At 44.4% G+C, this 72,089-nt stretch overlaps 2 protein-coding genes and 1 long non-coding RNA gene across 4 annotated transcripts; 2 read left to right on the top strand and 1 right to left on the bottom strand.

Annotated features, from left to right (window-relative positions):
- The first annotated feature begins 26,652 nt into the window (after positions 1-26,652).
- Positions 26,653-32,321, top strand: LOC127306907 (kinesin-like protein KIN-7C). Its single transcript, XM_051337612.2, has 14 exons — positions 26,653-26,913; positions 27,434-27,728; positions 28,103-28,192; positions 28,281-28,381; positions 28,470-28,583; positions 28,673-28,754; positions 28,839-28,906; positions 29,019-29,084; positions 29,162-29,286; positions 29,413-29,740; positions 30,070-30,171; positions 30,254-30,946; positions 31,326-31,621; positions 31,720-32,321. The coding sequence occupies exons 2-14, from the start codon at positions 27,482-27,484 to the stop codon at positions 32,045-32,047; spliced, it is 2,640 nt and encodes an 879-aa protein (XP_051193572.1). The 5' UTR covers positions 26,653-26,913; positions 27,434-27,481; the 3' UTR covers positions 32,048-32,321.
- Positions 32,322-56,301: 23,980 nt separating this feature from the next.
- Positions 56,302-59,997, bottom strand: LOC127306909 (uncharacterized). Of its 2 annotated transcripts, none has more exons than XR_007854954.2 (4): positions 59,658-59,997; positions 59,355-59,573; positions 57,457-57,694; positions 56,302-56,627 (listed from the first exon to the last, which is right to left on the bottom strand). It is a non-coding gene; the product is annotated as an uncharacterized lncRNA (long non-coding RNA). The 2 variants fall into 2 exon arrangements; XR_011746648.1 differs by having other exon boundaries at positions 59,355-59,546.
- Positions 59,998-66,407: 6,410 nt separating this feature from the next.
- Positions 66,408-67,233, top strand: LOC127309452 (RING-H2 finger protein ATL8-like). The gene has a single exon (XM_051340312.2). It carries the CDS (start codon positions 66,586-66,588, stop codon positions 67,093-67,095), a length of 510 nt encoding a protein of 169 aa, XP_051196272.1. The 5' UTR covers positions 66,408-66,585; the 3' UTR covers positions 67,096-67,233.
- The last annotated feature ends 4,856 nt before the right edge of the window (positions 67,234-72,089 follow it).

Raw genomic sequence — 72,089 nt, 5'->3', positions numbered from 1 at the left:
TAGGTGTGTTGGGGACACAAGAGACTTCTTGCTTTGTGGTTGCAGGGTTGCATGAGAGGGATATCTTTGACCTCTTCCTCCCTGAGTTCGATAAACCTTGGGTGATCCACTTAAGGGAAACTTGCTGCTGTTCTACAAACCTCTACTCTTGGAGGCCCAACACTGTCTACAAGAATAGAAGCACCCGTAGACATCAGGCAACCACCAGGAGGCCCTCGACCTCGCCCTCAAGGCGCTCGCCCCCTGCAGGAGTCCCACGGTGGCTGGTCGCTCCCCGTCGCGCGCGCCCTCCACCTCGCCGGCGACGCGGCCTGCCGCCTAGGCCTCCTCAATGACAGCCTCGACTCCCTCGACGCTGCAGCCGAGATCGTCGATTCCTTGCTGTGCAGGGACGCCGAGGCAGCCACCGTCGGCGTGGCCCTGCTCGAGCAGATGGCGCGCACCAAGACGGCCATGGGGCACCGGTGGGACGCGGTGGCCGACCGCCGCCACCGTCCGTGCCTTTTTTTTATTTGCAAAAAAAGTTATCCCCGACGTTTTGATCAAAACCGCTGGCGCTAAACTCGGTTACCCCCGGCGGTTTGCAAACCGCCGGCGGTAGCTATTTACCACCGGCGATACTACCGCCGGCGGTTTGCAAACCGTCGGGGATATCCCTTTTTGGTGCGCCGACGGTAATCCTTTTCCTAGTAGTGGTCTCTCATATCTCTCGTTGCCTCGATCTTCATAGATTAGATCTTGCTGATTCGTCCATTTTGCATCACTATTTTATATCATAATTTACTGTTATTCATTGATATATTTCATATTTAGAGATGATACTTATGTTGTTTCACCTATTTTGCATGTTTCATGATTATTGGAGAATTACTCACCGGAGTCAGGATTCTGCTGGAAAAAGTGCCATCAGGATACAATATTTCTGAAGATCAACAATTGACGGAAAATATACCGAAGCTCCTATTTTTCCAAATGATGGAGCCAGCCAAAAGGGGAGGCCGAGGAGGGCCGCCATGGGCCCTCCCCATAGGCCGGCGCGCCGCCACGTGGGGAGGGGGCCCATGACCCCCTCGGCCATCGCCCTTCCGCGTACTTCATCTCCCAGAAACCCTAAGGTGCGGGGGAACATCTAGGATAGACACCGCCGCCTCCTCGAGGCGGAAAACACCAGAGAGAAAAGAGCTCTCCGGCAGGAAGAAATCTGCCGGGGAAATTCCCTCCCGGAGGGGGGAAATCGTCGCCATCGTCACCGTCATCGAGCTGGACTTCATTAGGATCATCATCATCATCTCCACCAATGACTCCGTCATCTCCACCACTGCACCTCATCTCCGCTGTAACATCTAGGGTTGAATCTTGAGTATCTCATAGGGGAAACTCTCCCGGTGTCGATTACTCCTTGTTATTGATGCTATTGAGTGAAACCGTTGAATCAAGGTTTATGTTCAGATTGTTATCCATCATCATATCACCTATGATCATGTTCCATATGATGTCTTGTGAGTAGTTCGTTTAGTTCTTGAGGACATGGGTGAAGTCTAAATGTTAGTAGTGAACTATGTTGAGTAATATTTAATGGTTTGATATTTAAGTTGTGGTGTTATTCTTCTAGTGGTGTCATGTGAACGTCGACTACATGATACTTCACCTTTATGGGCCTAGGGGAATGCATCTTGTATTCGTTTGCTAATTGTGGGGTTGCCGGAATGATAGCAACCTAAACCCCCATTAGTATATCGATGCATGAGGGATAGCAGGATCTCAGAGTTTAAGGCTGTGGTTAGAGTTATCTTAATTACTTTCTTGTATTTGTGGATGCTTGCAAGGGGTTTAATCACAAGTATGTATTAGTCCTAGGAAGGGCGGTGCATTAGCATATATAGGTTCACCCACACAACACTTATCAAAACAATGAAGATTAATCAACTATATGAAGCGAAAGCACTAGACTAAATTCCCGTGTGTCCTCAAGAACGTTTGGTCATGATAAGTAAACAAACCGGCTTGTCCTTTGTGCTAAAAAGGATTGGGTCACTCGCTGCAATTATTACTCTCGCATTTTACTTACTTGTATTTTATTTATCTGCTATATCAAAACCTCCTGAAAACTTGTCTGTGAGCAATTACAATCCTTCATCGAAACTGCTTGGCAACACCTTCTGCTCCTCGTTGGGTTCGACACTCTTATTTATCGAAAGTACTACGATACACCCCCTATACTTGTGGGTCATCAAGACTATTTCCTGGCGCCGTTGCCGGGGAGTGAAGCGCTATTGGTAAGTGGAATTGGTAAGGAAAACTTTTACTGTACATGTTGTTTTATTTCTGCTTGCTGCTATAATTCATTATGGAGAGATCTTCTCTTGAATTCCTATTTGGAAAATCTACTACTACTGCAAAGGTAGTGGATGAGGCGCCAGGTGAGAAAGTGATTCCATATAAAATACCTATGAAAATTATTGAACGTGTTGTGGATAACCGCTATGAAGGGGATGGAACTGTCCATCCTGGAGATCATTTATTGTTTTTACATGAATTATGCGGGTTATTCAAGTGTGCAGGTATTTCTATGGATGAAGTTAGGAAGAAACTATTCTCTATGTCGCTGTCTGGTAAAGCAGCGCATTGGTATAAACTGCTGAAGAATGGGCATTCTGTTGATTGGAAGGATATTATACCTCTATTTTATTCTAAATTCTATCCTCCAAGTGAAATTCACAAAGACCGAAACCGCATATATAATTTCTGGCCTCATGATGGAGAGAGTATTGCCCAAGCATGGGGGAGATTGAAGTCTTTAATGCTCAAATGCCCCATTCATGAGCTTCCTGGTAATATCATCATTGATAATTTCTATGCAAGACTTTCTTTTCAAGATAAAACCTTGCTGGATACTACTTGTTCTGGATCATTCACGCGCAACAAAGAAGAGTTTAAATGGGACCTTCTTGATCGGATTCGTGAGAATCTTGAAGGATGGGAGAACGACAAAGGTAGAGAGTCAGGTATAAATTATGATTATGAATGCATTGAAACTTTTATGGATACTGATAAATTTCGAAATATGAGTGCTACTTATGGTCTTGACTCTCAAGTTGTTGCAAATTTTTATAAAGCTTTTGCCTCTCATTTTGAATTGCCTAGGAAGAATTTTAATAAGTATCATGAACCTTACAAAGATAAAACTGATTCACCTATAGGTAAATGTATTGAGGTTAAAACTGTTGATCACATTCTTCCTGAAGCATATATCGAAAAAATTCCTTTTCCTGCTAAAATGGAGTATTCTGTTATAACTAGTGTGGTTAACAAAAGTGCGAAGAAACCTATAGAACCTGAGGAGCAAATAAATGTTGAACCTGATGTTGCAATAGTTAAAGACCTTGTGACTGAAAATGTAGAAGATGGTCACATCATTTTCTGTGAAGATGCTTCTAATATTGTTTCACATCCTAGTAAGTCTAGGAAAGCCAGCGTTCCTATGCTCTCTGTTAAAATTGGTGATCATTGTTATTATGGTTTATGTGATATTGGTGCAAGTTCTAGTGCCATCCCTTATGAGCTTTACGTGGAAATCATGCATGAAATTGGTTCTTGTGAACTTGAAGATATTGATGTGGTTATTCGGCTAGCTAATAGAGAAACTATCTCTCCTATTGGTATTGTTCGAGATGTGGAAGTTCTATGTGGTAAGATTAAATATCAAGCTGACTTTTTGGTACTTGGTTCTACTGCTAGTAAGACTTGTCCTATCATTTTTGATAGACCTTTTCTAAATACTTGTGGAGCTATTATAGATTGCAAGAAAGAGAAAATTATGACTAAATTTGCTGGTGAATCTTATGAGTTTAATTTCTCTAAATTTGCCAAAGTTCCTTATGAAGCTGAATTGCCTAATGATGACTTTAGAGTTGAACAACTTGCATCTATTGCTCTTGCTCCTACTAATCCTTTGCAGCAACATTTGGAGGATCACGAGAGTGAAGTCTTTAGGGAAGAAAGGAATGAGCTTGATGAAATTTTCCTTCGTCAACCCATTCTTAAACATGACTTACCGGTCGAAGATCTAGGTACAACACCACCACCAAAGGAAGATGCTGTTTTGATTTGAAACCATTACCTGATAATCTTAAATATGCTTATATTGATGATAAGAAAACATATCCTGTTATTATTAGTGCTAAGCTTTTAGATTTTGAGGAAGAAAGATTATTGGAAATATTGAAGAAACACCGAGGAGCTATTGGCTACACTCTTGATGACTTGAAAGGGATTTCTCCCTCTATTTGCCAACATTCTATCAACATGGAAGATGATGCAAAGCCTGTTGTTGAACATCAGCGTCGTCTAATTCCTAAGATGAAGGATGTGGTAAGGAATGAGGTATTGAAACTTCTTGAAGCCGGTATTATATATCCTATTGCTGATAGTAGATAGGTTAGTCCTATGCATTGTGTTCCTAAGAAAGGAGGAATAATTGTTGTACCTAATGATAATGATGAGCTCATCCCTCAAAGAGTAGTTGTAGGGTATAGAATGTGCATTGATTTTCAAAAAGTTAATAAAGTTACTAAGAAAGATCATTACCCTTTGCCTTTTATTGATCAAATGCTAGAAAGGTTATCTAAAAATACTCATTTCTACTTCCTTGATGGTTGTTCTGGGTTTTCACAAATTGCTGTTAGAGCTAAAGATCAAGAGAAAACCACTTTCACTTGTCCCTATGGAACTTATTCTTATAGGCGTATGCCTTTTGGTTTATGTAATGCTCCTGCTACTTTTCAAAGATGCATGTCTGCTATTTTCCATGGCTTTTGTGAAAAGATTGTAGAGGTATTCATGGATGATTTTTTTATGGGAATTATTTTGATAATTGTTTGCGAAACATTGATAAAGTTTTGCAGAGATGTGAAGAAACTAACCTTGTTCTTAATTGGGAGAAATGCCACTTTATGGTTAATGAAGGAATTGTATTGGGACATAAAATTTCTGAGAGAGGTATTGAAGTTGATAGAGCTAAAGTTGAAGCAATTGAGAAGATGCCCTATCCTAGGGATGTTAAAGGTATTCGTAGTATTCTTGGTCATGCTGGTTTTTATAGGAGATTTATTAAAGATTTCTCTAAAATTTCAAAGCCTCTTACTAATCTTCTTCAAAAAGATGTACCTTTTGTTTTTGATGATGATTGTAAGGAAGCTTTTGAAACTCTAAAGAAAGCCTTAACAAATGCTCCTGTAGTTGAACCTCCTGATTGGAATTTACCTTTTGAAATTATGTGTGATGCTAGTGATTTTGCTGTAGGTGCTGTTCTTGGAAAGGGAGTAGGTAAAAAGTTGAATGTTATTCATTATGCTAGTAAGACTCTTGATGCAGCCCAAAGAAATTATGCTACAACTGAAAAAGAGCTATTAGCTGTAGTTTTTGCTTGTGAAAAGTTTAGACCTTATATTGTTGATTCAAAAGTCACAGTTCATACTGATCAAGCTGCAATTAGGTACCTTATGGAAAAGAAAGATGCTAAGTCAAGGCTTATTAGATGGGTGCTTCTTTTGCAAGAATTTGATTTACATATTGTAGATAGGAAAGGTGTTGATAATCCTGTTGCTGATAATTTGTCTAGATTGGAAAATAGTGCTTATGATCCTGTTCCTGTTAATGATAGTTTTCCAAATGAACAATTGGCTGCAATAAAGGTGAGCTCGCGAGATAGTCCTTGGTATGCTGATTATGCTAACTTTATTGTTTCCAAGTACTTGCCTCCAACCTTTTCAGCTCGGCAAAGGAGGAAATTCTTTTATGACTTGAGGCATTATTTTTGGGATGACCCACACTTATATAAAGAAGGAGTGGATGGTATTATGCGAAGATGTGTCCCCGAATATGAACAGCAAGAGATATTGAGTAAGTGTCATGGTAGTGTTTATGGAGGACATCACGCCGGAGATAGAACCGCGCAAAAGGTTCTACAGTTAGGTTTTTATTGGCCAACTCTCTTTAAAGATGCAAGAAAGTTTATTTTATCTTATGATGAATATCAAAGAGTTGGTAATATCTCTAGACGCAATGAAATGCCTATGAATTATACTCTTGTAATTGAACCATTTGATTGTTGGGGATTTGACTTCATGGGTCCTTTCCCTTCTTCAGAAGGTAACACTCATATACTTGTTGCTGTTGATTATGTTACTAAATGGGTGGAAGCCATACCCACGAAAAGTGATGATGGTGAGACCTCTTTAAAAATGCTTTTAGATGTTATTTTTCCTAGGTTCGGAGTACCTAGATATCTTATGACTGATGGAGGTTCTCATTTTATTCATGGTGGTTTTAGAAAAACTCTTGCTAAATATGGTATTAATCATAGAATTGCTTCAGCTTATCATCCTCAAACTAGTGGGCAAGTAGAATTATCAAATAGAGAAATTAAATCTATCTTGCAAAAGACGGTTAATAAATCTAGGAAAAATTGGGCTAGTAAGTTAAAGGAAGCGTTGTGGGCTTATAGAACTGCTTATAAAAACCCTATGGGTATGTCTCCTTATAAAATGGTTTTTGGAAAAGCCTGTCATTTACCTTTAGAACTAGATCACAAAGCTTATTGGGTTGTAAGAGAACTTAATAAAGATCTTAAACTTGCCGGTAAGAAAAGTTTGCTACAATTGAATTCTTTAGATGAGTGGAGAAGTGAAGCTTATGAAAATGCTAGACTTTTTAAGGAGAAAGTTAAGAAATGGCATGATAGACAAATTATTAAAAGAGAATTTAATGTTGGAGATAAAGTCCTATTGTATCGGTCTCGTCTCAGATTTTTTGCAGGAAAATTACTCTCAAAATGGGAAGGACCATATGTCATTGTGGAGGTGTATCGTTCAGGGGCAATAAAAATTGCTTCGCTGAAAGATGATGCCACACAAGTGGTGAATGGACAAAGACTCAAACATTATATTTCTGGAGATTCTTATAATGAAGATGTTGATGTTATTCGAGTGGTGACTCCGGAAACTTTCATCAAAGATCAAATTGATAGTTCTGCAGAGTTCGACTTCGAATAGGTAACAGTTTTGGTAGTAAAAAGTCTGCGTTTAACTTTCCGAACAATATTGTCGCTATTTTTAGAAAATATGAAAAATTACGAGATCGAATCGGAGTGGAGGAGGCGCACGAGGGCGCGTCCCCACGTGGTGGCGCGGGCCCCTGATAACCCACAAGTATAGGGGATCGCAATAGTCTTCGAGGGAAGTAAAACCCAAATTTATTGATTCGACACAAGGGGAGGTAAAGAATACTTATAAGCCTTAACAACTGAGTTGTCAATTCAGCTGCACCTGGAAAAGCACTAGTAACAGGGGTGATGTGAAAGCAGCAGTAATATGAGAGCAATAGTAACAGCAACACAACAGCAGTAGCAGTAATATGAGAGCAATGGCACCAGAAAATAGTTGATACTACTTCCAATGACATATAGGACCGAGTATATGATGATGAGAAATGGACCGGGGTTCCCAACTATCTACACTAGTGGTAACTCTCCAATAACAAGTGTTGGGTGAACAAATTACAGTTGGGCAATTGATAGGATTGAAATAGCATTAAGATAGAACATCAAGATTATTAATCATGTAGGCATGTTTTCCATATATAGTCATACGTGCCCGCAATGAGAAACTTGCATAACATCTTTTGTCCTACCAGCCGGTGGCAGCCGGGCCTCTAGGGAATCTACTGGAAATTAAGGTACTCCTTTTAATAGAGCACCGGAGCAAAGCATTAACACTCCGTGAAAACATGTGATCCTCATATCTAAGCCTTCCCCTCCAGTTATCCCGATTCTTTGTCACTGCGGGGCCTCGGGTTCCGGACATAGACATGTGCAAACAACTTGTAGATACAATCTAAGCAATAAGTATAGAGCTTAAATCTAAGATCATGCCACTCGGGCCCTAGTGACAAGCATTAAACACAACAAGATTGCAGCAACAATAACTTCACAAACTTTATAGATAGACTAATCATAATGTAACAATCCATCGGATCCCAACAAACACAACACCGATTACATCAGATGAATCTCAATCATGTAAGGCAGCTCATGAGATCATTGTATTGATGTACATGGGAGAGAGAGTACCAACTAGCTACAGCTAGAACCCGTAGTCCATGGGGGAACTACTCACGGAGCATGATGGAGGCGGTGGCGTCGATGGAGATGGCTTCCGGGGGCACTTCCCCGTCCCGGCGTGCGGAACAGAGATTCTGTCCCCCGAAACGGAGTTTCGCGATGGCGGCGGCGCCCCTGGAGTCTTTCTGGAGTTTCGTCAATTGGTATCGCGTTTTTAGGTCGAAAGGGCTTATATAGGCGAAGAGGCAGCGCAGGAGGGCGCCTGGGGGTCCCACCCCATAGGGCGGCGCGCCCCCCTTCCAGGCCGCGCCGGCCTATGTTCTGGGGGCCCCAGGCCTCCCCTCTGACTCCCCTTTGGTGTCCTGGTCCGTCTCGGTGAATTATGATGTTTGGTCTTCGTTTCGTCGAATTCCGAGAATATTGCCCGAGCAGCCTTTCTGGAACCAAAAACAGCGAAAACGAGACGGCACTTCGGCATCTTGTTAATAGGTTAGTTCCGGAAAATGCATAAAATCATTATAAAGTGTGAGCAAAACATGTAGGTATTGTCATAAAACAAGCATGGAACATCAGAAATTATAGTTACGTTGGAGACGTATCAGCCCCACCCTGGCCGCGCCGCCATATGGGGACGGCTCCTCAGAGTCCCTCTCCCACTCGTGTTCGACCTGGTACTTTCCTTTTGTCGTGAAAATTCTTGCTATATAATCCCCCGGACCCTCTGAGGTCCGTATATCGTCTTCTCGCCGTGTTTTGTTTCGAGCTGTTTTCTGCCAGATATTGTTTTCAGATCTAGAGCCACCATGTCTTCATCGGGAACTCCGAAGGACAGCTTCTTTGAGAACGTCGTCAACCCGTACATGAACGAGCTGAAGATGCATCCCAAGGAATTGCTGCTCGTAGATGGAGAGTTGCAGATCGAATATGTTCGGGGTCCTAAAGGAGAAGGAAGTTTGGAGGACAGGATGGGGAAACTAGAACAAGAGGTCTTCGCCTACAAGAAGATGGCTGAACGTGAAGTGGACATCTTCCACAAAATTGTGTCCGAACTTGTTGATGAACACAAGAAGGAGACTGCAAAGCTGTGGGACGATATCCTCTCTCTTCACAACACTGCCAACAAACTTCAAGCGCAACTTTATGATGTTCAGAATCAAACTGTGAGTATGAAAACAGGTTTAAACACATAAGTTATGCTGCCAGTTTCAGGATTCCTGAGACCAAGACGTCGTTGGTTGATGGAGAGCCTCTTCCTTGGAAGTCTGATGACGGGAAGAGTTCACCACCATCACCGAAGGAGTAATTCATCATTGGTATAGGCATCCCCTTGGCTTGTTCCAAGCTTGGGGGGAGTGTCGCGGTATCACATCATCACTATCTTTTACCTTTTTTGCTATCAAGTAGTGTCATATCATGAGTAGGGAAGTTATCATATAAGATGGTTTGCAGTGTGGAAGTATCTCTCTTTTAGTTGGTTATCTATGTATCCCTTGGTGTGAGTTATCGTTATGGAATATTAATGAGAAGTTTTATCATTCACTTTTTGCACACCTTATTTTAGTTTGCAATTTTTGTTATATGATTGATCTTGTTGTTAGTATTGATATCACTTTGGGAGCATCAAGTAGATCTATTTGGTTTTGGCAAACTTAGCATTGGTCAACAGCAACAATACTTTGAGGCTTAAGTAGAAGAGATGGAAGTACATGTAGATATATTATTTCATTATCTATCTTTCTTGTTAGCTAATGAGCTTAGTATTCTGAAGTTAAAATTGTTTGTGCTTACAAGGAAGATGCATGATTGTTTCTATCACATGTATATTTGTTTGTTTCCCTCAACTCTTATGCTTGCTAACCAACCTTGCTAGCCAAAGACCTGTACTGAGAGGGAATGCTTCTCGTGCATCCAAAGCCTTAAACCAAAGCCCTGCCATTTGTGTCCACCATAACTACCTATTATGTGGTATTTAGCGCCACTCCAAGTAAATATTTCATGTGCTACCTTTAAACAATTCAAAAGTTATTACTTCTTATTTGTGTCAATGTTTTATAGCTCATGAGGAAGCATGTGGTGTTTTATCTTTCAATCTTGTTGGGCAGACTTTCACCAATGGACTAGTGGCATATACATCCGCTTATCCAATAATTTTGCAAAAGAGCTGGCAACGGGGTGCCCAGCCCCAATTAATAACTTTCATTAATAATTCTCTTCACATGTTTTGCCCTGACTTATCAGTAAGCAACTTAATTTAGCAATAGATACTCCTCCATGGTATGTGAAATGTTGGATGGCACCCGAGGATTCGGTTAGCCATGGCTTGTGAAAGCAAAGGTTGGGAGGAGTGTCATCCATAAATAAAACTAAAGTACATGTGTAAACACAAGAGAAGAGGGATGATCTACCTTGCTGGAAGAGATAACGTCCTTTATGGGAGCCGCTCTTTGAAAGTCTGTTTGACAAGGGGTTAGAGTGCCCACTACCATTCGTTGACAACAACAAACACCTCTCAAAACTTTATTTTTATGCTCTCTTTATGATTTCAAAACTTAAAAAGCTCTAGCACATGATTTAATCCCTGCTTCCCTCTGCGAAGGGCCTATCTTTTACTTTTATGTTGAGTCAGTAAACCTATTTCCCTCTATGTCAAGCAAGCAATTGAGTTGTTGTGATCCAACCATTTATATTGCGATCTATTTAATCATGTCTTTTATTCTTCCTTGTTTAGTACAAATTTTATCTGAATGAATATGACTTTGAAGGTTATCAATGATTATGAGAAGATTGTTATGATTGAGCATGTAAGTTCTGCCATATAAGCTCTAATATAAAGACTCTGCTCGAAAGATAAGTACAATCTGTTAATTGTTCTTTGACCAAGGACGAAGTTTGCCATCACCAATTATGATTTCCTATGCACCTTTATTTGTGATTTCCCTTTACTTGTTTCAAGTTGAGTTATATGAGGAAGTTGTTTACTAGAATGTATTGTGCGAATTAATAAATGTGATGCTTCTTGTCTGTATTTTATTTATCGACTCTTCACTCCATAAACATGTGGTCTTGTTTACTGAGTTCAGTTTCGCTTGGGGACAAGCGAGGTCTAAGCTTGGGGGGAGTTGATACATCCATTTTGCATCACTATTTTATATCATAATTTACTGTTATTCATTGATATATTTCATATTTAGAGATGATACTTATGTTATTTCACCTATTTTGCATGTTTCATGATTATTGGAGAATTACTCACCGGAGTCAGGATTCTGCTGGAAAAAGCGTCGTCAGGATACAATATTTCTGAAGATCAACAATTGCCGAAAAATATACCGAAGCTCCTATTTTTCCAAATGACGGAGCCAGCCAAAAGGGGAGGCCGAGGAGGGCCGCCATGGGCCCTCCCCATAGGCCGGCGCGGCCACCAAGGCCGGCGCGCCGCCACGTGGGGAGGGGGCCCACGACCCCCTCGGCCATCGCCCTTCCGCGTACTTCATCTCCCAGAAACCCTAAGGTGCGGGGGAACATCGAGGATAGACACCGCCGCCTCCTCGAGGCGGAAAACACCAGAGAGAAAAGAGCTCTCCGGCAGGAAGAAATCTGCCGGGGAAATTCCCTACCGGAGGGGGGAAATCGTCGCCATCGTCACCGTCATCGAGCTGGACTTCATTGGGATCATCATCATCATCATCATCTCCACCACCGACACCATCATCTCCACCGCTGCACCTCGTCTCCGCTGTAACATCTAGGGTTGAATCTTGAGTATCTCATAGGGGAAACTCTCCCGGTGTCGATTACTCCTTGTTATTGATGCTATTGAGTGAAACCGTTGAATCAAGGTTTATGTTCAGATTGTTATCCATCATCATATCACCTCTGATCATGTTCCATATGATGTCTTGTGAGTAGTTCGTTTAGTTCTTGAGGATATGGGTGAAGTCTAAATGTTAGTAGTGAACTATGTTGAGTAATATTTAATGGTTTGATATTTAAGTTGTGGTGTTATTCTTCTAGTGGTGTCATGTGAACGTCAACTACATGATACTTCACCTTTATGGGCCTAGGGGAATGCATCTTGTATTCGTTTCCTAATTGTGGGGTTGCCGGAGTGACAGCAACCTAAACCCCCGTTAGTATATCGATGCATGAGGGATAGCAGGATCTCAGAGTTTAAGGCTGTGGTTAGATTTATCTTAATTACTTTCTTGTATTTGTGGATGCTTGCAAGGGGTTTAATCACAAGTATGTATTAGTCCTAGGAAGGGCGGTGCATTAGCATAGGTTCACCCACACAACACTTATCAAAACAATGAAGAATAATCAACTATATGAAGCGAAAGCACTAGACTCAATTCCCGTGTGTCCTCAAGAACGTTTGGTCATCATAAGTAAACAAACCGGCTTGTCCTTTGTGCTAAAAAGGATTGGGCCACTCGCTGCAATTATTACTCTCGCATTTTACTTACTTGTATTTTATTTATCTGCTATATCAAAACCTCCTGAAAACTTGTCTGTGAGCATTTACAGTGAATCCTTCATCGAAACTGCTTGTCAACACCTTCTGCTCCTCGTTGGGTTCGACACTCTTATTTATCGAAAGTACTACGATACACCCCCTATACTTGTGGGTCATCACTTGCCTTCTCCTAGATTGGATCTTGGATTTGTTCTTATTCGCGGTAGAAAAGTTTTGGTTTCCATGCAACGAACCCATCAATCCTCTCTCGGGAGTGCCTCTAGAAGCAATCAGAGATCTGGGAGATTCCGTCCATGCACCCCCCCGCCTCTCGGAGGCGGACGCAAAAGAGATCACCTCGAACCTTTCCAATTCCTTCATGACAATGGATACAATAGGCATGCTCATGCCCAAAACTGTCGAAGGAGCGACATCGAACATCACAACCTATTTGATTAATATTCAGCCGACACCTGATAATCCGATGGCACCAGCTCATCGGGGTGCCCTAGAAAGTCTCGGAATCATCAGGGACAAGCTCATCCCCAGGAAGGAGAAATCTACACATCACGACAATGCTTCTCGGCATCGCTCTTCCCCAAAGGACGCTCACGACGATATCACGCAGAGTAAAATTGACAAGGCTCACCGTCGACGCGCTGCACGTGCTGGCTTCGACAGCGACGACTCCGAAGAAACTCAAGAGCACGATGGTGAACTCCATGATGTTGATCGCCTAAGCCACAAGATTCGAGAGGCGATGCCACCAAAGCGATTCAAGCCATCACCTACCGATGTAGCCAAGCATGACGGTCAGCAGGAGCCGAGGCCATGGATATATGACTATCTACAGATTGTGATCCTGCACATGGGGAATCAAGTGGCGGCGATGCAGTGTCTGCAACTGTACCTCAAGGACTCAGCACGAGCGTGGCTGAGAGGCTTTCCGAAAAGATCCATCAGATCCTGGGAAGATTTAGTCGATGCTCCCAGATCTATGTATGAACACAACTTTTGATGGGTGGCACGGGCAGATGGAGGACCTTATTGGCATGGCTCCTTCGGAGCCACCAAATAAAAAAGATAGAGCTCCCGCCCGCAAATTACAAGTGGATAAAGAATAACTTTGGAAAATGCCCCCTTGGGGCCAACGTTGACACTGTCCGGACATACACCCAAGTGTATTTGTGGTACGTCATTTCGAGGACTCTCTTTGCTAACAGTGGTGGGAAGTTGGCTCATTGGTGTTGGCTCAAGGCGTTGATGGTGTTGGAGCACCAGTGAAGTTGGGGAACAACGGAACTTGCCTACTTGTACCGTCAGGTAATGATTTTCTATCTTTACTATTCTTGTATAGTATTATGGTAGACATAGTAGTAACCAAATATCGTATTTGCGCAGTTGGACGATGCTTGCCGGCAGGACTGGTGTTATGGGTATTGGTGGATGCCAGCTCCTACTTTCCGTATGGAGCTGGGAACGCCTACCAGTTGGGCGGCCCGTGATTTACAAAAAGAGGCCATGGGCTCATTCCGAGAACCTTAATCGGGAGCCCACTTCGGCATACCAGTGGGTCCATGTCTCGGAGATGACGAACGATCCAACTATCATGTACATACACTACACTGAGGATTTGGAAACTCTTACCTCTGAGCAGGTAACCTTTGTGAAGCCATTACTCTTTTGCTATCTTTTTTCATAAATTCCACTGGCATGTTGTAGAGTTTGAAACCTCTGCGCTCGGAGTAAGCGAGGCAACAATCTTGAAGGAGGTCAGACAACTCTTTGGTCTTACATGCCCAGTAGAAGTTTGCACAAAAATGCCTCATGCACCATCGGTGGTGCACGGGAGCATGCTCGGGAATGTCAATCTACACCGCTTTGAGAATTCCTTGATGACGATCTGAGATGACACACACTTCCTTTGAGGGTGGTATGACCCTCGTTCTCAATATCTTGAAAAACCATTCACAGTAGTCATTGTTCTCAACCTCTACCAGTGCAAAAGCCAATGGTACTAAACGGTTGCTCGCATCATTTCCTATTGCCACCAATAGTGTAATATCCTAGGTTTAGAGGCTACAAAATGAGAGAACACCAAAGTGTGCATTGCATTCATACATAGAAAATCCGGGGAATTTTCGCGCTCTCAAATAAAACTTACCACAGTAACTGAAGTTTCACTTGACTTGCTGGAATTGAAGTAGATCATCAAGTCAAGCGCTATAAACTTCACTGTGATCTTTGCTAAAACCCTATTTTGGGTAGAGGTGATTTGATCTATGGGCTAGATCAAATGAAAGTAGATTTACAACAAACAACACCTTAAGTAAGGATCAACTACAAGATCTTATAGAAGATCTCAACATGACATTCCTTACAACAACACATTCTTTAAGAATCAAACCCTAACTTATTAACACTTACAAGTTAGCAACTACCTTTGTGTGTAATTTAATTCACTTCTAAACTTATTAATAAATAAGGTAAATCACAGGGTCTAAAGTGCATAAAAGCCACACATTCTTATTTAAATCATAACTTATTAAATATATGGAATATCATAAAACTAAATCCATTTACATTACGAATTATAGTTCAAACTATTTGAATAAAACTAACCATGAGTATTTTGAAACTCATATGATCATGCCTTGGTGAAATCAAAAACCAACTATCCAAAATTGAGGAATAACCTTCAACCTTGACCTTTTGACCAATATTATAATGTAAATCCAATCAAATATGATATAGTGACTCATCCACAATAATAAAACCATCCACAAGATATTTAGTAACAAATGCCACTTGGCTATCCAAAGATAAATCATATGAGAGGATAAGGATCATGCCACATAGGATGAAAATATCTACATGACTTGCACTCCAAGCTATGCCACCTCATGCTCAAAGGATTGCTATGGATGAGGGCATGACAACCAAGCACCTTACTCATCAAACCAAAACAAGAGTCACCCACCTATGTGTCATGATACTAGAGCTTGCCCAAGCGTATAAAAGGAGCCACACCCTTCATCCATTTGATCATCTAGCACCATGATACAAGGAAACCAAAACCTTGAGACCACCCATACATTAGCTAGGATCAAGATGAAGAAGCTAGGAGGTGGAGGCATACCACAAGATGCAGGTTTATCAGAATTCCAGAAGAACAAGCTACATAATATACCAAGGTAGAACCCTAGGCAAACCATATACTTAGAGGATCATATCATCATCTCCTGAGTAGGACCTTAGGTTATTAAAAGACATTGAGAATTGAGAGAGATTATAGATGCTAACTATATCCATGTATATCCTAGAGAATATTAGAGTAGTATTAAATCCTACTTGTTCAAACCAATCTTTAATCTTGGAGGTGAGAGCCATCTTCTATTAGTGAAACATAACTAAAACCTTAGACCACATTTGGATTTCAATCCAAGTACCACTTGGGATTATAAGTAGAACCCTGCCATGTCTCATGCCTATTTTATACTTCAATTAGTGAACCATCACCAAAGCTCTAAACCTTTCACATAGGATCCACTCCACATAAAATAATATGTACTAACTTGTGTATCATAGATCCCAAGTATAAACCAAACTAGTTATACTTAAGCTTAAATGATATTTAAGTGAGTAGAGTGAAACCAATATACAATTTTATTTGGTATTCCAAGTAATTGTTAAGTTAACCAAATAGGAAAATATATCATAGTTGAACCATCACCTTAGCAAGTGAATTTATCAATGATGAGCTTGGGAATTATCCTAAGTAATTCAAGCTAGAAGTTGCTAAGCAAGATTAGTAAATATAGAGTTTATCCAATCATATTCTTAAACCCTTAGAAATAATTCTTCACATAAAATCATGAACCAACCCCATACTCATTACCATTTATTTTAAACCCTAGCCATAATTAAAATAAATATGAACAATCAATATTGTTAGGCACATTAGCAAACCTAATCATGTGTTCACCATGCACATGTTAGAAATTTTCAAAACCATTCAAATAGATTGGTTCCTAAATTAAAAAGCAATTGAGATAAATATCTAAACTATTTCTATTTTAATTAACCCTCACAAAATATTAATCTAATCTTAAATTAAATATTTAGTTAAACAACAAAACAATGTAGTAAGCATTATTATCAAGTTATGTTAATATTTAAATAATTTAGAACCTCCAAACATAACCAGAATTCAAAATTGAATTCAAACAACAAAATAGAAAATAGAAATATAAAACCGAATTTGAAAAGAGAGAAAAGAGAGGGAAACTCACCTGTCTTGGACCGTGCAGCCCACCAAACCAGCCCAGCATAGGACCAGGAGCAGCCCAGCCCAAGCCAGATACCGTTTCGCTGGCTTTAAAAATAGTGCGAGAGGAAAATACTCCGTCGTCGTCTCCGAGCCCGACAGCGTGGAGGAGCCAGTAGACGTTGTCTTCGTCGAGGATAAGGACACCGCCAGACGCTACCGACACACTCAAAGCTCTATCTAATCGATTCGCGTCCGAGCTTATCCAGGAGTAAAAGATCTTTGCCATATGAACCCTCCAGGCACCGCCACCTCTCCGACCATGGCCGTCGCCGTGTCGAGGCCTCGGAGCTTCTCTTGGCCTATAAATAGGTGGAGGACCTCTCCGTGCACTTCTTGTTCACCTCCGCCACTCTGTTTCTTCTTAGAACCCCTCTAACCCTCGGTTTCTTCCTCCACTGGTCGCCGGTGACCATCATGGCACCGTCGACTGGAGCCACCCCGGAGCTCGTAGCTTGGTCGAGGAGGAGCATCTCGTCGAGAGGAGCATCTGGACGCAAGCTGGCATCAAGGGGAGCTCGGAGCGATGCCAATTTTGGGTTTTCCCCTTGCAGCAGATCGCCAGGAATGGCGAGATCCTCGCCGTCTCCGTCAGCAATCGTCGTCGTCGACCACGCCATCGTGTCCAGGGTGAGCTTGCGCGTCTGTAGAGCATAGCCTCGCTTCCTAGAACCCCCTGTAGCTCGCGTTCGAGATCTCGCCGGAGTGCACCGCCGCATAGACACTCGCCAGAGCTAGCTCCGGTGATTCCCTCGCCAAGCCATCACCACCATCAGCCTCAACATGTCGAGGAGAGTCGAAATTTAGTATTAGGCCATCCTGGGGGGGCACTAAAACGGCGGCGCCGTCCTCGCCTGGTCGCCGGCGTTGAGACGACGGCGAGGAGGACGTGTCCACCGCCACGTCAGCAGCTTTGACTGGTCTTCTGCCCGCGTGGCAGTTGACTGGTCAAAGGACCCACTAGCCAGTCTCTGTGTCTAGAACTGAACCGGTACATTTAGTATTTTCCAGTTATTTCAAATTCCAGTAAATAGCTGAAACTTTGCAAAATCATAGAAAATTCATATCAACTCAGAAAAATATAAATAATATATAAAAATGCTCACAAAAATAAAATCTATTCAAATAAAATATAAAATAGAAATGTGTGTCAAAATAAAAGTTCACTTATTTTCAACCTTATTAATTATGCCATTTCTAATTGTTTTAAATACAATCTGAATTCAATAAATAGTTAAGTTTCAAAATTAAATTTTAACTACTCAAGTAAATAAGTAAAATGTTAAGATTAATATTCTTAATTATCTTGGCATTAACTTAAATATTAGTGGTAATTCATAAACCCTAAATTGCAAATTACCATTTACCATTTTCTTTAAATAAAATAAAGCAAGAAAATGCTAAAGGTTAATAGTATTTTGGGTAATCCAAAAATTGTTTACTTAAACAACTATAGTTAACAAATTAAGTATTTAAAAACTTAATAACAATTGTTAAACCCTAGTTTTTAATTAAACCTAATTAGGAGTTACCCTAATTATTAATTCTTGTGAAAATTAATAAAATGTCAAACCATTATTAATTTTATTTCAAAGTAATTAGTTACCACACCTTTATTGTCAATTATCATTTTAAGAGTGGTACCATAATTTATAAACCCTAGTTTTAATTTCAGTAAGACCTTGATCCCATTATTTTATGTGTTCATTCCAAATTGTTTTAACCCTAAAACCCTAATTGTTTATCACATGTGATCATGTGAATTTCACCTTACATGTAGAACCTTATTATGTGACCAACAAATACAAGTCATGATCCACCAAAATAAAACCAATTCACATGAGCCATCATTCCATGTCTTTATTTTTGAATCAACCTCATATAACCAATTAGTGCCACTTAGGATCAAACCCTAATTTGTTACTCTTATGTTAGCACCATTGATCACTATTCTTAGCATCACACTATGGAATTCAATCTCAACCATCAAACCCTAGTAGAACCATAGTGATGAACCCTAATACCAATTTTGTGTAGTAATGCACATCACATGCTCCTATTCAACTAAACCCTATTTAGGAAATAATAAACCACCTAGTATAGAACCTATTATTGAGTACTTAGTAAAGCAAATGTGAAGCCATAGTAAACCCTAATACCTAACTCGTAGCATTACCTTGAATTATCCTTTGATATGATGCTTATGAGAAACCATAGTAATGAACCTATCAATACTTGCTACATATAAACCCATTTTACTTAAGAACCCAACTAGTCCATAGCTCCTATTTAGAGTAGTTCTTATTCTTATTAAACTGTTTTTCCAAAGTTATTCTTTTGAAGTGTAAGATAAGTAATCATCAACCATGTCCTCTAGAACTTAAAACTGACAACTACTCTTGCTTGTGATGCAACCACCATTCTTTTGTGAGTATGATTATAATGATGCATTATATCACTTGTTTATGCTATTAATATCACCAACCCTAATAAGAACCTTGTTTGAGAACCATCCTAAAAGTGCAACACACACTAAAGAAATCTTTACAACTCATCCATCCTAAATCATCGAGGTTAGGTTACGCTCGGGACGATTGTATCTCATACTATGCATTATAGCATCTTTGCCAATTCTTTAAACATTGTCCTTACCGGACAATGATGGTATTTCAGAATTTGGAGTTCTCACGTATCGAAGCTTTTGCCTGCATAATCTTGCAGTCAAGAAAGGCAAGTTCATCGCTTGCTCATGTCATTTGATTATTTTTATCAAATTATATGCAAAGTACTATACTTATCACTCTTGCATTAAAAAGAAAAATATTATTTTACAATTATGAATATGACTATGTGGTGGGCAATGGAACCATGGTATGTGTTTATGGTGAAGGTTCCATTGCAAGGGTACTACTCATCTAGGACTAAGTACCAATGCCGTCCAGTGATTCTAGCGCCGTACATATCGCGTTAACCATAAGATCTATAATGGCTCTGGGGAAGCCAGCTGTATCTTTTCCCTCTCGCATGCCAACGGACTGGTGATAAGGGTTGCCCGTATCGGTCTATCTTTGGTAAAGGTGGGGACATGTGGTCCGTCACGGTCTACCATTAGATACAGGAGAGGGTAGACTTATTATTGGTCTATGAAGGATTGTAAGGGTTGTCCGGATCGGTCTATCTATGGTGTATAGGACAGGGCACATGAGTTGTTCGGAACGGTCTACCTTAATGGTAAAGGTGAGAACAAAGGCCTGGGTCGGTCTACCGATAGATATAGGAGAGGACAGACTTACAAAAGGCTGGGTCTGCGGGGTCGCGGAGAAGGCGGTGTGGGCTTGGATCTTACACCTGGCCTCACACCAAGGAAGTGTGGACGGGAAAGCTTGCGCCTGGTTGGAAACAAGGATAAGGTCTCTTATGGGAAAAGTAACGCACCTCTGCAGAGTGTATCAAATTGTGGCTGTCACTCCCTGTTCCGGGAAGGGAACTGCGAACGCGGCAGGAAAGGAACTCCATGAAGTTCTAGTCAACCTGTGAAGACTGACGGGCATAGTTTTCAGAATAAAATAAACCTTTTGAAGAAATGTTTATGAAAACTTGCATTCGCCTATGACTTTCTGGTCTGTGGCTGTAGCTAGTGCATGATACACCTATTTCCTAATATGAACTTACTGAGTACGCTCGTACTCATCCCACTCTGAAATCCCATGCTTAGCTATGGAGTCACCGGAGGAGGAACTACCGTGGAACTCAAAGACAAAGAAGTCAACTGCAACAAGATGAAGAATACAATCAAAGAAGTCAACGGAATCAACTTCTGCATCAGCTACAGTGGAAACTTAGACTAGTAATAGAAGGGAACCTTTCCCTAATCCGAGCACCTAAGTAGCTAGAATTCTGTAGTAAGCCAGATATCTCTAAAATTTGAGTTAGCAATAGCTTAGACTACGAGTCGTTCTTCTGGAGCTTTATTTGAAGTTTTACCTCACTGTAAAGTAGGAGACTGTGTTGATCTTCTGTAAACAGCTTATGTATCCTTCTATAGACATGCCTTGGACTCGCATATGTTTCTGTTGTACCACTTTGAGGGATGTAATATGAGTGGAACGGTATTTCACTTGTGTTATGTCAACGACTTGTGTACTACACCATGCAGTGGTACACTGGGTCACCACAAATAGTGTGCCCTTGTACTGCCCGGTCAAGAAGGTGCCATCGACGGTGATGACCGGCCTACAATGTTCGAATGCCCTCGTGCATTGCTCGAACGACCAAAATGCACGGTGAAATACCCTCACTCTTTTACCGTCATGCAATGCCATTTTGGTACTAGAAGGCTCCACCACATCAACCATGCCCGGGTTGGTAGCGGCCATCGCTAACAACAACCTAGGGACTCGATTGTATGCTTCCTCCCAATCACCGTACAACATCTTGAATGCGGCTTGTTTGGCCTTCCATGCCTTCCCATACTTGACGGTGTAGTCAAAGCGGGATTTCGCCGTATCTTGCACGGACCTAATGCTCATGGTTGGAAGTGATGATATCTCAGCCGAGAGCTTGTATGATGAACTCGGATGTGAGTTGACGGTCGTCCGGCTGCGCATCCGCGCCATCAAGCTTCCTCCCCCGGCACATGTGAGTGGCTACACAACTTGTTATGTGCCAAGAGGGCCCTTTTTTGAAAGGTCTTGCACGGACAACCCATGGGCATCTTTTATCTTCACATTTTAGCGTGTACCGCGTGTTCAATTCCGAGTGAACAACTGTGTAAGGGCGATGATGTTTAATCGAGAACTCCTTCATCCATACCTTCAACTCCAAGAAGGTACCAAACGTGAGTCCTTTAAAGATCATATTCATCCTGGCATCCACATCTCTTTTGGAAATTGGCCTAGCTCCAAGAAGTAAACTTTTGCCACCATCAACCACGGCTCCATCCGCAAGACTAACATCACGGAACAATGGTATCCGAATATTTCGTCCGGTTACCTTCTTGAAGATGCCGGCTCTTTCGGCTTCCTTAGCCGTCAAGCCATCCTCATCAACTTCTTCATCGGGTCCATCATCATCCGAGTCTGAGGCATAATATCGGGAACATGGAATGGAGTGGTCCATGTCCTCTTGCATCAAATATGCATCCAAATCACCGACATTGTTGTAATTCATCTCGAAACCATTATCACCATTGTCATGCTCGTCATACTCCTTCTTCAACGTTGCATCTTGGGCAATGGAAGATTTGGTGGCTTCTTCTTGGCTCATGGGTGGTGGACTCCTAGCATCAACGGGGAGGAGCGCCGGTTAAGGTCAAGCTCAAAATGAGCATCAACCGTCTTGGTTGCAAACAACTCCAGAGCCTTGTCTTGTGACTCCGCCACCGTCTTCTTGTAAACGGACCAACGTTGCTCGGAGTTGATACACATTGTGTTCCAACGGGTGTGCATTCTAAACCCCACATTATGTCCTCCCTCTAGATCAACACCATCATTTCGCTCATTCCAATTCAAGTCAATCCTCACTTGTGCTACCACCTCGGCAAAGCTAGGGCTATGGTTAAACACCAAGTCAACCTCACCCGGGTCCGGCTCTAGGCTTCCCTTCAAGAAAGCATCCTTGTCCACATGATGAACATGAACAATTCTTTCCATCCCCCTAGCATAATATGAACAACACATACATACATGTGTTCATTAGTTAGCCATAGTCAAAACAAATCAACCTAGGGTTTCTACCCATACAACCTACCCCTACCACTTGTCCTACTGCAACAAACCCTAAGATTCCAAATCCATCAACTTCACTTGCCAAATCAACTTAGGGTTTCACATCCAGGGTTTCACATCTAGATCGAACCAAATCCATCAATTTATTGGATGAAAAGAAGGGGAACGGAGGAGATTACCTCAAAGAACGGGTTGGCAACGATCTTCACGGACAGATCCAACGAAATCCACCAAGATTTGAGAGTAATTTGGATGAGGGAGAGAGGTGGGGTGGCTGGTCGGAGGAGAGGATGAAGAAGATTTGGGTGGGAGAGTGTGGCCGGGTCGGGCTGGGTGGCTCGGGCCACCACACATAAGTGGATGTGTGGCGCCCTTCCGAACGGCGTCACACCTTCAATGTATGGCTCCCATGGGAATGGCGCCACACGTTCTGCCACGTCGGCTGGTCAACGGCGCTCAGCGTCGACCGCGCCACGTCGGCCTGGATGTGTGGCGCCATTCGCATGGGCGCCACACAGACAAATGTGACGTAGATGGCAAGAGTATCACACAAAAGGGTTATTCCGGTGAAATAGTTTGGCCCGAGGATCATTTCGTGCTTTTCTTTGCCATTTTCGTCAAAACCGTCTCTTTTTCCATAGAACCATTCACGCCCTTCCCGTCACCTGGACAGCACAGCCTGACTTCGACGGCGAACAGGTCGTGGCGACACGAGCACATGTGAGCTGTGACCACCGCTCCCAATCCCAAATTCCCAATAGGATCGAGCAAATTTGTGTCTGAAGCAGTGCATCGTCTTCTCCGAGCATCCAGCCTCCATGTTTGGCACCAGAGCTGCAGCCACGGGTGCCGACGAGACGCGCTCGCCTGGGTCGCCTCGCCGCGCCGCTAATTAACTAGCCCCGCCGCCCGCGCGCGTGCGCTAGCTCCGAGCAGTAAAATACACGGCGTTTTCCTTTTCACCTCTACGACACGGACGAACGAACCGATGCTCCGGCGTGGTGCCGATGTGGATGATTCCGCGTGGAGGGGCATGATTCCAGAAGCATGTTTTGTTTGATCACGACGCCAGAACGTGCCCTGCTCCTTTCTCATCACAGCGGCCGTTTTGGGTTTTTTCTGGTAATTTCCGATTGTAAGCAAGATTCAGAAAATGCGGGCACAGCGACGCGGCTCTTTCTTTTTGTCGGCAGAAGAAACTTCCAAGAGAAAACAACTGATTTTGGAATTGTCTTTACGAATGGATAGGTCTTTTTGTGCGGGTCTTGGCAATGGATAGGTTGACCTCGCACGTAGTTTCACTTAAGAACACACACCAATCAACTCTGTAGAACAAAATACTCCTAATCGTTTTAAAACGAGTCCTAATTGTAGCCGTTGCTGAGGCGGTGTCGACCGGAGAGCTGAGACGTTGTTTCTAGGTGTGAAACTGTGAATCCATCGTATGTTAGTGGCCATAATGCAAATTCCATGTGACACCCCCCTGGGCAGCCACTGAAAAAGTCAGAACTTCAGAAGCGATCACTAGTAAGCATCTCCACTCGTCTCCCCGCAGAGCCCCCCACGGCCACTTTTTTTCATCCGGACGGCGAAAAACGGCCCAGTCAGACCCCGGTTCCTCGTTTTGATCCGGATTTGAGCCTATTTTCGTCCGGACTCCCCATGCCATCCCCGGCCCCCCGGGGAGCGCTCGGGGACTCCGGATGAAGCTAAACCAACCGCCCACGCCCACGTGTCTCCTCTTTCGTCCGGATTCCCCGAGCCGTCCTCTTTTTCCCCGAGAAACGCCGCTTGGGGAGCACACGACTGGAAATATACTGCCCCCACGCCAAATCTTCCTCCAATCCGGACAAAAATTTCGCCGGATTTGAGCGTGGGGAGCGCCAACGAGTGGGGATGCTCTGAGAACGGCCCAAACGTTTGAATTTGCTCACTGCGCTGTCAATCTCCCCCACATGAAATTTTCTACGCCGTATTAACTTCGCTGCTATAAACACACGGCACGCATTATGGATGTTCCGTTCTGTACTTTTCCCCGGCGTCTCTTGTCTTGTCCCTTGTACGTACCTGGTTCTCTGTCCTCAGATTTCGATAGATTTCACCACCATTAGCTACTTGTTCGTACGGTATGGCAATCGTCATTCTCCTTTTCCTTCAAAAATTCTGAAGTACACCTTTTTTACTGTTTATTATCTTCTATCTTCTCTTCTCTCATGCATGTAAGGTTATCTTTAGCCGCTCGACACAAATAAACCGAGACTGTATGTCTAGTCCGCACGGATATGCCGAAAACCCAACCCTGCAAACGGATCGATGCACGAAAAATACCCATTAATATTATAGGCTTAAATTTAGGATAAAAATGTGTTTACATAGACAGACAACAAGTGTCCTCCCGGGTCCGCCCCAAGCCCCGTAAGTCATTGAGTTAGAAAAATAGTTAGCTAGTTCTTATTAATATCTGGCAAAAATGAACCATCTTTTTTACATAGAGAGTTAACATAAACGGCGACGCCCATCGTCGCACGCCCTATTGTTGTCAGCTACTCGCAGTCGCGCATCCTACCGTCTGCTGTTGTACGTGGGCCCCGACGATGCAAGCCCAACACCCTCGCACTCATGCTACGCTTGGCGGTGCCCCAAGGCATCATGGCGACGCTGGACCCATGACAACATCATGAGCACCCCCCACTAGAGCCCACGATGGCCTTTGTCCCTCTCCTTCCTTGCGTTCTAACGCTAAGTCGCCTCCTCCATGGCAGCGTGAGGCCCGTCGCTATCACCGTTGAAGCCATCGAAGTCATCGAGGTCCGCGTCCACCCACACGCCGGGAGCGTGTTGCAACGCAACCACCATTTCCGCACACACCACCGCTAGTGCCGCTTGGGTCCTCGCCAGTGATGCCTAGGCCTCCGCTAGCTTCGCATCGGCCTCCGCACTCAACGTCATTGCTTGCGCAAGCATCGTTGTTGCCGCCTCATCCTGCTAGGCCTCCTCGCCGCCTCAGCCTACTCCGCCTCCTCTCTCGCTGCCTCGACCTGTGCCGCAGCCTCCGCCTCCCCCCCCCCCCCCATCCCCTTGATGTATGACCCATACTACTCCTCTTGCTTGGCGTACGCCACGTCCAATGCCTCGCTCATGGCGAGCTCCGCCTATGTCGACGACGTCCGGGAAATGCGCACGCACCATCTTACTCAGCTGGATTTAGGCGTTGTTGCGGCCGACCATGGGTGCTGCTAGGGTTTGCTCGTCCATTGCGGCATCACTGCCCCTCTTATAGCCACTACCAGTGCAAGAAATGAAAGAACGCGCGTTAGCGGAAATGACATGATGCACGCCTAGGAATCGAGCAGTCGCGTAGGAAGTCAACGAGGCATTTTAGCGACGAGACGTGTCGGCATTAACGTCGTGGCATCCATGACGGTAGTAAAAGAGAAATGCGTCAGAACACTGAGTCTAACCTCGACCCAAACAAACGAGGTGGCGTAGCCGCATTTCTGTCTGCGGGCCAACCCAAATAGACCAAAACGGTCATATCTAGTCCGAAATCAGCCGACCCGCTAGGGATGCCCTAATGGACTTGTTTGATTCAAAGGAACACCATATGAATTTTGTACTCCCTCTAAATCATAATACTTGTCGATGAAACGAATGAATAGACACACTAAAATGTGTCTACATACATGCAATTCAACAACAAGTTTCATGGATTAGAGGGAGTAGGATTCTTATACTTTGTACTTTTCCTTATGTGCCCTGTTTGATTCGTAGGATTGAAATGCTTAGGATTGTATATGAATCTTATAGGATTCAATTCGACACGACATTCTAATCCCGTAGCTTTTCTATTCTTTCGTTCTAAAAATCATGTGAATCAAACAAACCCTAATTTGTCAGGTCCATGCACTAATGTCAAGGGCCTGGGTGCAAAACACCCCACTAAGATTCATTGAAAACAACCCATAGAAAGCGGAGGACGCGACAGGGGAATCCAAGCAACGGTCCTTTGGGGTTGCCAGAAAAAAGGAAGAAAAAAGAAGAAAAGAAAGTCGAGCCACCGTCTCTTACACTCTCCGAGTCTTCCCCCAAATCCACACAAGCCAAGAAGATCATCGTGGGGAGCAGTCGCACGCGGCGAGGCCGGCGCCACTCCCGCACTTTCCCCCACCGCCCATCCCCAACACAAAAACCCCAACTTCCCACCAGAAATCAACCCATGGCCGCCGCCGTCCGGAGAAACGTCGCGCCCGCGCCTGCCGGAGCCGGCCGTCTCCACCACGCATTGGTAACTACCCGCTTTAGCTGTCGCTTGAGCACTACAGGTTACCGGAGTAAAGTTGCTGCTTTGCCGCGGTAGGTTGCTGCTGATGTGATCCCGGCCCGGGGGGCGCTGTTCCGGGTGGTTAGGTTAGGCGGCAGATCTGCTAATAGCTAGGGATTCCGCGGGAAGGCGGGCGGGTTTGGGCGACACGAGCGGCCGTGGGGGCTAGATTTGGAACAAATCGGTGGTTCTGCAGGTTGTATCAGTCTGTGGGACATGCTAACCACTGTCCTAACATCTGCATAATTACTGGTTAGTAACGTACGGGTCCACTGCGAAATGCTTGCCTTCTCCTCCACCCGCTGCTGCTGCAAAGCTCGGCAACTGCCTTGGCCTGCACTCTAATTCCCAGGGATAGGACGGATTCGTGCACTCCCGTCCATCCAGTTGGCTTCTTCCATGATGCTTCTTTATTGGTATTATTGTTATTATTATATGCCTTGCTTCTTGGTGTTGTGGACTTATAATGGTGCATTTCTGGCAGATGGTGTAGGGGGGGCTGTTTGGAGAGGGGAGGTAAGTGGCAGAGCGAATGGGGGCGATTGGAGGTGACGAGTCGGTGCAGTGGGACAGCATGAATGGAGCTGACGCGGTGAACGGCGGTGGAAGCGGTGCTGGGAGGCTCGATAGGATACAGGTGTTAGTGAGGGTGAGGCCGCTGAGCGAGAAGGAGATTGCGAGGGGCGAGCCTGCGGAGTGGGAGTGCATCAATGACACCACCATCATGTTCCGGAGTACCTTCCCCGATCGACCCACCGCTCCAACTGCATACACGTTTGGTCAGTGCACCGTGCTTTGCTTTTGAGTTTTGATGCTATATCTTTTGTGGTTTGCCATTGCTCTGATGCTTCAATATGGTTAATTAGTTTGTGCCGTGCTATACTTTGTATTGTTTTTCTGGAACATTTTCATAACACTTGATGTAGTCCAGTGGTTATCTGGACCAATACTCAAACATCATATCTCAATGTGTTATGGTTCAGCTTTCAGTAGATTGTCACTGCATACTGACCATGCCTTTATTTATTGGCTACTTATGGTTTGGAGCATTTTTATGTACTCAATTGCTGTGTAAGGTTCACATATGAAATTGGTTCACTCTTATATTTGCCTTGCGTGTATCTTTGTTAACATAAATCTCTTGTATTCGCAGACAGGGTATTTCATTCTGAATGCAATACCAAAGAAGTCTACGAGGAAGGGGTTAAGGAAGTCGCCCTCTCTGTAGTTAGTGGCATTAACTGTGAGTGCAAACTACACAAAAGCATGGGTTAAAATTTTGTAAACAGCATAGTTTTGAGCTAAATCTGAGTGTGTTTTCTCTCTCTCAGCAAGTGTTTTTGCCTACGGGCAAACAAGTAGTGGAAAGACGTACACTATGACTGGAGTGACAGAATGCACAGTAGCAGATATATATGATTACATTAACAAGGTGATCAACTCCCAGCCAACCATAGCATCCATGGATAGGTTTTGGTCTGGATTATTATGAAGTCCTCAAATGGATGTTTCTTTTTCAGCATGAAGAAAGAGCATTTGTGTTGAAATTCTCGGCAATTGAAATATATAATGAAGTCGTCAGGGATCTTCTGAGTGCAGAAAATACTCCTCTTAGACTATGGGATGATGCAGAGGTAAAAAGGTGTTCTTTCTCGGCCTTTTGATTTTTTTTTCTTATGTTATGTTCCTGTTTGCTAATGGTTTAATGCTGTTTATTGTACAGAAAGGCACCTATGTGGAGAATCTAACAGAGGTTATATTAAGGGACTGGAACCACCTCAAGGGTCTTACTGCTGTGTGTGAAGGTGAAATATTGATTACCATCAACAGCTTGTATTTTGCTGAACTAGTGAATATTGCATCTGATTTGCTTTATATGCTTGTAATAGCTCAAAGAAAGACCGGGGAGACCTTCTTAAATGAGAAAAGCTCCAGATCCCATCAAATTCTTAAATTGGTCTGTCTGCCCTTTACTTGGTTTATTTATGAAATATATTGATATGTGTCACCACTTATTATAGTTGTGTGCATTGTTGGCTGACCTGTTTAATGTTCATCAATCAATTCAGACTGTTGAAAGTTCTGCTCGTGAATTCTTAGGGAAGGACAAGTCAACTACCCTTATGGCTAGTGTGGTAAGTAGACACCACGGTTTGTTAAGTTCTCACAATGTTTTAGAATATTGTAAGCAGCAGTTATTCTTCCCATGCAGAGCTTTATTGATCTGGCGGGAAGTGAGCGTGCATCTCAGGCGATGTCAGCTGGCACGAGGCTGAAAGAAGGATGCCATATCAATAAAAGTTTGCTTTCCCTTGGCACTGTCATTAGGAAGCTAAGGTTGCAATTTGACTCTCAATGATATTTTGCTTAATTTCTTGTCCACTATAAGAGAAATTGCTCATGTAATTATGGGAGTATTTTGTTAGCTACTGCCATTTCAGTTTTCTGTTTTCATTTATGCAGCATGGGGAGTAATGCACACATACCGTATAGAGATTCCAAGCTTACACGTATATTACAGCCATCTTTGGGAGGTAATGCAAGAACTGCAATTATATGTACGCTCAGCCCTGCGACAAGTCACATTGAACAATCAAGAAATACACTCTTCTTTGGGAGCTGTGCAAAGGATGTAGCTACAAATGCTCAGGTTAATGTGGTCATGTCTGATAAAACACTAGTTAAGCAATTGCAAAAAGAAGTTGCTAGATTGGAGAGTGAGTTGCGGCACCCAGTTTCCAGTTCCAGCCTGGAAGCACAAGTGAAAGAAAAAGACAACCAAATCAGAAAGGTGGGTACTACTTCTGACCTTTTGTTTGCCTCCCCGAGCTTTCTTCACAGTTCATGCATTATACATGAACACTCACATTTTGTTTGCCTCCCCGAGCTTTCTTCACAGTTCATACATTATACATGAACACTCACAATTTTGTGCATGGACTTTTTTTTTTTTGCCATGAGCACTCTGCTGCCGTAGCAGATATATTAACAATAAAAAAACTGCCTGTCTGTTTTTCTTTCGTTTCTCGATGAAGATTGTTGCATCAGATATATTCATCCCTCTCACAGATAGACTTGCTTTGTTTCTATATGTTTATGATAATTTCATGTCTTTTGCAGATGGAAAAAGAAATTAAAGAACTGAAGTCACAACGTGATCTGGCTGAGTCTAGGTTGCAGGATTTGCTGCAGGTTGTTGGCGATCGTGACCCAAAGCACAAGGTATAAACTTATGCACTTCTGCTGTTACATATTAGCCTTGCTCTGGGATGTATTTGTTATTTTGTTTTCTCTGCATGTTTAGGTATCAGGAAAGCGATCAGTCAGAAGTCCTCCATCTGTTGGAATGCCCCCAAGCATGAGCAGAGATGACAGTTCTCAGATATCTCATGATGATTCAGATCATTACAAGGAAGTGCGGTGTATTGAGACCAATGGAACTCAAGGAAATGAATGCTTGTCTTTATCAGCTGGTGAAAGTACCAGCCCACGAGATTCAAACAGGAATTCTAGCAGGCGTGGTAATGATTTAAACGCGTCAGTGAATTCAAGGCCTCTTGGTGAAACTCCCATTACCTTGGAGCAACATTTGGAGAACATCAGAAGGCCTTTTATCAGTAAAGATCTAGGATCTTCAGTGCGCAACTCATCGAGCTGTAGAGTAATTGGTAGAAGCAGGAGCTGTAGATCACTAACAGGGTCCACTCTACTTGATGATCTGGAGATGGAGGATTGCACACCAGTAAACAGAAGCTTGGTGATCTTCCCAGGAAGACCTGAAGAGTATCATAGAAGAGGATCTGCATTAAACTACGATGCAGGGAGTGAAACTCTTTCAAGGGCAGGGTCCATGCTTTCTGAAATGAGCACATCGAAGGGTGCAACCAAGGCGAATAGTTCTGCTGCAGGTGATGCAGAATTTACCGGTATAGGTGAATTTGTTGCTGAACTTAAGGAGATGGCTCAGGTTCATTATAAGAAACAGTTAGGTGACCAGGTATGAGCTATCTCTATCTAGTTATCTTAGGTAGAGTTTTATGCTTTTCCCCTTGCAGCCATTTTAATTAATTTGCTTGAAAGAAAATGAGAATCTCATTTTTTGTAAGAAAATACATGTATTACAGTTCTATATTTTACCGTATGTGATGACAATTAGGAAATGAAATGAATTAACTGTGTTCCTATTGTTGAGAAAGCTCTATCTGTAAACGTTTGTCTAATGACTCCTTGAGATATTTCATTAACAGACCTGTCGAATAATAATTGTCTAATGTTTGTCTAATGACTAATTTTCTAAACCAAAATGTGCTGAAATGTTGTATTTTCATTGCACCAGTAACTCAATTACTTAATGGTATTTTTAATCCATGTTGTAGAGTGCAAATGGAAAGAGCATTGGATTAGACCCGATCATGGATGCCTTGCAATCACCTTCTCGATGGCCATTGGAATTCGAGAAGAAACAGCAACAGATCATCGAGCTTTGGCACGCTTGCAGTATTTCCTTGGTCCACAGGACATACTTCTTCTTGCTATTCAAAGGAGAATCAGCCGACTCCATCTACATGGAAGTGGAGCTTCGGAGGCTATCCTTCCTTAGAGATACTTTCTCTAAGGGCAGCACTCCCAGCAATGTGATTGTAGGCAGCCTCAGTTCTTCCCCTGTTGCGAGGTATGTATTTCTTTTACATACCCTTGATGTAAATGAGAAATGTTTCAAAAAAAACGATGAAAAGGAGAAAATTAACTTTGAACTTCTGATATATGCAGCGCCAAGAAGCTGCAACGAGAGAGGGAGATGCTTGCTAGGCAGATGCAGAAGCGATTCTCGGTGGAGGAAAGAAACCACATGTACACGAAATGGAGTGTCTCACTGGACTCCAAGAAGAGGAAACTGCAGGTTGCTCGCCGCCTCTGGACTGAGACCAAAGACCTGGAGCATGTCAGGGAGAGCGCGTCCCTTGTCGCCAAGCTGATCGGGCTCCAGGAGCCAGGGCAGGTCCTCAGGGAGATGTTCGGGCTCAGCTTCGCACCGCAGCAGCCGCCGACCCGGCGGTCCTCGAACGGGTGGAGATACGGGATCGCTTCGTTTAGTTGATTCGATCCATGACACGGGACAAGATGACAGGATGGTGCGGCTGACTGAAGATCTTTTTCTTATTCTTCTGATTTTGTGTTCGTGATGCCTGATTGTCCATATGATATCAGGACAGATACACGGGGTATCCCCCTTGCATGTACGGCCGGTTTCGTGCGTGATTTATTTGCAGCCGCTGCCGGCCTTCATTGCTAACATTAACGTGCCACTGCAGATCCAAACGCTGTTGTATAACGTGTGCTTGCCATTACCACGATTTTATCGGTTTAGCTAATTTTCGTTCGAATGAGAATTAAGTTCTAGTTTTTGTTTTTAAAACCACCAGATTTCCAGTTGGGTTCGCACGTCTATGAGTTGCAAGTGGGTGGAATTTTTACGGTTATAACCAAGGTTTAAAATAGCGTGCTAAACGAAATAGCGGCAGCCTCTTTTAGACGCTATTAATGCTATATCATGTTAATAGCGTGGTATATTTCAAATAGCATTTAAAAAAAATACTAAATATAGTTTAAAAATAAATAATACGTCTATGAGTTGCAAGTGGGTGGAATTTTTACGGTTATAACTAAGGTTTAAAATAGCGTGCTAAACGAAATAGCGGCAGCCTCTTTTAGACGCTATTAATGCTATATCATGTTAATAGCGTGGTATATTTCAAATAGCATTTTTTTTAAAAAACTAAATATAGTTTAAAAATAAATAATTTTACTAGAAGGAATGGATATATATAGACCAAAAGTGACGGAATAATATATACATAACCACATATAAAAATAAATCTCAAATATTTTAGAAGGCTGACATCAGCATTTCACAAAGCAACAACATAGTATATATTATTTATAAAAAATTATTAACATTAGCGATATTATCTTCTGATTTAGAAGTGGAACCAACAGATTGCGGTTCATCACCACGAAAAAGTGAAATCAATTTTCCTAAAAAAAAATAGCGCGCTAACGCTATGAAGTTTTAGCGTGATATAGCATGCTATTTCGCAAATAACGGCATAGCGAGAAAAAATACTAAAATTTAGCGTGTATGAAAGGACACGGATGTCGCCTAGAGGGGGGGGGGGGGGGGTGAATAGGCGATTTAAAACTTCTACGAGATGGGCTTAACAAATGCGGAATAAAACTAGCGTTTACTTTGTCAAGCCCAAAGCCTATATACTATGGTTCACCTATGTGCACCAACAACTTATTCTAAGCAATGGTTCATCTATGTGCACCAACAACTTATGCTAAGCAATACAAGCAAGTATGTGATAGCAAGATATATATAACTTCAAGCACGATGGCTATCACAAGGTAAAGTGCATAAGTAAAGAGCTCGGGTATAGAGATAACCGAGGCACGCGGGAGACGATGATTTATCCGAAGTTCACACTCTTGCGAGTGCTAATCTCCAGTGGAGAGGTGCGGTGGCTTAGTGCTCCCGAACGCCACAAGAGGCTCACCTTGAGGTGTGGTTGCTCGATGCACACCAACGCCACAAAGGCCTCACCCCAAGATGCGGTACTCACACCACACACCGAACGCCACGAAGGCGCCTCACCTAAATCTCCGGTGACCCTCGCCACAAAGGCCTAGGTCACGGTTCCACTAAGGGATTTCCTCCAAGGCGGAAACCGGGCCTTACACAAAGGTTGGGGCACACTTCCACAACTTAATTGGAGGCTCCCAACAAATCGCCACAAAGGCCTAGAATCCGTCTAGGGTTCCAAGAACCCAAGAGTAACAACCTTCTTGCTTTCACTTCCACGAATCACCGTGGAGAACCCAAACCTATGCACCAAATGCAATGGCAAGAACACCACAAAGATGCTCAAGTCCTTCTCTCTCAAATTCCAACAAAGCTACAAAAGCTATTGGGGGAATAAGAGAGGAAGAACAAATAAGAGGAGGAACACCAAATTTCTCCTAGATCTAGATCTAGTGGATTCCACTCACAAAGAGAGGGATTTGATTGGTCAAGATGTAGATCTAGATCTCCTCTCTCTTTTCCCTCAAATGGGGGCAAGAATCATTGAGGGATTGAGAGATAGAGCAAGCTTCTCTAGTTCAACAATGGAGAAGAGAGAGAGTGAGAGAAGCAACCAGATTTTGGGGAAGAAGAAGCCTATTTATAGCTCCCCATGAAATATGGCCGTTGGGGGTGTCCAGGCCGGATTATCCGGGCCTCAGGATGAAAAATCCGGGTCCAGTACTGCGGCTCACGCCCAAAAGTCCTTAGCAGTTTTTCGAGGGCCGGATTATCCGCCCCTCACTTGGGCCGGATTATCCGCCCCCCTGAAAACTGGCAGAGACAGCAAATCGAGAAAGAGCATAACTTGAGCATCCGGACTCCGATTTTGATGATCTTGGGCTCGTTTCGAAGCTAGTAACAAGCTCTACAAGATCATGCAGGGAACCATCATAGTCCAGCAAGGGAGTATAGAAACAAATGATGAAAGGTTTGACCTATCTAAAAAGGCATACCGGTAAAACCTCCAACCTCGAAAATGCAACAAGTTGCCCATGCAAAAACCATTCTCGATGAACTAGAGCTTGTCATGAGAATAAGCAAAAGCTCTAAAACATCACATGGATAAGATCCAAATAACACCAAGAAAGATCATGCAAGGATGCAAAGGTTTGAGCTCTCTCCGAACGATATGATCGAGTTACTCACTCGAGAGCCCTCTTGATAGTACAGCAACTAAACTATAAACCGGTCTCCAACTAGACTATGAGACCGGTAAGAAAGAAACCCTATCAAGAGCAAACCTTATACTTGCGCATTCCATTTGAGCTCGATGATAACGATCTTGACCGCAACAAGATGGAACGCCTTTCTTGATTGTGCTTGCTTGACGAAGTCTTGTGGATTGCTCCCCCTTAATCCATCATGGGAGAGCTTCTTCTTCGGCGCATCTTCACATATCCATGAACACCATATGGAGAGCATGCTTCAAGCAAATGATCTCTTTGAGATGGCTCACCTTGAACTTGCACTTCATTTCTTCATGGCAAGCTTCAAGCATATGATCTCTTCGAGTTGGCTCATCTTGAACTTGCACTTCATTTCTTCATGGCAAGCTTCAAGCATATGATCTCTTCGAGTTGGCTCATCTTGAACTTGCACTTCATTTCTTCATCATGTAGATGTCTTGAAGTAACTTGAGGGCTCACTTCATCTTCATCTTCAAGACATACTTGACACTTGATATCCTTCATCAATTTCTCCTTATTGCAACCTTGAAGCCAACATATGGTTCAAACATTGCCTATGGACAAGACCTACAAATATAACTCAATGCAAACATTAGTCCATAGGGATTGTCATTAATTACCAAAACCACACATGGGGGCTCCATGCACTTTCAATCTCCCCCATTTTGGTAATTGATGAAAATCTCTTTGAGAGGGTTTATATAAGGAATTTAAGTAACAAACAATTTGAACATATAGAGCAAACTCCCCCATAATATATGCATGTGTGAATGATCTTGACTTTCATTGCATATATTGGCATTCAAAGCCTAGTGAAGTTTCCTCTAAATATTCAACTATGCAAAGCAACAAGATGCAATGCAATAAAGGCACATGCTTAAGCACAAAGCAAAGACATAACCAAATTCCCTTAAACCCTCCAAACTTCTCCCCCATTGGTACCAATTGCCGAAATGGATGAAAAATTTAGAAGGCCAAAATAGTGAGAGTTCCTTCATAGCGTGTGCATTTCTCATAATTTGAGTGAAATCAAATGCACGTATCCAATGACGAATATTCGGAAGGAATCACACTATAGATGGGATCAAAGATTGCAAAAAAAAAACAAAGTCAAGAAGCTTCAACAAATGAAGCAAGCAACCAAATGAACCACAAATAAGATACCAAAAGAAAGATAGATATTATGATAAGATCACGAAGATTGCTCTATCTAATATGAGGAAGCTCCCCAAGGTTTGTGCACAAAACTAGACAATTTGCATTGGAGTATAAAGTGCACAAACATGGAATGATCACTCCCATAATATCATTCAAAACAAAAGATACCAAGTGAATCAAACTCTAATGATCACCACAAAATAGTGCCTTAAATAAAATTAGGAAGCTCCCCAAGGTACATGCATAAATTAAAATGTTGCATTTGAATACAATATGCATAACATGGAATCCTTACTCCCTCATTACCATTTAAAGCACAAACATTTGCAATAGATCATAGATAGAAAATTAAGCTTAACAATTGCAACAAACAAATGGTTGAGCAACAAGTAAGAGGCACCATAATAAAAGGCTCAACCAAGAGGATATGTGAAAGGCATGATAATGTTGGAGATATGCCCAAGAGGCAATAATAAAAGTGGTTATTATATATCTTTATGTTTATGATAAATGTTTATATACCATGCTATAATTGTATTAACTGAAACATTGATACATGTGTGTTATGTAAACAACAATGAGTCCCTAGTAAGCCTCTTAACTAGCTTGTTGATTAATAGATGATTAGTTTCATAATCATGAACATTGGATGTTATTAATAACAAGGTTATATCATTATATGAATGATGTAATGGACACACCCATTTAAGCGTAGCATAAGATCACGTCATTAAGTTATTTGCTATAAGCTTTCAATACATAGTTACCTAGTCCTTATGACCATGAGATCATATAAATCACTTATACTGGAAAGGTACTTTGATTACATCAAACGCCACTGCGTAAATGGGTGGTTATAAAGGTGGGATTAAGTATCCGGAAAGTATGAGTTGAGGCATATGGATCAACAGTGGGATTTGTCCATCCCGATGACGGATAGATATACTCTGGGCCCTCTCGGTGGAATGTCATCTAATGTCTTGCAAGCATATGAATAAGTTCATAAGAGACCACATACCACGGTACGATTAAAGAGTACTTGTCAGGAGACGAGGTTGAACAAGGTATAGAGTGATACCGATGATCAAACCTCGGACAAGTAAAATATCGCGTGACAAAGGGAATTGGTATCGTATGTGAATGGTTCATTCGATCACTAAGTCATCGTTGAATATGTGGGAGCCATTATGGATCTCCAGATCCCTCTATTGGTTATTGGTCGGAGAGAAATCTCAACCATGTCTACATAGTTCGCGAACCGTAGGGTGACACACTTAAGGTTTGATGTTGTAATAGTAGAACTTGAATATGGAATGGAGTTCGAAGTATTGTTCGAAGTCTCGGATGGGATCTCAGACATCACGAGGAGTTCCGGAATGGTCCGGAGAATAAGATTCATATATAGGAAGTCATATTCCAAGTTTGGAAATGATCCGGTGCATTTATGGAAGGTTCTAGAAGGTTCTAAAAAAGTCCGGAAGAAATCACTAAGGAAGGAAGAGTCTCGGAGGGACTCCACCTCCCCATGGCCGGCCAACCCTTGAGGGGGGAGTCCAAGGTGGACTCCACCAAGGGGGCCGGCCACCCCCCTTCATGGAAGGGTGGGAATCCCACTTGGGTGGGAGTCCCACCTTGGGTAGGTTTCCCTACTACATGGAAGGTTTTGGGTTGGGGTCTTATTCGAAGACTTGTAGTCCAACACTTGGGGTTCCACCTATATAATGAGGGGCATAGGGGAGGGGGCCGGCCACCACAAGCCACCAAGCTGGCCGCACCCCATAGAGGCCAGCCACCCCTCTCCCAAACCCTAGCCGCCCCCTCTCTCCTCCACCTCTCCCGCACGTTTAGCGAAGCTCCGCCGGAGATCTCCATCGCCACCGCCACCACGCCATCATGCTGCCGGATTCAAGGAGGAGCTACTACTTCCGCTGCCCGCTGGAACGGGGAGAAGGACATCATCTTCATCAACACCGAACGTGTGACCGAGTACGGAGGTGCTGCCCGATCGTGGCACTGTGATCAAGATCTTCTACGCGCTTTTGCAAGCGGCAAGTGATCGTCTACCGCAACAACAAGAGCCTCATCTTGTAGGCTTTGGAAATCTTCAAGGGTGAGTCTCGATCATCTCCTCGTTGCTCCCGTCTTCTAGATTGCATCATGGCTTGGATTGCGTTCTTGCGGTAGGAAATTTTTTGTTTTCTATGCAACGAATCCCTACAGTGGTATCAGAGCCGTGTCTATGCATAGATGGTTGCACGAGTAGAACACAATGGTTTTGTGGGCGTTGATGCTTATGTTGTCTTTAGTTTGAGTACTTTGCATCTTTGTGGCATAGTGGGATGAAGCGGCTCAGCCTAACTTTACATGACCGCGTTCATGAGATTTGCTCCACGCTCGACATGCAACTTGTATTGCATAAGTGGCTTTGCGGGTGTCTGTCTCTCCTACTATAGTGAAGATTCAATTTACTCTTCTATTGACAACACTAGTATCACCGTTGTGGTTCATGTTCGTAGGTAGATTAGATCTTACTCGAAAACCCTAAACCACGTAAAATATGCAAACCAAATTAGAGACGTCTAACTTGTTTTTGCAGGGTTTGGTGATGTGATATGGCCATAATGTGATGATGAATATGTATGAGATGATCATTATTGTATTGTGGCAACCGGCAGGAGCCTTATGGTTGTCTTTAAATTTCATGTTGAGTAGTATTTCAAAGAAGTTGTAATAGTTGCTACATGGGAGAACAATCATGAAGACGGCGCCATTGACCTTGACGCTACGCCAACGATGATGGAGATCATGCCCGTTGATGATGGAGATCATGTCCGTACTTTGGAGATGAAGATCAAAGGCGCAAAGACAAAAGGGCCATATCATATCACATATGAACTGCATGTGATGTTAATCCTTTATGCATCTTATTTTGCTTAGATCGTGACGGTAGCATTATAAGATGATCCCTCTCACTAAAATATCAAGATAATAAAGTGTTCATCCTTAGTATCACCGTTGCCAAGACTTGTCGTTTCGAAGCATCTCGTGATGATCGGGTGTGATAGACTCAACAAGTGCATACAACGGGTGCAAGCCAGTTTTGCACATGCGGATACTAAGGTGGCCTTGACGAGCCTAGCATGTACAGACATGGTCTCGGAACACATGATACCGAAAGGTAGAGCATGAATCATATGATTGATATGATGAACACTTTGAGTGTTCGCCATTGAAATTACATCTTGTCTCGTGATGATCGGACTTGGTGTGGTGGATTTGGTTCGTGTGATCACTAAGACAATGCGAGGGATATTGTTTTGAGTGGGAGTTCACCTAGTTTTTAATTTTGTTAAATTAAAATTTGAACTCAATTTGTCATAAACATTAGTCTAAACTATTGCAAATATATGTTGTAGATATGGCGTCCCCAATCAATTTTAACCAGTTCCTAGAGAAAGAAAAGCTTAAGAGCAACGGTAGCAACTTCACCGACTGGTTCCGTCATGTGAGGATCTTCCTCAATGGCGGAAATCTGCAATATGTGCTTGATGCACCGCTAGGTGACCCTCCCGCAGAAACTGAAACCGATGAAGTAAAGAATGTTTACGCGTCTCGGAAAACTCGGTACTCTCAAGTTCAGTGTGCCATCCTATGCAGTCTGGAAGCCGATCTTCAAAAACATTTTGACCACCACGATCCTCATGATTTGGTCAATGAGTTGAAAACTATCTTTGAAACTCATGCGGCCGTGGAATGCTATGAAGCATCGAAACACTTCTTCAGTTGCATGATGGAAGAAGGCAGCTCCGTTAGTGAGCACATGCTCGCCATGACCGGGCATGCGAAGAAACTCAGTGATTTGGGAATAGTGATTCCTAACCGACTGGGGATTAATCGTGTCCTTCAATCACTGCCACCTAGTTACAAGAACTTTGTGATGAACTACAATATGCAGAACATGAACAAAGAGTTACCTGCACTCTTCTCCATGCTGAAATCTGCTGAGATTGAGATCAAGAAAGAGCACCAAGTGTTGATGGTCAACAAGACCACCAGTTTCAAGAAACAGGGCAAGTCTAAGGGAAAATTCAAGAAGGGTGGGAAGAAAGCTGTCACGCCTCCTGTGAAACCTAAGACTGGCCCTAAGCCTGATGCTGAGTGTTATTACTGCAAGGAGAAGGGACACTGGAAGCGTAATTGCTCCAAGTATTTGGCGGATCTGAAGAGCGGCCTTGTCAAGAAGAAGAAAGAAGGTATATCTGATATACATGTTATAGATGTTTATCTTACTGGTTCTCGTACTAGTACCTGGGTATTTGATACTGGTTCGGTTGCTCATATTTGTAACTCGAAACAGGAACTAAAGAATAAACGAAGACTATTGAAGGATGAAGTGACGATGCGCGTTGGAAATGGATCCAAAGTCGATGTGATCTCTGTCGGCACACTTCCTCTACATCTACCTTCGGGATTAGTTTTAAACCTCAATAATTGTTATTTTGTACCCGCGTTGAGCATGAACATTATATCTGGATCTTGTTTAATGCAAGACGGTTATTCATTCAAGTCTGAGAATAATGGTTGTTCTATTTTTATGAATAATATCTTTTATGGTCGAGCACCTGAAAAGAATGGTTTATTTCTGTTAGATCTCGATAGTAGTGATACACATATTCATAACATTGATGCTAAGCGAATTAAATTGAATGATAATTCTACTTATATGTGGCACTGTCGTCTTGGTCATATTGGAGTGAAACGCATGAACAAACTCCATACTGATGGATTACTTGAATCACTTGACTTTGAGTCACTTGATAGATGCGAAGCATGTCTAATGGAAAAAATGACTAAGACTCCATTCTCTGGTATTATGGAGCGAGCTACTGACTTATTGGAAATCATACATACCGATGTGTGCGGACCAATGAGTGTAGCATCACGCGGTGGTTATCGTTATGTTCTAACCTTCATAGATGATCTGAGTAGATATGGGTATATCTATTTCATGAAACATAAATCCGAAACTTTCGAGAAGTTTAAGGAATTCCAAAGTGAAGTAGAAAATCAACGTAACAAGAAGATTAAATTTCTACGATCTGATCGCGGAGGTGAATATCTGAGTTATGAGTTTGGCATGCATTTAAAGAAATGCGGAATACTTTCACAATTGACACCGCCGGGAACACCTCAACGAAACGGTGTGTCCGAACGTCGTAATCGAACTCTCTTAGATATGGTTTGTTCTATGATGTCTCTTACTGATTTACCATTATCATTTTGGAGTTATGCATTAGAGACAGCCGCATTCACTTTAAATAGAGCACCATCAAAATCCGTTGAAACGACGCCGTATGAATTATGGTTTAATAAGAAACCTAAGCTGTCGTTCCTAAAAGTTTGGGGTTGTGAAGCCTATGTAAAAAAGTTACAACCGGACAAGCTAGAACCCAAAGCGGAGAAATGCGTCTTCATAGGATACCCTAAGGAAACTATAGGGTATACTTTCTATCACAGATCCGAAGGCAAGATCTTTGTTGCTAAGAACGGAACCTTTCTTGAGAAAGAATTTCTCACTAAAGAAGTGACTGGAAGAAAAGTAGAACTCGATGAGATTGATGAATCTTCACTCATTGATCAGAGTAGCGCAGTACCGGAAGATGTTCCTATGCCGCCTGCACCGTCAACAGAGGAAGCTAATGATGATGATCGTGAAACTTCAAACGAGATAACTACTGAACCTCGCAGATCGACAAGGGAACGTGCCACTCCTGATTGGTATGATCCTTGTCTAAATGTCATGATTGTGGACAACAATGATGAAGACCCTGCGACGTATGAAGAAGCAATGATGAGCCCAGATTCCAACAAATGGCAAGAAGCCATGAAATCCGAAATGGGATCCATGTATGATAACAAAGTGTGGACTTTGGTAGACTTACCTGATATCCGCAAGGCTGTCGAGAATAAATGGATCTTCAAGAGAAAAACAGATGCTGATGGTAATATTCGTCTATAAAGCTCGACTTGTCGCAAAGGGTTTCCGACAAATTCAAGGTGTTGACTACGATGAGACTTTCTCACCTGTAGCGAAGCTAAAATCTGTGAGGATTTTGTTAGCAATAGCTGCATTTTTCGATTATGAGATTTGGCAGATGGATGTCAAAACGGCGTTCCTTAATGGAGACATTGAGGAAGAGTTGTATATGGTACAACCCAAAGGTTTTGTCGATCCTAAAAATGCTGACAAAGTATGCAAACTTCAGCGTTCAATTTATGGACTGAAGCAAGCATCGAGAAGTTGGAACCGACGCTTTGATAAGGTGATCAAAGACTTCGGGTTTATACAGTGTCATGGAGAGGCCTGTATTTACAAGAAAGTGAGTGGGAGCTCTGTAGCATTCCTGATATTATATGTAGTTGACATATTATTGATTGGGAATGATATAGAACTATTAAGCAGTGTAAAAGGTTATTTGAATAATAGTTTTTCAATGAAAGACCTTGGTGAAGCATCGTATATATTAGGCATCAAGATTTATAGAGATAGATCAAGACGTCTAATAGGGCTATCACAAAGTACATACCTGGACAAGATTCTAAAGAAGTTTAGAATGGACGAAAGTAAGAAAGGATTCTTACCTATGTTACCAGGCAAGGTCTTGAGTAAGACTCAAGGTCCGGCTACGGCAGAAGAAAGAGAAAGGATGAGTCAGATCCCCTATGCCTCGGCAGTAGGCTCTATCATGTATGCCATGCTATGTACTAGACCGGATATAGCACATGCTATTAGTTTGACTAGAAGATATCAAAGTGATCCAGGAATGGAACACTGGACAACGGTCAAGAATATCCTGAAGTACTTGAAAAGAACTAAGGATATGTTTCTTTGTTATGGAGGTGACCAAGAGCTCGTTGTAATAAGTTACACCGATGCAAGTTGGAACACTGATCCTGATGACTCTAAGTCACAGTCTGGGTACGTGTTTATATTGAATGGTGCTGCGATGAAGTGGGCAAGCTCGAAGCGATTGCACGGTGGCGAAGTCATCAACGAGAATCGGAGTACATAGCGGCCCGGAGGCTTCATCAGAAGCGGTATGGATGAAGAGGTTCATTGTAGAGCTCGGTGTGGTTCCTAGTGCATTGGACCCACTAGTCATCTACTGTGACAACATGGGTGCCATCGCCAATGCACAAGAACCAAGGTCACACAAGAGGCTGAAGCATATCAAGCTGCGTTATCATTCGATTCGCGAGTACATCGAAGATGGAGAAGTAAAGATTTGCAAAGTACACACTGATCTGAATGTAGCAGATCCGTTGACTAAAGCTCTCCCTAGGGCAAAGCATGACCAACACCAGAATGCCATGGGTGTTAGGTACCTTACAATGTAATCTAGATTATTGACTCTAGTGCAAGTGGGAGACTGTTGGAGATATGCCCAAGAGGCAATAATAACAGTGGTTATTATATATCTTTATGTTTATGATAAATGTTTATATACCATGCTATAATTGTATTAACCGAAACATTGATACATGTGTGTTATGCAAACAACAATGAGTCCCTAGTAAGCCTCTTAACTAGCTTGTTGATTAATAGATGATTAGTTTCATAATCATGAACATTGGATGTTATTAATAACAAGGTTATATCATTATATGAATGATGTAATGGACACACCCATTTAAGCGTAGCATAAGATCACGTCATTAAGTTATTTGCTATAAGCTTTCAATACATAGTTACCTAGTCCTTATGACCATGAGATCATATAAATCACTTATACTGGAAAGGTACTTTGATTACATCAAACGCCACTGCCTAAATGGGTGGTTATAAAGGTGGGATTAAGTATCCGGAAAGTATGAGTTGAGGCATATGGATCAACAGTGGGATTTGTCCATCCCGATGACGGATAGATATACTCTGGGCCCTCTCGGTGGAATGTCGTCTAATGTCTTGCAAGCATATGAATAAGTTCATAAGAGACCACATACCACGGTACGAGTAAAGAGTACTTGTCAGGAGACGAGGTTGAACAAGGTATAGAGTGATACCGATGATCAAACCTCGGACAAGTAAAATATCGTGTGACAAAGGGAATTGGTATCGTATGTGAATGGTTCATTCGATCACTAAGTCATCGTTGAATATGTGGGAGCCATTATGGATCTCCAGATCCCGCTATTGGTTATTGGTCGGAGAGAAATCTCAACCATGTCTACATAGTTCGCGAACCGTAGGGTGACACACTTAAGGTTTGATGTTGTAATAGTAGAACTTGAATATGGAATGAAGTTCGAAGTATTGTTCGAAGTCTCGGATGGGATCCCGGACATCACGAGGAGTTCCGGAATGGTCCGGAGAATAAGATTCATATATAGGAAGTCATATTCCAAGTTTGGAAATGATCCGGTGCATTTATGGAAGGTTCTAGAAGGTTCTAGAAAAGTTCGGAAGAAATCACTAAGGAAGGAAGAGTCCCGGAGGGACTCCACCGCCCCATGGCCGGCCAACCCTAGAGGGGGGAGTCCAAGGTGGACTCCACCAAGGGGGCCGGCCACCCCCCTTCATGGAAGGGTGGGAATCCCACTTGGGTGAGAGTCCCACCTTGGGTAGGTTTCCCTACTACATGGAAGGTTTTGGGTTGGGGTCTTATTCGAAGACTTGTAGTCCAACACTTGGGGTTCCACCTATATAATGAGGGGCATAGGGGAGGGGGCCGGCCACCACAAGCCACCAAGCTGGCCGCACCCCATAGAGGCCGGCCACCCCCTCTCCCAAACCCTAGCCGCCCCCTCTCTCCTCCACCTCTCCCGCACGCTTAGCGAAGCTCCACCGGAGATCTCCATCGCCACTGCCACCACGCCGTCGTGCTGCCGGATTCAAGGAGGAGCTACTACTTCCGCTGCCCGCTGGAACGGGGAGAAGGACGTCGTCTTCATCAAAACCGAACGTGTGACCGAGTACGGAGGTGCTGCCCGATCGTGGCACCGTGATCAAGATCTTCTACGCGCTTTTGCAAGCGGCAAGTGATCGTCTACTGCAGCAACAAGAGCCTCATCTTGTAGGCTTTGGAAATCTTCAAGGGTGAGTCTCGATCATCTCCTCGTTGCTCCCGTCTTCTAGATTGCATCTTGGCTTGGATTGCGTTCTTGCGGTAGGAAATTTTTTGTTTTCTATGCAACGAATCCCTACAGATAAAGCATATTATAAGACTATTACAAGGATGAGAAAAAAACATCATCATAGTCTTCAATGAATTATATTGCTTAGCATGACCAATCAACACGCAACAAATAAATAAGATATCGAATGGAGGTGTATCATCTCTTATGTGTATAAGTTTCTCTAAGTGAGCAATATCACAAAGATATTTATCCACAAAGAAACATGCACACACAAAATAGATACACAAGAAATATAGCATGATATCCAAGACAAAGTCATGCAATATACCAATAAGAATTTTTGCTTAATAGCATGGCCAAAGGCTCAATTTTATCTTATGGTACATTCATGAACTTCAACCATAAACACATAAAATACATCACAAATATCCACAAGGGATAGAAGATAGTTGGGATGTTTTGAGAAAGGCAACAAGTATCACAAACGAGGATACTAAAAGAAATAACTCAATTTTCACTTTCATCGATATTGCACATGTGAGAGGCTTGAGGAATTGATATGCAATAAAATTGCTAGATAGGCATAGATGGGATGGGTGAATCATGAGCATGATTTTATATACTTCCCAACATATGTACTCATCTCAAATTACTCACATTCGCAATAAAGAGGTTTCGTTAAGACTTTAGCAAGAAGCACAACATTTGCAAATCAAGAGATTCATGCCAAGATGCAACCACATGGTTGGATGCTAGAAAAATATGCATGAGAAGATACTTGTTACCGAGATAGCATTGGTGAGGATGTAGTAGATATGTGTTCGTTGACCATCCTAGCTTGCCTCAAGTTACCATTGAGTCACCACTTCTCCCCAAGAGTGAGACAAACATCCAATGCATATCCATTGTACCTAACACAAAGATAAGTACAAAAAGGTCTCCAAACTAATTGGATCCAAAGTAGTTAGACACACTACAACATATATGACAAACTCCACAATACTATGTGCATATAGATATGAAATTGAATTTCATGCACATCTTAGCCAAATTAGGATTTGATGGAGTTTACCCTATATATTGGATCAGAGAAAGTAACACATGCCATAAGATAGACATATATTGAAGATGCATGCACAATACTTTCAAGAACCAAAGAAAGATATAATTTGGACAGGACACCAAATAAATCAAGAGACAATGGTTGTCCAAATTATATCAAAGAATCAAATCAACACAAGATTGACTCCAAAGAATTATCTCATTATAAGAAGCTAATTAAACCTAAACACAAAGGAATGAGATAACCAACTCCCAAGAGAGCAAGGTTCCAACAAACAAACCAAACCCTCAACACTTTTTATGATGACACAAAGTACCAAAAAGAAAGTTTATGTCTCCCAAAACCAAATTGTTGATAATGATCAAGAGATGTTAAGCATTCTAACAAATATAGGAGAGCTCCCCCAAGATTAGTGCATTATCTAGGATTTTGCATATGAATACTAAATGCACAAAACTAGAATCATCACGCTACCTATATCTACTAAAATGCCAAGAAAGTTTGAATAGACAAATTAGATCCATAAGATGCAAGGAAGACACATGGGAGTCAAAGCACAACACATTCATGGCAATAAATAAGACAATTTAAACACAAGAGCCAATGTAAATATGATCAATAAATTTCTACCTCATAATAGATTACCAATTGTCCTAGGACAAGAGGTATTAGGAAATATTTCCCGGTGGTAGTTTGTAAGTATATGTAAGATCATATTTACACCAAATAAAACATATGGTAAAAGATAAGAGTTAACCATCATGCAAAGAGAGTTTCTTGATAGCTTCAGTTAGTCATACCAACATGCAGAGCAATTAATAGAATTGATGCCAACATGCAAAGCAATTAATAGAATGACTTGAAGCACATAGTTTCCCATACGTGTATTGAGGGACACGTTGTGGAAAACCATTCCAAGAAAAACTTTCACAAATAAGATCCACAAAGATATTAGCAATGAAGCCATTTAAGAAAATTGGAACTTGTTTGAGCAAACATGCCACATATGAGAGAGATAATTTACAATATCAATTCTATGTGACACAACCTCAAATCTTCACATTTTCTAGGCTTGTAATATGTACAAAGCTTATTACTCCCCCATAATATGATAAGGAATATATTTTCACAAGAGGCAAATAAGATCCAACTAGAGATATTAATGGACATTAGAATTTGAATTTCTCATGAAGATGACATACCACATAGAGACTAGATAATCTTGCAATATCAATTCTAAGTGATATTCCTCATGAACACACATTGTTAGGATTGTGAAATTCCCAAAGGCATATCACTCCCCCAAAATGTGATAGTCCATTAATCTCTCATAGGAGCCATATAAGATACAAAAAGATGCATGGAGGCTCCAACACAAACACAAATACATGGTGTGCAAACTAACATACATAGACTTGATTTCTTAAGAAAAGCAAGTAGGAAGCACAACATATACAAACACATGTTAGGAACAAAACTAATACATGCAAAGGGGCGAGTAACTTTCAATCTAAATGAGTTGAGCACATGTTACCGCAAGGAGGAACATTGGATATATGATAGAAGCAAGATAACCAAAAGACTTGAATTGATATAATATAAATGATGAAGATCCCTTAATTCTTCATGGTGTAGCCAAGTCACCAATGCCCTCCAACAAGCACCTATTGATCAAGTTTTGGATTGTTGGTACCCAACTAAGTTGGGTCCTAAGAGGTTAGTCACAATAGGCTTGGCAACCCAAATGGTTCTTTTCTTGACACCACTTTGAGCACCAACATATTTGGCAAACACATTGCCACCCTCATCCTTACGAAGAGAATAAACATAATCAATGGTGATAGAGTTGGATGAGGTACCAATAGTGCAAAAGGAGGAGGTGTGGCCCTTATCACGGCATATGTAGCAAGTTCTTTTCTTCTCCTTCTTCTCACTAGATTTCTCCATAATGGGAGCATTGGATTGTTTCTTCCTGGGAAGTGGCATTTCTTCAACTTGAGGTTGAATATGAGTTTGAACTTGAGGCCGCTTTCCTTTTTGCTTCTTCTTCAAAGGGCAAGATCTAACATGGTGCCCTTCAATTTTGCACTTGAAGCAAACAATCATGGACGGGTCTTTGACTTGTACTTGGCCCTTCTTGTTGTTGTTGTTGTTCTTGGACTTGTTCTTGTCGTTGGATTTGAATCCAAGTCCACTCTTGTCATTGGGGGATTGTTGCACACTTAACATCGTGTCAAGTTTGCATTTCCCTTCATGACTCTTTACCAAGTCGTTCTTCAAAGAAGTGACTTGGGCCTTGAGCTCTTTGATTTCCTCTACATGGGTAGTAATAACACAAGTACTAGAGGAAGTAGAACCTTCATTGTTAGAGCAACAAGGCAAGGAAAATAATTCATCACAAGATTTAGCAATACTATGAGTGGATGAATTACTAGGAGTAGCACATGGCAATATAGAATTTTGAGTAGTAGTGCTAGTATCCTCATGAGGCTCACAAGGTGTTGCCTTTGATATTATAACCTCATGAGCTAACTTTAGCCTATCATGGGAGGCTAGAAGATCCTCATGGGAGCTAGAAAGCTTTCCATGATTTTCTTCCTTTTTTCCATAATTGCTAGTTAGCAATTCAAGTTGAGCCCTTAGCTCAACATTCTCCTTCAAGATAGATGCTTCACAAGAAGTAGAGTTATTAGCACAAGCATCATCACAAGACATATTAAGAAGAGATGGTAACATAGCATGCTCTTTTAAATAGGAAGCTTGAAGTTGCTCATGGGACTTGGTGAGGATAGAGTGTTCGCTCTCCAAGACCTTGTGGGACTTGTCTAGATCATCTAGATCCTTAACAAGTTTATCATGACCAACATCAACTTTGGAATTTTCCTTTTTAAGCATTTTTACTTGAGCTTTAGCATGGTCTCTTTCCTTAGTGAGTTTAGAAACTATTTCATTTTGAGACACTTCAAGGGTTTCAAGTTGCTCTTCAAGAGAGGCTACGGTCTCTTGTTCTTCTTCAAGATCATTCTTTATGGATGCTACATCATTGGCATACTCTCGTTCAAGAGCACCGATTTTATCAATGGTGTTCTCATGCATCCAAATAAGTTTTTGGCTCTCAATAGCGGTAGTCAAGATTTCAAAGAAGTGAGAGCTAGCAATTTTATCTTTGCAAAGAACCTTGAATACACTCTTACCCTTATCGCGTAGAGAGACAACCCAATCCTCTTCTTCATATTCATCCTCATCCTTATCACCACGAGAAATATTAGGTTCCATGGTAGGAGGTACCGTGGAACCCTTGGCCATAAGGCATATATGAGAACTGTGAGATAAAGATGAGGAGTTACTTGAGGCTCCTTTCAAGATCTTGTCTTGACCAATAGAATCTTTGGTTTCCTCTACATTGTTATCTACACAACAACTAGAGGTAATAGAAGCATTTTTATCATGGCCACAAGACAAATCAAGCATATCATCATGAGATTTATTCAAGCAACTTACACATGATATGCAAGGACTATCAACACAAGCATGTAAATCATTTCTAGTGCTAGATGTGTTTAAGTCCAAAGATGAAGCATTGCAATGAGATAGAGATGAAGAATCATCAATAGTAAGCTCAATATCAACATTGCAATTTTCATCACCACTCACCATATCATTACCTTGTGTCTTACCACACTTTAGTGAAGTGGATGAAGATGAGAACTCATCACGGCCGGAAGTGGAAGCAATACAATCATCCTCAATAATATTGGACACATCATATTTGTCTTGAAGCTTTGTCCATAATTCATGAGCGCTTTCATCACCATTCACCATATCATTACCTTGTGTCTTACCACACTTTGGTGAAGTGGATGAAGATGAGAACTCATCACGGCCGGAAGTGGAAGCAATACAATCATCCTCAATAATATTGGACACATCATATTTGTCTTGAAGCTTTGTCCATAATTCATGAGCGCTCCCAAAAGGCATGATTGATGAAGTAACTACATTGCTCACAACAATGGAAAACACATGAGAAGCAAGAGCATCGAGGCAAGAGTTTTTCTCCTCCTCAAGAGATAACTTTTGGGGATCCTTAGGAGAAGAAAAAACCCATGTCAAGAAATCGCTCCATGTTCGGGGAAATACCCCGCAAAATATTAAGCACATAAATTTTCCATAGATCATAATTTGTGCCATCAAATATAAACAAGTTATTGTGCGCTAATCCCCTAACCGACATCTTTACTCTCAAGGCGGTGAAGTCTAAGAATGAGAGACCTTGCTCTGATACCAATTGAAAGGACACGGATGTCGCCAAGAGGGGGGGGGTGTGAATAGGAGATTTAAAACTTTTACGAGATGGGCTTAACAAATGCTGAATAAAACTAGCGTTTACTTTGTCAAGCCCAAAGCCTATATACTATGGTTCACCTATGTGCACCAACAACTTATTCTAAGCAATGGTTCATCTATGTGCACCAACAACTTATGCTAAGCAATACAAGCAAGTATGTGATAGCAAGATATATATAACTTCAAGCACGATGGCTATCACAAGGTAAAGTGCATAAGTAAAGAGCTCGGGTATAGAGATAACCGAGGCACGCGGGAGACGATGATTTATCCCGAAGTTCACACTCTTGCGAGTGCTAATCTCCGGTGGAGAGGTACGGTGGCTTAGTGCTCCCGAACGCCACAAGAGGCTCACCTTGAGGTGTGGTTGTTCGATGCACACCAACGCCACAAAGGCCTCACCCCAAGATGCGGTACTCACACCACACACCGAACGCCACGAAGGTGCCTCACCTAAATCTCCAGTGACCCTCGCCACAAAGGCCTAGGTCACGGTTCCACTAAGGGATTTCCTTCGAGGCGGAAGCCGGGCCTTACACAAAGGTTGGGGCACACTTCCACAACTTAATTGGAGGCTCCCAACAAATCGCCACAAAGGCCTAGAATCCATCTAGGGTTCCAAGAACCCAAGAGTAACAACCTTCTTGCTTTCACTTCCACGAATCACCGTGGAGAACCCAAACCTATGCACCAAATGCAATGGCAAGAACACCACAAAGATGCTCAAGTCCTTCTCTCTCAAATTCCAACAAAGCTACAAAAGCTATTGGGGGAATAAGAGAGGAAGAACAAATAAGAGGAGGAACACCAAATTTCTCCAAGAACTAGATCTAGTGGATTCCACTCACAAAGAGAGGGATTTGATTGGTCAAGATGTAGATCTAGATCTCCTCTCTCTTTTCCCTCAAATGGGGGCAAGAATCATGGAGGGATTGAGAGATAGAGCAAGCTTCTCTAGTTCAACAATGGAGGAGAGAGAGAGTGAGAGAAGCAACCAGATTTTGGGGAAGAAGAAGGCTATTTATAGCTCCCCATGAAATATGGCCGTTGGGGGTGTCCAGGCCGGATTATCCGGGCCTCAGGATGAAAAATCCGGGTCCAGTACTGCGGCTCACGCCCAAAAGTCCTTAGCAGTTTTTCGAGGGCCGGATTATCCGCCGCTCACTTGGGCCGGATTATCCGCCCCCCTTGAAAACTGGCAGAGACAGCAAATCGAGAAAGAGCATAACTTGAGCATCCGGACTCCAATTTTGATGATCTTGGGCTCGTTTCGAAGCTAGTAACAAGCTCTACAAGATCATGCAGGGAACCATCATAGTCCAGCAAGGGAGTATAGAAACAAATGATGAAAGGTTTGACCTATCTAAAAAGGCACACCGGTAAAACCTCCAACCTCGAAAATGCAACAAGTTGCCCATGCAAAAACCATTCTCGATGAACTAGACCTTGTCATGAGAATAAGCACAAGCTCTAAAACATCACATGGATAAGATCCAAATAACACCAAGAAAGATCATGCAAGGATGCAAAGGTTTGAGCTCTCTCCGAACGATACGATCGAGTTACTCACTCGAGAGCCCTCTTGATAGTATGGCAACTAAACTATAAACTGGTCTCCAACTAGACTATGAGACCGGTAAGAAAGAAACTCTATCAAGAGCAAACCTTATACTTGCGCATTTCATTTGAGCTCGATGATAACGATCTTGACCGCAACAAGATGGAACATCTTTCTTGATTGTGCTTGCTTGATGAAGTCTTGTGGATTGCTCCCCCATAATCCATCATGGGAGAGCTTCTTCTTCGGCGCATCTTCACATATCCATGAACACCATATGGAGAGCATGTTTCAAGCAAATGATCTCTTTGAGATGGCTCACCTTGAACTTGCACTTCATTTCTTCATGGCAAGCTTCAAACATATGATATCTTCGAGTTGGCTCATCTTGAACTTGCACTTCATTTCTTCATGGCAAGCTTCAAGTATATGATCTCTTCGAGTCGGCTCATCTTGAACTTGCACTTCATTTCTTCATCATGTAGATGTCTTGAAGTAACTTGAGGGCTCACTTCATCTTCACCTTCAAGATATACTTGACACTTGATATCCTTCATCAATTTCTTCTTATTGCAACCTTGAAGCCAACATATGGTTAAAACATTGCCTATGGACAACACCTACAAATATAACTCAATGCAAACATTAGTCCATATGGATTGTCATTAATTACCAAAACCACACATGGGGGCTCCATGCACTTTCAGTGTACCCTCTAGATATGCTATAGCGGAGAATAGCATGCTATTTTAAACCTTGGTTATAACTAATATTTTATCAGATTGCAACTAAGATTTTCCCTGGTTGGGTTATAACTGAAAAAATGGTGAACACATTATTAAATTGGAAGTACTTCCTCCATATAAAGTTTAGACACTGTATCTACATAAAAGTGAAACACCTATTTCTAGACAGAGGGATTACAAAGAATACTTAGATAGTGTTTATGTATATTATAAAATCATGAGGTTGACATCATTTAGTGCCTCTCAAAAAAAATTACTCCTACATCATTTAGTGCCTCTCAAAAAAAAAATTACTCCTACATCATTTAGTGAGATTTAAGACAACTCTCCGGTGACCAAGAATGCCAGGGCTCAGGTGTGTTTAGACTCGTGAACCTGTAAAATATAACGCGTACTAAGCTGTTTGAGTAATCAAGCCAGATAAGGTTGGCTATAATGCTAGTATCTTAGCTAGTATCGTGCATCTTGAACCCACGGAAATGCTAATGTGGCAACTAATTAAGTAGGAGAGATAGAATTAGAGTAACATATGTAAATATTTTATCACACGAGAAAAGTTAATGCTAAATAGATCTTATACACAGATTTATATTGGGATTTTACGAGATAATAAATTTAGAAGATTATGATACTACTCAATAATACCACTCACTATAGAAAATAATATCATAATACTACTCTATGCACAATAACCAGCCTCATCGAACTAGACATTCTTACTGTCGCAGCTGTCGAGGGCAGGCCACCAGCAAGCTTTTGGCGTTCTGCAGCCACCGGTACATCTCCTTGCTAGAAGTTTTGCCGCATGATCTGCACGCGTTGGGGTATTCGTCAGCAGATTGTGGTTTTGTTCTACAAGCAAGAGAAGGAAAACACAATGTAAGTGTAAGTGAGGACTGACGGGTGTCACAAAATAGTCAAATTTTTATGCTCCCTTTATTTAATGTATCTTAGACATAGTTTGATGTGTTAAAAATATTTAAACAAAAAAAATTACACGTACGTCTTCACGTGCTACATGTGCGCAAAGTTGATTCATTAAAAATCGACTTGTCGTGTGATGTGTAAAACGGACAAAATTCGGTGCTAAAAAAAAGATTTTTCAGGAGATAACTACATAGATCATAAAATTGAGAGTGGATTTTGTAATTATCGTTTTTTCGTGAAACTTGATGAACACACATCTATTGTGGAGATATACACGTAAACAAATTTGCCAAAAAAATTAATACTTTGAAAAATATATTTTTGGTAGATGAAGTATATGCATCCAAGAGTCAAATTAAATTTTGGAGTAGTTAGAGCATCTCCAGTCGCGTCCCTCAAAAAGCGTCCGGCACAAATGATTTTGGGCACGTTTGGGACCGCGCCGGACAAAAAGAGACCAAAAATCTGTACAAAAAAGAGGCCCTTCCCAGCCGCGTCCCTCAAACAGCGTCCGGATGCATGCATTTTAATAGAAGGGACCACCCCATGTGGGAAAAGTAGGTGAGAGAAAGTGTGGGGAAAGAGACTAGCATGTGGGGACTAGGGGCTGCATGCATGCGTCCGGACGGTATTTTTGTGTCCGGCGTCCCCGGTAGAGACTCTATACTCTATGTATATAGTCTCTACCGGAGACGCCGGACACAAAATGGGGCGCTAATTAGCTTTGGGGGACGCGACTGGACAGCTTTTTTCCCTATTTCTTGTCCGCGGTCCCCCAAACCTCATTTGGGGGACGCGACTGGAGATGCTCTTACAACTTATTCACCGCGTCTCTGAAATGTGATGCGCCGAGGCTAAGATCTGGTAAGTCGTGAGATACCGTATGGATGTTCCAGCAAATCACTATCGAATATATATACCTTTAGTGTCCATTTCCTAAACCATTTCCACATGGGGCAAGGCCCACCAAAGCGGGTGATCTACTATGGTTTTTGTTCGTGGAGCTGTCGGTTTGGATCAATTTTTGGCTCAAATTTTAAGCTGGATTTGCGTTTGTCCCGACACTAAGAGGGACCCATTTGTGGTCTCCTCCGCCAACCTCCCTAATGCCCGAAACATTTGACGAAATGCGGTGGCAAGTACGATTCTTTTGGTACTATTTTGTATGTATGTATGGCTTAATTGAATTGCCACTACATTTATTTGCTATGATTGAAGAAATGCGTAAAATGGTGATAATTGGGAAACAAAATGAACCAATTGGATCTCTTCTCCCTGGAGGGTGGCATGGCCTAGACACGGGTCATCCACGCGTGGCACCACAAAACCGAACCAAAACAGAGTAACCGACACTTGTGTGTTTGGCGGGTAAGTAATTGACACATTTTGCGTGAGACCCTGAGGGCATGTACATTGGTTTAGACGGATGTTGTCTCTAATACTACTCCATGTCATCTATAGACAATGATACAGATAGTGTATACAATAGTCTGTCTGTAAGTTATCTATTTTTATTCATAGCTATATGTGAGTATAAGTTATAGACACCCTTCATACAATAGCAAAAATAGTGTATGTAAGCTGTCTGTAAGAAGTCTACAGACTGTCCGTAACTTTACAGACAACCTCCTTGTCTCTCATCATTCTCTTTTCTTCGCATCATCAAAATCCCCTATAACTATCTCTTACAGACAGCTGAGTCATCACCATTGTACATGGCCTGAAGCCCTGAAGATGGGTCTGGTTGCAGCCACGCGACGTGACAAGATGTTACTACCTAGAAATCCCAACCGCGCGCGGTGCCCGGGAATCAGCTGGCAGGAAGACAGAAAACTTTTTGGCCAATTGGCACGACGGCGCCCATGCTTGTGCGTGGAGAAGGTCCAGAGAGTCCATGACTCTGTTTGCGTTTCACACACACGGTACACTGCGCAGATCTCGGTCTGCGTCAGTAGCACAAATGAGTGACACAAATGAACCCTCCGATCTCGCCCGACCCGGTGTGAAGCCGTCCCACGGCGAAGGAGACCGACGAGGAGCACGCGCCCTCGCGCGGCTAGCCTGCCGCTCTCTGACCCGAAAACTCCAAAGTAAGCTCGAGCTTGGGTGAGCCTTTTATCTATTCCCAATCAAGCCATCCGTTTCCTTACCTGACGTCATAACTCGTTGTGTATAATTAGTAGTTATCTCAGAGAGCAATACAGAGCCTGGTCTTCCCAACCACCTCAGAAATATGCATGGTAGCCATGTGAACCGAAAAGTTGTCAGTAGGTGTACTTGCGTGCAGTTGGATGGTGAGATACTGAGAGGTCGATCCTGTTTCCTGTACCACGCGATTCCTTGGTGGTGGGAGGCCGATCCTGCACGAAGACCTGACTTGGTGAGGCCAGACCCGCCATTTCTTTTTGGTGGTGAGAGGAATTTTTTTTTTTGACCCGCCATTTCTGATGAAGCTCACTAATGCAAAATCCTTCCTACAACTGAAGCTCACAAATTATCATATAACTACTAGATCTTTGTTAAGCTCAAACTGTTTAGAACAGCTATATAAAATTCCTAAAGAAAAGAATAGACTGCACACCAGCTTAATGTCTCGAATTACGGAAATGCTAACAACCCAAATAAATTTCATATATTTTCCGGTGGTAAGATAGTATGACAGCATACGCTGACGTTTCATCAATGCTTCCATTTAAAAAATTGCATGATACATCTGATTTTCCAAAAAAAAATCTTACATACTCTTGGATGAGGCAAAGTTCATCATTAATGAACATTGTAGAAAACATCTACCCCCACTAATTAATCAATGGGATACCAATATATTAATCAGTAGCTCATCCCTAATTCAATGTTAGTGGCATCTTGCTGCACCACCATCATCCGCCATGCTTGGTAAAACTCTTTCTGCACCTGGCAATCCCGCTCGCTGGAGCAAATAGAAACAGCAAGAAAAAAAATCAACATCCTGAAAAGAAATACAGAAACAGTACATGCATGAAAAGTAGTTATACGGCATTCTAACCATGCACAAAATTATACGAGTGTATGCTCCATTGCAGGCCTTTGCCAAACAGGAAATTAAGAACATATCATAGAATCTTTATCATACTGCTCTGTAGAACTTTAATCTGTGACAATTTCTGCCTATCTTAATGCCATGACTGATGTAAACAGTGGAATGTGCATGATTTTTTTATCACGAAAAGGGTCTAGATATGATTTTTCTTGGTTGCTTATTTGTGATCTCTCCTTCCTCATAAAATAGTACTAACGAGAATGGTCCAGATTAATAAACATGCTTGTTCATATGTCCTTCCTAAAGTTTGCCGGTTCATATTTCTTAGCATGTAAAAATTACCCGATTATGAGAATTTTGGAAGGCCCAGGAACTACTCTTCGTGAGTTGTGCTAGTACATTAAGTGCAGGGGATTTCTATAAAATGTGCATTAGTGATTAGTGGTGGAATGAAGAATCTAATCTGGCCGTTCGTACATGATCCATTAATAGGAGAATTTTTCAGTTTTTCAGAACTTGGTCATGCTTTCACCTGATATGTCCCCAGCTAAAGGCCTACATGGCATGCTACAGATTAAAGAACAGAATACATGTATATTAAGATAGAAATTCATCCCTGACCAAGCAGATTATTCAATTCATAGAAGTGTTAACCTCCAACAATTCTATTTCTGCATTATGTTTATCCTTCACTTAAAACCCTTGTCTGATTGTATTTATTGACTAAGAAAGCACATACCATCATTTTCAGCATCAAAAGCTTCTTCTTCAACACTTTTAGCTGATGCTACTCCACTTTTGTCAGGCAAACTCTCATCAAATGGCTCCAGGAGTGTTGCCACTCGTTTTAAAGTTTGTGTTTCCTGCCTGAGATATTTATTTGATCTGCTGATCGGATAACTAGTTCCTTGCTTGGAAGCCTTCGTGAAGGCACTTTTTACAGCTGGTTGAATATCATCCATAGGACTTGGATGACCCTGCAAAACAAAAACATATTCAGGAGCCCCATGAAAAGAAATGGTGGCAATGCCAATTATATTCAAACAATTTCTTGAACTAAGTCATTATCCTGCATGGATGCCTGCAGTAAATTGATTTGAGCACTGAACAGAGTGGTAGTGGTAAGAGATCTGAAATGAACAACAATGCACCAAAGGAAATTTGATGAATATGCCCGAGGAACCAATATTTGGCTCTTGGCTGGTCGCCGGACAAAAAAAAAATCAATGGCCCGTATATTTTCCTAGCAGGTGATACTACAGTCCCTATCATTTTATTGTGGTTCCCTGTGATAAATTAAGCAACGACAGGTCAAGAAATAACCAACATGTTTTTATTTTAAATGTTCATTGATTGATATTGATAATTCAACAAGCAATGTACATAAGTAGCATATATACTTTTACCGGTGAAGAACACGGTTTATGGTGGTTCCAGTGTAGGTACAGTCTTTACTATCAATCCATGAACTTAACGAATAGGATTCAGCAGGCTGGTTTTGGACTAACACACCACATGAAACGCTGGGTTGTAGTTCTCCTTTCATCCAAAGTATCAATGTCAAATGATGTATTCTCTGCAGATAATAACATGAAGTGTGCCTGGCTAGTCAAATCAGCAGGACTTCTTACTTCAGGAGTTTGTCAAGTTTAGTCGCTAATGCTAACTTATTTCAACTCAATGACAACCACAAAGATCAAATAAGAATTAATTTTTAGCGAACCTAGAAAAGATAGCTGGGGTTCACGGAACGTCTTTGTTTCTCTTTTTCATTAAAAATCTCAGAGCATGTAGAGTAACCATGGCGCCGAAGGCTGAGTGCATGACACATATATACACGGAACCTTCGCCCAGAAGTCGCAATGGTCACGCAGATCGAGGTCTCACACACACAATTCAAAGTTTCTAACAGAGCGATCGGTCTGGACCAATGCTCCTAGGTACCATGTACATCACCATTTCCTCTAATTGGGTAGTCGCGCAAAGTTTGTTCCTGCGCACTCAAGCGTGAAAATTCAATGCCCATTGCCCTCTCAGGGGGTGGCTTCCCTACCCGGTGCCTGTAAGTTAGAACTTAGAACCAAAAGTCCAGTTAATATGGAGTTCAAAAAGATGACCAAAAGGATTGTGCAGCACATGGCTAGGAAGTGTTATCTTATGGAAAATATTACACTTTTATTTAAAAAATTGACTCTAAGCAGTGCATCCTCTAGTCCCATCAGCCCACCATTCGAAAAGTCAGGTGATTAAAACTACCTGGTTCTGTTTTTTGAGCTCTGAACATTGATATCTTTTCAACAGAGGGTAATACAAGCATTTTATCTACGTAAGAGCAAGACATTAAAATTATACATAATCTGCATACGAGTCAAGCCTGGTACATCAAGTGTAACAACTATTTTTCTCTTCGTCTAACCACTGATGCAAAGTGTCATTGCTATAGTGGCATCACCCAACTTACGAACAAGCAAGATGCAGACCACAATTTGCACCAAACAGGGAACGTAAAAATGTATCTTTCTACCAATTTGCATCCGTAACCTAGATGCTAAGAGAGATTTTCCTCATATGTTCAGGTCAAAGGGGCGCTGAAAACATCTGTCCCGATCGCTGCATAACTTAGATTAGGAACAGTACCTTCGTTTTCCATCAAGAGATGACAGCCGTTTCCCCCATTTCGCCTCCATTGACGGATCTATCTGCATCAAGCAACTTGTCGGGGACGCCTCTGCAGGTAGCCTGTGTGCCCGAGCCTTTTGATTCAGCGCTGTGGCTATCTCCGGCACCATGGTTGAACACCCAACGACTGCCTCTACCTCCTCCCCGCCGCTGCATATTTCCGCCAGACGTTTCAAACTACGAACAGGGAACTACCCTGAATCAATGCGACCCAACGGTGCACAAATCAAAGAAGGGGAGACAACAGAGTCGCATGTATACCTTGGCACAAGATCTCCGAAGAACTCGGTGCCCGTGAGCTTTGCAGAGGGAGAATTTGCTCAATTCTTCGCCGGGCGCTTGGCCTCGCTCCAGCGTGGAAGGAGCGCCGCCGCAGACGAAATCACCTCGCTATCTCCGTCGAGCTCAAAGAGATTGGGGAATGACGCTGGCAGTAGGATTTTGGTACAGGATGATTGAATACATGATGGGCCTGACCAATCGGGGGTACAAGCTGTTCCAGGCTGCAACCTGCACCAGGTGACCCGATGCAATTTATGTCGAGCTCGCTCACAGCTACCCAAATTCAATTCGTATATACTGTCCGTACGGTTCGTTCCATCCGAGTACTCCATCGTATTGTGAATTTTAACGAAATCACCCATGTTTCATTTATTGCTCCTGCATGCTGTCAACACCATCGATGCCGTATCCTGATAAACGGATCACCCCAGCCCGGGCGCTATTCGTCCGCTCTCCTCTCTGACCTCACTTTCTTCTTCGTCCATGGATCTGCTACCGATGATCGCTTCTTTTCTGGGGTAGCGCTCTGGCATCCAAAGTTGCGTATGTCGCGTGTGACCGCGGGCAATAATGATGACGCGATCATTCCTTCGCCGCATCCAAAGTTAACAAAGCTCCACGCGCACAGCGCCATGCACTGCGACCAGTGCGCGAGGCGCCCGTGCCCCGGCCCCTGCTCGGCCCTCGCTGACGCGGTCACGCTCACGGGTCTGTTCGCGGCGGAGCAGACGAGACGAGCAGCGTTGCCGGTGGCGGTGGGAGCTTCCGGGCTCCGGCTCGATGCCGTTCCTGTTCACGAGATCGTCCGGCTCTGTCGCCGCTGCCGTCAGACGGTCACCGCTCTCGAGCCATGACGTCTCGCGTTGACGCCATGTTCCCTCGCAGACGACTCTACTGCAAACGTCACAGGTCGCTGCTGCTTTTGTTTTGTTTTCTGTGCAGACCACCACGCAACGGAAGCGTGGCCAGTCAAACTGGAGCTGTCTGGTTTATGACCCTAATCCTCGGATCAAAACTAGATTGACCACCTCTGCCGTGAGCTAGCAATTCTGGATCAGTTCCTCAAAGTTCTGGCCAACGTTTTACGGCGGACCGTCGCGCCATCACATTGCAGAAAAAACTAACTACAAGACTAGTCACAATGAGAAGCATTATACACTAGTATCATGCACATGATACTAGTTTATGATAATACCCACACAATGCATAGTATTATAAGATACTATCATAGTATCATCATAATTAATATTTTGTAGAATCTCAATACAAATTTGTGTTTGCCATTAAGTTTTTTAGTTGTACGTGCTATGATACGGTATCATATTATGATACAACTTCCATCTCTCACCTCATTAATTGATGCATCACATCAAATTTTTGCCAACATGGCATGCATGATACTACTTATGATACTCTCATTGTGACTAGTCTAACAAAGACAGTGTAATTGAATTGAATTGAATAGCATTTCGAACTATGCAATAAATGAAACGGTTGTGTACATCGATTCATGCAGAGGTCGCGGAACTCCTGAGGGTAGGTTCTGCCCATCTGATGCTGGATATGCTTGTTGCACTGGAATATTCCCACCCTTTATGTCAACAAGGTGACATTTTAATGAGCGGAAATACATATGTACACGCAAGGATGGGTGTGAGTGCTATCTGTACCGTTGATATGCTAGTGGTGCTTTAAGATTTGGAGAAAAGAGGGACAGGAGAAACATTTTCTATCTCCAGGTAGGCCCCGCGAGAACAGGCCTAAAGCCACCAATCACGCACGTCCATCAGAACAATACTCCAGCTAACGGACAAACCTGGTCCAATCATTCCTACGAAGGGAGCGGAGCAGCTGGTGGTGGTGGGGCGGCGACGAGCTGCTTGCCTGCTTGTGGTGGTGGTCGACGGCCACGCCTCAAGCTCGCTGCTGCCGGCCCCTCTGCCTCATGCTCTCTACCTGGCCGCCGCCGGGCACTCTCGCACATGCTCGCCGGCTGCTCGCCCCGCCGCCTGAGCCCCGTCGACATGCACATCCTCTGCTATGGCGTCGACGGTAGGTGCTCTGGCAGTCCGGCTCCGCCGCAACCAGATCGAGAGAAGCTCTCTGTCGTGCATTGGACTCCCTGTCCCCGAATGACGAGCTCCCCATCGGCTCACCGACTCCAGCCGTGGTCTTCGGCGTGGTCACTGGGAGAGGCCAGGTCATCCACCTGCACGAGCGCGCCGGTGACGACTGACGACGCCATACCCCGGACGAGCTCGCTCTCGCTAGCGCTGGCGAACAACGTGGCCGCGGAGACGCTGGACGTTCGGCGTCCACGCGCTGCTCACTTGAGTTGTGCTTGCTAGCTGCTATCCGTTGGTGTGCACTAGCAAAAACAATGGCCTCTCACAAACAACTAATAAGAGCAAGCGACTGGACGAGCACTAGTAGAAGAGAAAACATCAGTTCACTGCATCGCCCTCGATCAATCGTTAGTCCAAGAATCAACATTACAATGTGGCGAGCTGCCGGCTGCCGCCACGGCGCCCGTCGCCCTGTGCTGCTGCCTCCTTAGCGGCGCGTATATACGTACGCAGCTGGCTCGTGCCAGAGATGGGACGCATGATACCGGTGGCGGCCGCAGAGTCCAACAAAGACGGGGAAACTTTCCTCGAGAAGCGTCAACAGCACTGGAGGCGGTGGTGGTGGCGGAGCATCCACTTCAAGATGCTCTGCAGCTTCGGCGACCGCATCCTCAAGAAGCGTCAGCAGCAGTTTCGGCAACAATGGTGTCCACGGATTGGAGCCGACGGTGTCTGTCACCTGCGACGAGGAGCTGCTCCACGTCCGCGTCGCCGCGCTTCCGCGTCTACGTCTTTGGGCCGCAGCAGCCAGCAGGACGCGTCGCGGTACGAGCACAACACCACACGTTGCGCCCTAGCCTGTCGTAGCCAATGTAGCTGTTACCCGGCAGCTGCACGCTCGTCGCGGCGTCGCCCTCGCAGATCTCGCACCTCTCCGCTGAACCAGCGCGTCGATGACAACCCGGCGAAGCGCGGCGAGCACGGGCACCCATACCAACAGCCACGCGGGTAAATGCAAGCTCCGGGACGGCCACCTCCGTGCACGAGCTCCGGGACGGCGCTGGCCTCCGATGGGGCGGGCCGGCGTGGTGGACTGGAGGCGGCGGCGCGGAAGTCCTCGGTGTACCACACCGTGCGCGACTCCTTGCCGACGCAGGCCGCGCTCGAACGCCGCCAGTGCCGCCATGGACTCGCACCCGCCCTCGTACGCGCCGCACTTGCTCTCGAGATTGTCTGCCGGTGCACGCACGCCAGCGCCTCCTCGTCGCTGACCTCCGCGCACGCCGGCCGACGACGACGATGTGGAACTCCACTCTCGACGGGTCGCCGCGGGTCTCCTCGAACTTCTCTGCCCCGGCCTTGAGGAACGACAACGGCATGTGGTAGAACCGCTCCGGCGGCTAGTTGCACCCCGTCAGGCACTTCTGCACGTCAGCCTCCGTGTCACGGTGGTCACACCGCCAGCAGCCGCGCCAGCGGAAAAGACGGGAGACGGAGCAGCCACGCCGGCGGACCAGCCGCGTCGGCCAGATAAAGGGGCCGCGAAGCGGAGAGGACGGGAGATGGAGCAGGCGTGCCGGCGGCGACGACGGAGGACTTTGGAGTGAGAATTTTTTAGGGGAGATGGGCAGCGGTGACCGTGGCAGTCGCTCCGTATGCGAAGGAATCTCCGTGTCGGGCGGAGCAAAGGCCGGGAAAAGACAGGACTAAGAAGTGCACGCAACTGAATTCCTCCTCTTCTTTTCTCCGGATCTCAAAGCAACCTCATATTCTGTACGGTACAGATTACTTCCTCACCCATTCCTGCGTGTACAAAATCCACACTCTTTAATGAGTTATATGGAAAGTTCTACCCCCAAAAAACTGCCAATGAACTTTTTCAATATCACACACTCAAACCTTACAGTGATGATCGAGAGTGCATTCGCTGCTCTCAAAAATAGATTCAAGATCCTTGATCAAAAACTATTCCATACTGTCTCCACCCAAGTTAAGTTTTTTTTTTGCATGTTGCATTCTCCGCAACTGACCCTTAGGGTGTGTACTTGACGAGTTCGTCGCGGATGAGAATGAGGTGACTCGATTCAAGCCATGGTGTCGGTGCCACTAATAATGAGGCCTCGAGTAACAAGAGGTAGGAGTGGGCTGGCGTTATGCGGGCTAACAGAGGCATCGGTGGGAACTGAAGAAGAATAAGATTGACATGCCGATGTTTTCTATGAACTACCCCTATTTGTGTGTATAACTGATACTTGTGTTGAACTCCTATTTGATATTAGCTAGGTAGATTCTTTTCCCCCTCCCCAGCTCTAACCCCGTTACAGTAGCGTTTAGAGTCTCTTCTTCTTGGCCGGGCCGCCAACAACCTCTCCGCCGGACTAGCTGGCCGGAGTAGGTTTAGATTGGGCACCGAAATAGTTTTAGGGCCTAGATCTTCGGGTTTTCTTGTTGTTCCGGCCGCTGCCGGTATTTTAGGTGTGTTGCCCGTAGTGGAGGCGGAGCTCCGGTTCCATGGTGCTCCTAGGGCTGCTGCGAATAATGCTGGTGCTTCTCTGGTTGAAGCCTGGCGTGGGATGCGGCTCCACCGCCTCCAAGAATAAGAAGGTGACCTCAAGATCTACTCTCCTAGGAATCTGTTGCATGTTGGATGTGCTCTTGGCCGGCCCTGGTGGCATGGGAGAGCTCCTCCTGCAGCAAGGCTTCTTGCTTCTTCCCCCCTGGCCGGTTGTGGTGGCGAGGAGGTGGCGAGGGAGGATGGGCCGTTTTTGGATCCAGAAGGGAGATCTTGCCCCTCCTGCTGTTGCCGCGTCGGATTGAGCACCCGTCTTACTTGGCCTGCCATGGTAGTGAGGAAGGATTTGACAACCTTGTGGTTGCTCTTGAGGCTCTGCATCGGCATCTGTATGTTGGGTGCTACGGATCGTTTCTGATCCTCTGTGCGGAATACATGGCGTCCATGTTTGGCGCTATGATCCTTGGCCGAAATGGTGGCCCGAGCTCAACCTCCATCGTGGAGGCCTCTCTCTCTTCTGCTACGGAAGCTCGACGGCGCCAGGCTACCAAGTGGTCTCGTCCCCGGTGGCTTGACGATGGCCGTTGGCGGAAGATTTGTGCCGGAAGGGAGCCTTCGAGCTGCTTGCTCTCGTTTCTTGGCGGCGACGCCTGGAGGACGCCGGCGAATGGTGGCGGGGACACCCTGGTCCTTGATTGCGTTATCGAAGATCTTTGTAGGGTGTTTTTTGTAAAGTGCAAGCCGCTTTCTTCAAATATTAGGTTCTTTGTGCGAGTGTGGTATAAGGGGTTTTTTGTAAAATCTTGTACCTACCACTTTAATGGATGAATCTCAGGGTTCTCTAGACCCCTCTCTGTGTTCAAAAAAAAAAATAGCTAGGTAAACGTCTCGTCGAACTGCTATTTGATACTTGTAGCTATGGCTCAAACAATGTTAATTTACTGATGCATGTTTGTTAGATATGCAGATTATTAGTTTCATATGTTGCATGTTAGTTAATAATAAGTGTTAATGTCACCACTTGCAAAAAATGGTAAGCACAACACGAAAGCATATGCAACCAAACAGGCTGAATTTCATACCTACCCAAAATCCATTTTTATAGGCAGCCAAACATTATATAAATAAGAATATAATAAGTTGTTAGCAACTAAATTAGATGCACAAAATGATTTTGGGTTTAGCTGGGTAGATCATGCCTCTAGAATAAAGATCTCCCTATGGAGGTGGGAAAAGGATGCCGATGAACCAACCTCGGTTGTTTTTGTGATTCTACAGAGACCGTTAACCATTTGTTCATCGGTTGTCCATTTGCAAAATTAATTTGGCGTATGATTTACTTCTCTTATAATATTCCTCCACCATCCAATGTTACTAATATGTTTGGTAAATGGTTGAATGGAGTACCAAAGACTGATAAGCAAAAGATTCGTATTGGCGTCTCTGCGATTTGTTGGTCAATATGGACAAGCCGCAATGATATCATATTTAACAGGCATTCTGGCACTAATTTTTTGCAGGTTATCCGACGGACTGCTCATTGGATTCAACAATGGGTTTTCCTTCTTCCACTGTAGTTGCGGGAGGATATGGTTACTGGTTGCAACCGAATGCTAGTGGTTGCTCATGACTGCTTTTTCCTGGATGGCGGCATCTTAATAGAATAGCCAATGTATAGCTTTTCTATAGGCCGTGTTTTCTTTCGGTTGATTCTAGCCTTTACCCTTTGATTGATTGTAAATTTGTAATGGCTGAATTGTGTTGGACTCGTACTTCTGGTTAATAAAATAAGGGGTGTGCAATTGATGCAGAGACTGGGACGATACTCTCTTATCAAAAAAACAAAAGATCGAACACTCGGGACTGGGGACTTTAAGCTCTAGGGGTTTGGGATAATACGGCCCCCGCCCATCATTTTGATGCGCTCGATGAGGTGACAAGGACAAGCAACTTTTTAAAGTTTCCCCCGCGGAAAAGAAGGAGCATTGACCAGAGTTAAGCAATGCCCATCAGTTGGTCTGGGAAGCAGGGAATGGTATTCTTAATCTGAATTCGTAAGCGAACACGCATTTCGTTTCGAGTTGGTTTTCGAAACAAGCCGAGAGGAGCATGGAGTATCTTGGCTCACTCATGCATGCTTCGATCACGCTATCAAGCCAAGCAGTTCGACTAGCACGTCAGCTCCGGAAAGAGAAAAGAGCCATACAAAAAGCCAAGGAGGCAGTCGCCATTGCCAAACCCAGACAACGACGCCTCCTTGTCCTTGCAGGCTCGGGCTCTTCCACTCATCACTCACTCGCTCGCTCTCCTACGGAAGAGATCGGGAGCCATGACGCACCGGAGCAACCACACCGCCGCCTCGCCCCCGGCGAACAACGCCACGGCCCCGTCTCCCCGGAGGCCGCCGGCGCCGCTGCCTCCATCCCCCGGCGACGCCGCGTGGGGCCCCTACGGCAGCTCCCGGGCGTTCCTCTCGAACGTGGCCACCATCCTCATCATCCTCGCCTGCGTCTCCCTCCTCGCCTTCTCCCTCCACGCCGCCGCCCGCTGCCTCCTCCGCCTCCTCGACCGCCGCCGCGCGCGGCCGCGGGCGCCCAAGCCCGTGCCCGCCGCCGACGCCGGTTGGTCCGCGGAGGCCGGCGGGGCCGGGGTTCAGCTGGCCGGCGGATGGGCCGACGCGGAGTGCGCCATCTGCCTCTCGGAGCTGGCTGTGGACGGCGAGCGCGTCCGCGTGCTCCCGGCGTGCGGCCACGGCTTCCACGGCGCCTGCGTGGACGGCTGGCTCGCGGCGCGCGCGTCCTGCCCCACCTGCCGCGCGCCGTCCCGCCTGGAGCCCTAGCCGGCACGGTGGCCCTGTCGCCTCCGGCGCTGGATCCATGGCACCGGCAAGAAGTGTAGTGGCACCAACTGCGCGCAGTCGTACATCGGCTCCGTCGCGTGAAATGCGTGATTCTTAATCGAGGACGTACTTGTACTCTTTGATGGCGGTCTCATGATGCAGATCGACTGGAGCCGTCTGCTCGTGCAATTGGGTCGCAATCGTACATCTTCTTCTGTTCCCATGTCAAACTTGCATCGGATGCATTTCGTTGTAAGTAAGTAGATCTGTTCATGAATTCCGACGGACTGTAATCCTGTCTCCGGTAATGTTTCCCGTCCGAGCAGAGCAAGCTCGTCGGAGTCACTGACAATGTACGCCGAGTACTGGCTAGAGCAGTAGAGTGTGTACGCGACAAAATCAGAAAGGTGAAGACGGAGAAGGGGTAGATGGAGTGGTGTAGCCTAGGCAGGGCGAAAGTGCGAGAATATTGCTATGGTGGGGGGCTGCTTTGCTTTGCGACCGGCGTGTAGGCTTGGTTGGGTTTTCGAGCGGCAGTTGGCATCGACGTTCGGCGCGGGGTCAGCCTGATTGATTGATTGATTGTGGTGCGTTCGGCGTTCCATCGGGAGCAGCGCCCGCCATCGTTTGGCGCCAAACACGACGGCTCTCAACTTCTCCCTACCTCAGAGCATCCCCACTCGTTGGCGCTCCCCACGCCCAAATCCGGCGAAATTTTCGTCCGGATTGGATGAAGATTTGGCGTGGGGAGCGCCGAAGTTCCAGCCGTCCCCCCGGCAGGAAACCCCCAACCTCGACCATTTGACATATTTCAAACAAATTCAACATAAAATTTAACAAGTTGGGCAAACAAGAGGACGAAAATTGCTGAAACAAATTCGGCGATAACAGTACAATGTTTAACAAGTGCTGAAACAAATGAAGCACACAATTTTCTCAATTTTTCAAACATATTATGCGAGTCTAGTTGGCGTCGGCGTTGTCGTTTCCTCGTAGCCTGCATATGTGCTCCACGGATCATCTTTGGTGGTGCATTGTAGAGTCTCGAATCTCCTGGCGCATAGCAATGAAGGCGGCCCATGATGGAGGCACTGGTGATTAGGCTGTGCAAGAGGACCTCTCTCTCATATGGTGCTTGTTGCTCGACGGAGGAACCGGATGCTTTCGCTCATCTTCAATAATCATGTTGTGTAGGCACACACAACAGTTCATCACCTCCCACATCGATCTTTGGACCAAGTCATAGCGGGAACCGGACGACGACAAATCTCTGTGTAGGACACCAAATGCTCGCTCGACGTCTTTTCGGCAAGCTTCTTGTTTCTTGACAAACTCGCAAAGTTTGGGGGTGCTAGGGTTGGAGATCGTCTTCACAAATGTTGCCCACTTTCGATAGATACCGTCTGCAAGGTAGTATCCTTTGTTGTAGTGCCGACCATTGATCACATAGTCCACCGGGGAGCATGACCCTCAACAAGCTTGGAAAAGACCGGGAGCGATTTAGGACGTTGATGTCATTGTTGGATCCAGGCATACCAAAGAAAGAGTGCCAAATCCAGAGATCATGGGTAGCCATCGCTTCCAAGTATCACGGTGCGGCCTTTTTTGTGACCCTTGTACATTCCCTCGCCACGCATAAGCGGACAGTTCTTCCATTGCCAATGCATGCAGTCAATGCTTCCAAGCATCCCTGGAAAACCTCTAGCTTCATTTGTTGCAAGGATCCTCCGAGTGTCTTCGACGGTGGGTGATCTCAAGTAATAGTCCCCGAACACTGCTATGACGGCCTGCGAACCGGTAGAAACAATCAAGGGCGGTGGACTCCGCCATCCGAAGATAGTCATCTGCAGTATCACCGGGAGCTCCATACGCCAACATCCTCATAGCCACTGTGCACTTCGCGGTGACGAAAATCCAACCAAACCGGTGCAATCCGCCTTGCATCTGAAGTAGGGATCAAAGTGGCGGATGGCATACACAATTTGCAGAAATAGCTTTCTGCTCATCCTGAAACGACGCCGGAAAACACTCTCACCGTGCAACGGATTGTCGGCGAAGTAGTCGGCGTACAACATGCAGTAGCCCTCCAGTCGCTGTCTCGGCTTGCACTTCCGGCGACCTCGTGCCGACCCACCACGCCGACGAGTTGCCAGTCCGGCGTACATGCTTGCCAAGCAACCAAGGATCATCATGTGCTCGTCGTCTTGGGCGGCTGCTGCCATCTCTTCTTGCATAAGCTCGACGAACATCTGCTCCTCCTCTTCGTCCGAGTCCATGGCCGGCGAGGCAAATGGACGAACACCTGACGGGCGTGGTCGAGGCAACCCGAGCCGCGAGCGACGACGAGCAAGCAGGCCGGAAAACAGGCCGGCGGAAGAGCAGCCAGATAGGCCGTCGTCCAAACACGGCGGAATATAGGCAGGTGGGGCAGGAGTGGCGGCGCAATCTGGGCAACAAGCCGGCGGGGTGGTGTCGGCGGCGAGAGAGATACGAGGGGTGGGGGAGATTTTGAGCGACGTGGCGGTGGGGTTCGTGCGTCGAGTCACCGACAGATCGGGCCCTTCCCCGCTTTTCACTCGTCCGGAGTCCCCGAGAGCTCCCCGGGGGGCCGGGGGGGGGGGGCGTGGGATCGCCGGATGAATTTAGGCCCAAATCCGGACGAAAACGAGGAACCGGGGGCGCGACTGGGCCGAATTTCGCCGTCCAGATGGAAAAAACGCTCGCCGGGGGCCTCCTCGGGGGGACGAGTGGAGATGCTCTCACCGACAGGGTACTCTTCTTGGTACCCGCTCCTCGACGACCTCCAAAGACGAAATCGTTGGTCCGGCGTGATCGGGAATGCGTCTCGCACCACTTCCAGCGGGGCGATGTATAGTGATCGGGTCGTTCGCGGATACGCAAACCTGACCTAAATATGCGTCAGGTTTGCATCTCCGCGGACGCTCAGCGGTCGCGGAATCTGTTCGCGTTGGGTGCATCCGGGCCCGGTCGGCAGTGAGTAGGTAAGCAAAAGATTTTTTTCATTATTATTGATTGGCCAAAAAGATCATCTTTACAGAGATGGTTAGTTGAGTTAACCTAAAACTACAACGGCCATACAAACGGCCGTACCTACTCGCCGTCGCGCGGCCTACACCGGCCTCGGTTACTCGCAGTCGCGCGCCCTACTACTGGCCGCCGGAAGGGCTGGCGCCATCGTCGAAGCGGGAGTGCTTCGCGCACGCGCGCCGCGCACGCGGCGAACAAACATCTCGTCCTACCGCATGCGCCGTTCGATGGCCTCGGCCATGGAGCTGTCCCACAGGGCCTCCGCCTGGGCCAACGCCACCTGGATAGCCGCCGCTTCCGACGCCGCCTGGGCCTCCTCCGCCGCCGCCACGTCCTCGTTCGCATGGGACACCGCCGCCTGGATCGCCACCACGTCGGCGATGAAGCGGGCCCTGTCCCTACCCGCCTCCGCCACCGTTTCGTCCCTGGCGGCAATGGCGACCTCCAGCTCCCGGTTCTCCTGCTCGACCCGCGCGGGAGAAGGGCCCCTACGCTGGAGCGAGTCCAGGTCGGAGCACATTAACCCCCGAGCCATGGCCATCACATAGTTGTGGGCTTCCTCCTCCGCCACCCAAGCCTGACGGCGCTGGGCGTCCCCAGCCAGGGACTCGAAGGACACGAGCAGAACCCGCTGGTCGCCGGCGCACTCGAAGCGGGTGGGCACGGGGTGGTCGTCGTCCACGATGTCGTGGATGACGGCGTCCGCCGGAGGGCCAGCGAGCTCGGCCCTGGAGTCGGCGAGCTCGGCCCTGGAGTCGATGACCAGCGTGTTCTGCTCGCGTCCTTCGAGTCCCTGGCTCCGCGAGCTTGGCCCTGGAGTCGGCGAGCTCGGCCATGGCGTTGGCGATTTCCGCCCTTGTCGCCGCGATGCGCCCTTCCGCGCGCTCTGCCGCCTCCGCCACCGCCTGCGCAACCTCCGCCTCCGCCGCTGATACGTCTCCGACGTATCGATAATTTCTTATGTTCCATGCCACATTATTGATGAAATCTACATGTTTTATGCATACTTTATGTCATATTTATGCATTTTCCGGCACTAACCTATTAACGAGATGCCGAAGAGCCAGTTGTTATTTTCTGCTGTTTTTGGTTTCAGAAATCCTAGTAAGGAAATATTCTCGGAATTGGACGAAATCAACGCCCAGGGGCCTATTTTGCCACGAAGCTTCCAGAGGACCGAAGGGAAGATGAAGTGGGGCCACGGGGCGCCGCCACACTAGGGCGGCGCGGCCCTAGTGTGTGGGGCCCCCGTGACGCCTCCTGACCTGCCCTTCCGCCTACAAATAGTCTTCGTCGCGAAACCCCCAGTACCGAGAGCCACGATACGGAAAACCTTCCAGAGACGCCGCCGCCGCCAATCCCATCTCGGGGGATTCAGGAGATCGCCTCCGGCACCCTGCCGGAGAGGGGAATCATCTTCCGGAGGACTCTTCACCGCCATGGTCGCCTCCGGAGTGATGAGTGAGTAGTTCACCCCTGGACTATGGGTCCATAGCAGTAGCTAGATGGTCGTCTTCTCCTAATTGTGCTTCATTGTCGGATCTTGTGAGCTGCCTAACATGATCAAGATCATCTATCTGTAATGCTATATGTTGTGTTTGTTGGGATCCGATGGATAGAGAATACTATGCTATGTTGATTATCAATCTATTACCTATGTGTTATTTATGATCTTGCATGCTCTCCGTTATTAGTAGAGGCTCTGGCCAAGTTTTTACTCTTAACTCCAAGAGGGAGTATTTGTGCTCGATAGTGGGTTCATGCCTCCATTAAATCTGGGACAGTGACAGAAAGTTCTAAGGTTGTGGATGTGCTGTTGCCACTAGGGATAAAACATTGATGCTATGTCCGAGGATGTAGTTATTGATTACATTACGCACCATACTTAATGCAATTGTCTGTTGTTTTCAACTTAATACTGGAAGGGGTTCGGATGATAACCTGAA

The sequence above is a fragment of the Lolium perenne genome, chromosome 6, assembly GCF_019359855.2.
Source record: "Lolium perenne isolate Kyuss_39 chromosome 6, Kyuss_2.0, whole genome shotgun sequence".
Classification (NCBI taxonomy): Eukaryota; Viridiplantae; Streptophyta; class Magnoliopsida; order Poales; family Poaceae; genus Lolium; species Lolium perenne.
Note: the sequence above shows the minus strand (reverse complement) of the source record. Positions and strands in the feature narration are given on the sequence as shown.

Excerpts from the sequence above, each read along its gene's own strand:
- LOC127309452 (XM_051340312.2), top strand. The coding sequence starts at position 66,586 with ATGACGCACCGGAGCAACCACACCGCCGCCTCGCCCCCGGCGAACAAC.
- LOC127306907 (XM_051337612.2), top strand. The coding sequence starts at position 27,482 with ATGGGGGCGATTGGAGGTGACGAGTCGGTGCAGTGGGACAGCATGAAT. Across the intron at positions 28,193-28,280 it reads TGTAGTTAGTGGCATTAACT|CAAGTGTTTTTGCCTACGGG; the intron begins GTGAGTGCAAAC and ends TCTCTCTCTCAG. Across the intron at positions 30,947-31,325 it reads AGAAACAGTTAGGTGACCAG|AGTGCAAATGGAAAGAGCAT; the intron begins GTATGAGCTATC and ends TCCATGTTGTAG.